Raw genomic sequence first — 72,089 nt, forward strand, 5'->3', positions numbered from 1 at the left:
TCCAAATCAGATTTTTGCTCAGGACCCTCAATTTCAGCCAGAAAATACCTGAAATCATAGAAAAATACACGAACTCATAGTAAAGTCCAGAAAAGTGAATTTTAACTAAAAACTAATAAAAATATACTAAAAACTAACTAGATCATACCAAAAACATACTAAAAACAATGCCAAAAAGCGTATAATTTATCCGCTCATCACCACCACATGTAGTTAATTATAATTTTTATTATTAAGAACTTGAAAAAAATAAATTACTTCTTTATTCTAATTATCTACTATTTTATTCATGCCTGATGATGATGAGAAAAATAAATTATAACTTATTTGGAAATAAAACCAGAATAGATATACTAATTACTACTACTACTACTATATATATCCCCTAAGGTAAATTTCTATAATAACACTATCACAGAGTTAAAGCTAACATTAGAACTCAACAACCTGTGTTTTGGAAAGTAGATGTTCCTCTGATCTGTGGGATTCTTGGTCCTTCAAGGATTAATTTCTGGCGCTTCAGCTCCCTTAAATCACGCCCTTGCTCTTCTTGTTCCTTAAGCAGTTTGCAAAGCATGCTGCTTTGATTGTTCTGTTCTTCCTTTATTTGGTTCATAGCTTCTTGTAATTTGGAAATAGATGCTTCAATATGTTCCCAATATTCGAATTGAGGAAGTTCTGGGAGGACATCCTGTGCTTTCCTCTTGATTGGATCATCCTGCAGCTGTTGTCTGTCCATTGATATTCTAGTGATTGGCCTTTCAACTGAGATATACTCTGTTATTCCCATCTTCACTCCGGCATCTCTGCAGAGCATAGAAATTAAGCTTGGATAGGCCAATCTAGCATCCTTGGAATTCTTGTTTGCTATTTTGTATAGTTCACACGAGATCAGTTAATGGACTTCTACTTCTTTTCCCAACATGATGCAGTGAATCATCACTGCTCTTTTAATGGTAACTTCAGAACGGTTGCTGGTGGGCAATATGGAACGCCCAATAAAATCCAGCCAGCCTCTGGCTACTGGTTTGAGATCTTCTCTTTTGAGTTGATTTGGGATGCCAGTCGTGCTGGTGGTCCACCTGGCTTTGGGGATGCATATATCCTCTAGAATCTTGTCCAGACCTTTATTTACCCTCATCATTCTCCTATTAAAGGAGTCTGGGTCATCTTTCAGTTGAGGAAGCTTAAAGATCTCCTTGATTTTGTCAGGATGGGTATGAACAATCTTTCCTCTGACTAAGGTCCGATGGTCATAGAGGGCAGCTCCAATTATTCTTTGCCTGTCTGTCTGCCATAGATTAGCATAGAACTCCTGAACCATGTTCCTTCCCACTTTCGTTTCAGGATTAGCTAGGATTTCCCAGTTCCTGTTTCGAATTTGTTCTTGGATCTCCGGATATTCATCTTCCTTCATATCAAACTTGACTTTCGGGATCACTGATCTGTGGCTCATTATTTTGTAGTAATGGTCTGAATGTTCTTTAGTTAAGAACTTCCCTTGATTCCAAAGTGGCTTTGGAATATTCTCTTTCTTGCCTCTTGGGTTGGGTTGTTTTCCTTTAGGGGCCATGATCAAAGTGAGAATGTTTTATGATCACGGATAAGCACACCAAACTTAGAGGTTTGCTTGTCCTCAAGCAAAAGAAAAGAGAGAAGAGGAATAGGAGGAAAGCAAGTGTGGAATGGTGGATGATGAGAGGGGCACCGAAAGTAGATATAAAGGGAGGGGGTGGGTATTCGAAAATAAGAAAAAGATATAAGATAAAAGATATGATCTATAAAAGATAAATATGACAAGAAAATGATATAATTTAAAAAGATATGAATGATATTTAAAAATAAATTTGAAATTTATAATTTGAAAAAGATTTTAAAAGATAATTAAGTTGGGAAAGAGCTTGGAAAAAGAGTTGGATTGGATTGAAAATCAACTGTCTTTATGGATTAAGATGCATGTAAAATCTTTGAAATAGGGATTTCAGAAATTAGAGATTTTAGAAATTAGGATTAAAATTTTTGAAATTGAAGGATGATATTTGGAAACATGTTTATGCAAGAAATCATGAATTGAAACATAAAAATTAGAAAATTTTTGAAGAAAAACGAATTTTACCTCCTCCCCACCATCCTGGCGTTAAACGCCCAAACGCTGCATGTTTTGGGCGTTTAACGCCCAATTGATGCTTCTCCTGGGCGTTCAACGCCCAGCTGTTGCTTCTTTCTGGCGTTGAACGCCAGGAAGTCCTTTGTCACTGGGCGTTTTTCTGAACGCCCAGGACGCTATGATTATGGCGTTAAACGCCCAGAAGGAGCTTCTTTCTGGCGTTCAACGCCCAGAAGATGCTCCTTTCTGGCGTTCAACGCCCAGATTGCTACCTTTACTGGCGTTGAACGCCCAGTGGATGCTTCTTTTGGGCGTTCAACGCCCAAAACGTTTCTCACTGGCTTTTCCACGCTAGTGAGCTTCCAAATTCCCCTGTAACTCTGTGAACTCAAACAATTGCTATTTTACCTTTTGAATATACTTGACACATACCTGTAAAGAATAGGAAATTTATTTAATTAGTAAATAAACTTTGTAAATGGCTGGGTTGCCTCCCAGCAAGCGCTTCTTTATTGTCTTTAGCTGGACTATTACTGAGCTCTAATCAAGTCTCAGTTTTGAGCATTCTTGCTCAAAATTACTTTCAAGATAATGTTTAATTCTCTGTCCATTAACAATGAACTTTTTGTTAGAGTCATTATCCTGAAGCTCTATGTATCCATATGGTGATACACTTGTAATCACATATGGACCTCTCCACCGAGACTTTAATTTTCCGGGGAATAATTTGAGCCTAGAATTGAATAGCAGAACTTTCTGCCTCGGCTCAAAGACTCTGGATGACAGTTTCTTATCATGCCATCTTTTTGCTTTCTCTTTGTAAATTTTTGCATTTTCGAAAGCATTGAGTCTAAATTCCTCTAGCTCATTTAACTAGAGCAATCGTTTTTCTCCAGCTAACTTGGCATCAAGGTTTAGGAATCTGGTTGCCCAGTAGGCCTTATGTTCCAGTTCCACTGGCAAGTGACATGCCTTTCCATACACAAGCTGGTATGGAGAGGTCCCTATAGGGGTCTTGAATGCTGTTCTGTATGCCCACAGAGCATCATCCAAGCTCCTTGCCCAATCCCTTCTACGGTTAATTATAGTCCGTTCCAGGATTCTTTTGAGTTCTCTATTTAAGACTTCAGCTTGCACATTAGTCTGTGGATGGTATAGAGTGGCTACCCTGTGGCTAACTCCATAACGAACCAAAGCAGAGTAAAGCTGTTTATTGCAGAAATGAGTGCCCCCATCACTGATTAACACTCTAGGGGTACCAAATCTGCTGAAGATGTGTTTCTGGAGGAATTTTAACACTGTTTTAGTGTCATTAGTGGGTGTTGCAATAGCCTCCACCCATTTGGATACATAATCCGCTGCCACCAGAATATAAGTGTTTGAGTATGATGGTGGGAAAGGTCCCATAAAGTCAATACCCCATACATCAAACAACTCAATCTCCAAGATTCCTTGTTGAGGTATGGCATAACTGTAAGGCAGATTGCCAGATCTTTGGCAACTGTCACAATTAAGTACAAACGCTCGGAAATCTTTATAGAGAGTAGGCCAGTAGAAGCCACATTGGAGGACTCTTGTTGCTGTTCGCTCACTTCCAAAATGTCCTCCATACTGTGATCCATGGCAGTGCCATAGAATCTTCTGCGCTTCTTTCTTAGGCACACATCTACGGATTACTCCGTCTGCACATCTCTTGAAGAGATATGGTTCATCCCAAAGATAGTACTTTGCATCTGTGATCAATTTCTTTGATTGCAACCTACTGTACTCTTTGGGTATAAATCTCACTGCCTTGTAGTTTGCAATATCTGCAAACCATGGCACTTCCTGGATGGCAAAGAGTTGCTCATCCGGAAAGGTTTCAGAGATCTCAGTGAGAGGGAGGGACGCCCATTCTACTGGTTCTATTCGGGACAGGTGATCTGCTACTTGGTTTTCTGTCCCTTTTCTGTCTCTTATTTCTATATCAAACTCTTGCAGAAGCAACACCCATCTTATAAGTCTGGGTTTTGAATCCTGCTTTGTGAGTAGATATTTAAGAGCAGCATGATCAGTATACACAATCACTTTTGATCCTACTAAATAGGATCTGAATTTGTCAATGGCGTAAACCACTGCAAGTAGCTCTTTTTCTATGGTTGTGTAATTCTTCTATGCGTCATTTAGAACACGGCTGGCATAGTAAATGACGTGCAGAAGCTTGTCATGCCTTTGTCCCAACACTGCACCAATGGCATGGTCACTGGCATCACACATCAATTCAAATGGTAATGTCCAATCTGGTGCAGAGATGATTGGTGCTGTGACCAATTTAGCTTTCAGAGTCTCAAATGCCTGCAGACACTCTTTATCAAAGATAAATGGCGTGTCAGCAGCTAGCAGGTTGCTCAGAGGTTTGGCGATTTTTGAAAAATCCTTTATAAACCTCCTATAGAATCCTGCATGCCCCAGAAAGCTTCTGATTGCCTTAACATTGGCAGGTGGTGGTAATTTTTCAATTACCTCTACCTTAGCTTGATCCACCACTATTCCCTTGTTCGAGATTTTGTGCCCAAGGACAATTCCTTCAGTCACCATAAAGTGACATTTTTCCCAGTTTAAAACCAGGTTAGTCTCTTGGCATCTCTTTAGAACAAGTGCTAGATGGTCAAGACAGGAGCTGAATGAGTCTCCAAATACTGAAAAGTCATCCATGAAGACTTCCAGAAATTTTTCCACCATATCAGAGAAAATTAAGAGCATGCACCTCTGAAAGGTTGCAGGTGCATTGCACAGGCCAAATGGCATCCTTCTGTACGCAAATACTCCAGATGAACATGTGAATGCCGTTTTCTCTTAATCTTTTGGATCTACTGCAATTTGATTATAACCTGAATATCCACCTAGGAAGCAGTAGTATTCATGACCTGCCAGTCGTTCTAGCATCTGGTCTATGAATGGTAAAGGAAAATGATCCTTTCTGGTAGCTGTATTGAGCCTTCTATAATCAATACACATACGCCATCCAGTAACTGTTCTTGTAGGAACCAGTTCATTTTTTCATTATGAACCACTGTCATGCCACCTTTCTTAGGGACGACTTGGACAGGGCTTACCCAGTGGCTATCAGAAATAGGATAAATAATCCCGGCCTCTAGTAACTTAGTGACCTCTTTCTGCACCACCTCCTTCATAGCTGGATTCAGCCGCCTTTGTGGTTGAACCACTGGCTTGGCGTCACCCTCCAGTAAGATCTTGTGCATGCATCTGGCTGGGCTAATGCCCTTTAGATCACTGATGGACCACCCAAGAGCTGTCTTGTGTGTCCTTAGCACTTGAATTAGTGCTTCCTCTTCATGTGGCTCTAAGGTAGAGCTTATGATTACAGGAAAGGTATCACCTTCTCCCAGGAATGCATATTTTAGGGATGGTGGTAATGGTTTGAGCTCGGGTTTAGGAGGTTTCTCCTCTTCCTGAGGGACTTTCAGAGGTTCTATTATTCTCTCTGATTCCTCCAGATCAGGCTGAACATCTTTAAAGATGTCCTCTAGCTCTGATTCGAGACTCTCGGCCATATTGACCTCTCTTACCAGAGAGTCAATAATATCAACACTCATGCAGTCATTTGGGGTGTCTGGATGTTGCATAGCTTTGACAACATTCAACTTGAACTCCTCCTCATTGACTCTCAAGGTTACTTCTCCTTTTTGGACGTCAATGAGGGTTCGGCCAGTTGCTAGAAAAGGTCTTCCTAGAATGAGAGTTGCACTCTTGTGCTCCTCCATTTCCAGCACCACAAAGTCAGTAGGAAAGGCAAATGGCCCAACCTTGACAATCATGTCTTCAATCACGCCTGATGGGTATTTAATGGAGCCATCAGCAAGTTGAAGACATATCCGGGTTGGTTTGATTTCTTCAGTCAAACCAAGCTTTCTGATAGTAGATGCAGGTATTAGGTTGATACTTGCCCCAAGATCACATAAAGCTTGCTTGGTGCAATTACCCTCTAATGTGCATGGTATCATAAAGCTCCCGGGATCCTTAAGCTTCTCAGGTAAGCTTTTCAGAATGACTGCACTGCATTCTTCAGTGAGGTAGACTTTTTCAGTTTCCCTCCAATCCTTCTTATGACTTAAGATCTCTTTCATGAACTTAGCATAAGAGGGTATTTTCTCAAATGCTTCTGCAAACGGAATCTTTATTTCAAGAGTCCTGAGATAGTCTGCAAAGCGAGCAAATTGCTTATCCTGTTCTGCTTGGTGGAGTTTTTGAGGATAAGGCATTTTGGCTTTATATTCCTCAACCTTAGTTGCTGCAGGTTTATTACTTGTAGAAGTGGTTTGGGAAGCCTTTTTAGAAGGGTTGTTATCAGCACTTGTATGTGACTGATCTCCCACTGGCGTTTGAATGCCAGGGGTGGAAGCTGGAGAGTCGTTAGACGCCATCTCCTTATCTGTCACTAGCGTTTGAACGCCAGAACTATGCTTCCCTTGGGCGTTCAACGCCGGATTCATGCTTGTTTCTGGCGTTCAAGTGAGCATGGTCTGGGCGTTCAGCGCCAGCCTTATTCCTCTCTGGCCTCTGATTGTCCTCGGAGGGATTTTGAGTAGCCATTTGTTCATTTCTTGGCTTCCTGCTGTTTTGAAGTGAGGTATTTAATATTTTCCCACTTCTTAATTGAACTGCTTGGCATTCTTCTGCTATTTGTTTTAACAGTTGCCTTTCTGTTTGCTTTAACTGTACTTCCATATTCCTGTTAGCCATTCTTGTTTCCTGTAGTATTTCCTTGAATTCGGCTAGCTGCTGAGTTAGAAAGTCTAATTGCTGATTGAATTCATTAGCCAGATCCACAGGGCTGAGTTCAGCAGTTACTGTTTTAGCTTCTTCTTTCATGGAGGATTCACTGCTTAGGTACATATGCTGATTTCTGGCAACTGTATCAATAAGCTCTTGAGCTTCTTCAATTATTTTTCTCATATGTATAGACCCACCAGCTGAGTGGTCTAGAGAAATCTGAGCTTTTTCTGTAAGCCCATAGTAGAAGATGTCTAGTTGCACCCACTCTGAAAATATTTCAGAGGGGTATTTTCTTAGCATCTCTCTGTATCTCTCCCAGGCATCATAAAGGGATTCATTATCTCCTTGTTTGAAACTTTGGATGCTTAGCCTTAGCTGTGTCGTCCGTTTTGGAGGGAAATAGTGATTCAGGAATTTTTCTGACAGCTGTTTCCATGTTTTTATGCTGTTCTTAGGCTGGTTATTTAACCACCTCTTAGCTTGATCTTTTACAGCAAATGGAAACAGTAATGATCTGTAGACATCCTGATCTACTTCCTTATCACGCACTGTGTCAGCAATTTGTAGAAATTATGCCAGAAACTCTGTAGGTTCTTCATGTGGAAGACCAGAATACTGGCAGTTTTGCTGCACCATGATAATGAGCTGAGGATTCAACTCAAAGCTACTAACTCCAATGGAGGGTATGCAGATACTACTCCCATATGAAGCAGTAGTGGGGTTAGCATATGACCCCAGAGTCCTCCTGGACTGTTCATTCCCACTTAGTTCCATGATGGAATAAAGGAGATGATATGTATGTTGATATTATTTATTTTATAAAAATTTATTTTATAAAATAAAATAAAAACGAAATAAATAAAAGAAATTGAAAATATTTTGAAATTAAAATCTGAATTTTTATATAGAATTTTCGAAAATGTAGTTCAAAATTAGTTAGAAAAGATATTTTTTTTGAATTTTGAATTTTATGATGAAAGAGGGAAACATACAAAAGACACAAGTCTTAAAATTTTTAGATCCAATGCTCCTTATTTTCAAAAATTTTGGAGGAAAAACACCAAGGAACACCAAACTTAAAAATTTTAAGATCAAAACACAAGAAAGACTCAAGAACACCTTGAAGATTCACAAGAACACCAAGAATAAAAGAAAGAACACCAAACTTAAAATTTTTAGAAAACCAAGACAAATTTTCAAAAATTAAAGAAAAATTAACAAGGAAACACCAAACTTAGAGTTTGGCACAAGATTCAATCAAAGAAAAATTATTTTTGAAAAAGATTCTAAAGAAGATACCCAATTATCAAGAACAACTACTAATGCTCCAGCCAATTGGGCAGTAACTTCAGTGTTGGTTTTAAAGATGTATTATATTTATGGATAAAAGTATAATTTTTGAAAGTTAATGTTTTGAAAAAGCACAAGAAAAACAAGAAAAGACACAAAACAAGAAAAACTCAAGATCAAACAAGCAAAATAAGCAAAAACAACTTGAAGATCAATGAAGAACAAAGAACACAAGTTCGAAAATTTAAAGAAAAATATAAAATATGCAATTAACACCAAACTTAGAACAAGACACTAAACTCACGAAAATTAACAATTAATTAAGAAAAATAATATTTTTGAAAAGAAATTTTTGAAAAGAAACTATCCTATCAGGATTTAATGACTCTATAACAATAAAAATAATTTATTCCTAATCTAAGAAATGAAATAAACCTTTAGTTGTTCAAACTCGAACAATCCCCGGCAACAGCGCCAAAAACTTGGTGCACGAATTTGTAATCCGTACAACTAACCAGCAAGTGCACTGGGTCGTCCAAGTAATACCTTACGTGAGTAAGGGTCGATCCCACGGAGATTATTGGTTTGAAGCAGACTATGTTTATTTTATTAATCTTAGTCAGGATGCCAATAAGATTATTTGGATTTAATTGTAAGAAGTAAAAGTATTTGGAATAAGGAATTGTTACTTTATTAATGAAGAATCTGTGGGAGTTTTGGAGATGCTTTGTCCTCTGAATTCCTACAATGTAATATTCAACTCAATTGTTTGTAAAGTTCCATCCATGGCAAGCTGTATGTAGGGTGTCACCATTGTCAGTGGCTACTTCCCATCCTCTCAGTGAAAACGGTCCAGATGCTCTGTCACAGCACGGCTAATCAGCTGTCGGTTCTCGATCATGTTGGAATAGGATCCATTGATCCTTTTGCATTTGTCATCACGCCCAGCAATCGCGAGTTTGAAGCTCGTCACAGCCATTCAATCCTTGAATCCTACTCGGAATACCACAGACAAGGCTTAGACTTTCCGGATCCTCAAGAATGGCCGCCATCAGTTCTAGCTTATACCATGAAGATTCTGATTAAGGAAGCTAAGAGATGCTCATTCAATCTGATACAGAACGGAGGTGTTTGTCAGGCACACGTTCATGGATTGAGGAAGGTGATGAGTGTCACGGATCATCACCTCCTTCACAATTAAGCGCAAATGAACATCTTAGATAGGAACACACACACGTTTGAATGAAATAGAAACAATTGCATTAATTCATCGAGACGCTGCAGAGCTCCTCACCTCCAACAATGGAGTTTAGAGACTCATGCCATCAAAGTGTATAAAATTCAGATCTGAAAATGTCATGAGGTACAAGATAAGTCTCTAAAAGTTGTTTAAATAGTAAACTAGTAACCTAGGTTTACAGAATATGAGTGAACTAAGATAATTGGTGCAGAAATCCACTTCTGGGGCCCGCTTGGTGTGTGCTGGGGCTGAGACTAAAGCTATCCACGAGCTGAGGCTTTTCTTGGAGTTGAACTCCAAGTTATAACGTCTTTTGGGCGTTCAACTCCGGATCATGACGTGTTTCTGGCGTTTAACTCCAGACAGCAGAATGTACTTGGCGTTCAATGCCAAGTTACGTCATCTATCTTCACGCAAAGTATGAACTATTATATATTTCTGGAAAACCCTGGATGTCTACTTTCCAACGCCGTTAAGAGTGCGCCAATTGGACTTCTGTAGCTCCAAAAAATCTATTTTGAGTGCAGGGAGGTCAGGATCCAACAGCATCAGCAGTCCTTTTTCAGCCTAACTCAGATTTTTGCTCAGCTCCCTCAATTTCAGCCAGAAATTATCTGAAATCACAGAAAAACACACAAACTCATAGTAAAGTCCAGAAATATGATTTTTGCCTAAAAACTAATAATATTCTACTAAAAACTAATTAAAACATACTAAAATCTACATGAAATTACCCCCAAAAAGCGTATAAAATATCCGCTCATCACATGTTCTTAAAATTGAAACGTAAAATCGAACTAAAGACTCAATATTAAATAGTAACTATGGAAAACAGGTTAGTAACGCCTCACTTTTGGTACGATCATGACGTGCTAAAAGTTAGGGTGTTACATGTATACCATATTTCATCAAAAGGCTCTTGAATTTGGGGTTCAATGAACCCTTCCTCTATGAAACTTTCTGCTTCACTTGAGTGTGGACTCCCTTGATTGACTTCCTACCATTCTTCTTCATGGTGTTCCACTAAGTCCTTTGGGAGGAAGTTTTCTTGTTCCTCTGTCTCCTCAATTAGCCTCTATGGATATGAGATTCTAGGCTCACATACCTCCACAATCTCCTTCTCCATTGAAGTTTCACTTGATACCAGGGTCTCTTCTTCCACTTCCTCACTTACAAATTGGTCTTCATCCTCAACGCTTGGCACTCCTAAGTATCTCCTGCTTTGCTCTAAGTGCCCATCCATCTTCTTGAAGAGGATTTCTTTTCAGGATTGTTTGTGTCTTTCCAAGAGTTGTTCTTATCTTTCAAGGACTTGGTCTTGGCTTTCCAAAGATTCTTTGTACCATTGAAGGTAATCCTCAACTGCTAGCTCAAGAGATAAAGGTTGAGAGTAATTTTAATGACATGGATGTGTTGTGGTGAAGTTGTGTTGAGGGACATGGAATGATTTTTGTGAGTTGTGAAATGAATGTTGTGGTTGATGAATTGAGTCATGTGGATTTTGGAAAGAATTTTGTGTTGAGGTATATTCAAGTGATGAAGAATTTTCAATTGAAAAACTGGAAAGTGAAGTTGGTCAATTTTGCATAAACGAGTTAAAGATTTGCTCAAGTGATGATGGCTTTTGATAAGTGGAGTATGAACTATTGAATGCTCTTTGATTTTGACCTTCCCAAGCACAACTTGAACAATTGTTGAATTCATCACAGTATGGATCATTTTGTGGTCCTTGGGGCAATCTTGCATGAATTTATTGAAAACACAATCAAGAGATAATGTCTCTTGATGAATAGAATATGGAGCATTAAAATCTCTTTGGTTTTGACCTTCCCAGCTACAACTTGAGTAGTTATTAGATTCATCAGAATATGGTTCATTCTGTGTCTCTGGGAGGTGTTTATACTCTATCATTCTTTGTTGATATTCTCAACCACCATTAGGATCATGACATAAATCATATTGTGATGGTGGGAAATATCTCCTGTCTTGATCACTTAGTGGACCTAGAGCATCTCCTGATTGCTCATATTCTATCATTCCTTGGTGATATTTTCAGTCACCATTAGCATAATGATATGAATCATTTTGTGGTGGTGGGCAATATCCCATAAAATTTGTTTGATCAAAAGATGAGGTGAACTCCATTTGAATTTTGTAAAACACAATCACCAATGAAAATTGAAATTCATGTCACAGATAAGAATTTCTTAGTGAGGCGATAACACAAACACCTTAGTATCAGCAGAAAATAGAAAATTAAAAAGAACTTAAATGACAAAAACAAAGAAAATGCTAATCTAGACTTATCACCCACTTAATCATTGTCGATCCATATCAATTTCCAGCAACGGCGCCAAAAACTTGATGGGAAAAAATTAGATTTCTGCTTAAACTAACCGGCAAATGTACCAGATCGCATCAAGTAGTAATAACTCATAAAAGTGAGGTCGATCCCATATGGATTGATGGATCAAGCAGCTTTAGTTAGGTGATAAATTTAGTTAAGCTGACAGTGATGAATTGAGTGGAGATGGATCAACAGAATTAAAAGAAAGCAGAAAATCAAAAGTAGTTAAATGAAACTCAAAGTAATCAAATGAGAAATTACAGAAACAAATATTCATCAGGGATTGGAGGTATCATAATCCATCATGAATCAAACGGATCTCAACTTATCTCTCAATCATATGAATAGATCAATGGCGGATTGAAATTGATTGGATCCCAATTCCTTGGCAATCCAATCTCTCTAATCACAATCAATCTTGCCAATTCCTTGATCTAATTGTCATGAGAAGAGGTTAAGCATTTTCTCTCATCCATAAACCACATAGACTCTCAAGATCTCAATTCCTCCCGAATGGTATTGATCAAGAGAGTTATGAGAAACAGAGCTTCAGTTCTAATTTCCATGATTCTCCTTCCGAGGCTCACATGGAAATTCACAGATTTAAACCCCCTTCCGGAGTGAATGGCTCTCAATCAAAACAGAAGTTATTTCTTAGCTATCCAGATGAATTGAGAAGAAGAAGATGTTCATTTAATCATGTGAATTAAAATAGAGCTCCTCCCCCTAATGAATTGGGGTTCAGGGAGTCATAGCTCAAAGAACAAGTGCAGAGAAACTAAATTACGAGAAAGTAAATCAAACTGATGAGCATGAACGGAAATGTAAATTGGCAAAAGAATAAAGGTGCAGAAAATTGAAATTTGCATAGAAACAGAACTCAATACAAGCTTAAATGTAAAATTGCAAAGAAGAAAGTGTGTATCAACAGAAATAAAACTCTAAACTAAGCTCTCTGGAGTCTCTAATCCTCCAAGAGAGCTCAAGAGTCTCTAATCCTCCAGTCTCAGCCTTTTACTCCTACTCCTCCTGCTATTCTCTACTGCCTTCGAGCCTCCTTTCTTTCTTCAAATATTCTTCTATTTATAGTCTTCTTCTCTTCTTCAATTGGGTCTTCAGTGTACTTGGATTTTGGCCTTGGCCTTGATTGAAGCAGTGAGAAAAAACTCTTGATGACATTGACATTGGTTGTTACTTCATTCAATGTTTATGAGCTTGCATGGTGCCATTAGAAATTGAGTTGGGCCTTAACGTTGGTGGCAATGTTTGTGTGCAAACGTTGAGCTCAAATTTTGCATAAAAAAAGTGAAATCTAGGTTCTGCCAGCAACATTTGACTCAACGTTGGCGTACCAACGTTTGTGCATCCATGTGTGTGCGTGCACCACGCATACGCGTGAAGGCTGTGTTTTTGCGCATCCACACGTGCGCGTACACCACGCTTACGCGTACATTGCCATTTTTCCATTCCGCGCGTACGCGTCATAGATGCGTGCGCGTCGATTCATGTTTCTCAATTCCAAATTCTGGGCTTCTCATCGCGGACGTTGGAGGTAGTGTTTGATCAACAATGTTCCCTCCAACGTTGGCTTGGTCACGCGTACGCGTGGATGGTCAATTTTGCCATTTTATGCGTGCGCGTAGCTCATGCTTACGCGTGGATTGAAAATTTTTCCTCTTTCACGCGCATGCATAATTGACGCGTACGCGTCGCTCAAAAATCCTTCAGCCCAAGAATTGAACATTTTCGAGGACGTTGGAGGTAACGTTGGTTCACCAACGTTCCCTCTAACATTGGCACCCATGTTTTCTTCTTCCAGAACGTTGCCTTCAACGATGATGGCCCAACGTTGGCTTCAACATTGGCCTCTCCTTCTTTTCTTCCTTGCTCTTCCTCTGCTTCTTTTTACCTATCATCAACCAAACAAACTCATCAAAGCCTTGGCATAATTACAAGATTCTACATCATTCATAACATCAACTAAATCTTGCAAAAATCTCATAAAAATGCATGAAATTAACAATGTTTGATTAAATCAAGACAACCATGAATTTCTCATCCAAACACTTACTTATTCCCTAAGAATGCATGAAAACCAAGTAAAAGCTAATGAAAAAGGCTTGTGAAACTAGCCTAAGATGACTTGTCATCAATCACTCACGCGTCGACAACTAAAAGATAAAGTGTGAAGTCGAAAGTGATATAAGGATAAAATCATAAAGGAGAATACGATAAGGACAATATATAGATATATAACATAAGTAAATAGCCACTAATCGCGACCTGCGAAGTTTAGGCCAGCTAGGGTACAGTATGAAAGTAGTTGACAACAGTATTTCTTAATCTCTTCCAAAAGAAACATAAGAGCCCCTATAGGCAAGTTCAAAAGAGTTAAATACATAATATACGCTTTTCAAAATAAAAGTGGAGAGATTCTAAGAAAAATATAAAGTAGATAATATAAAAATCTTTGCCATCTCTTAGATGAACCACAGCTCACTTCTGAGCACCTGGACCTGTATCTGAAAAACAAGAGATATATACAAAATGAGAATCCCCGACCCATGGGTTCCCAGTACGGTAAAAGTGCCAAATAAAAACTCAATAAGCATCCTAAACTTCCTTTCACCAAATATTCATCCTATGTTCTCGCTAATCCATAAATAGGCAACTGTCATAAGGGAATGCTAAATCTAATTCATATTCCTCATGCTTCCCAACTTTCTAACTCTCCAACAAATCAGAATCAGAATCTTAAACAAAACCATCACCAGCTATTATGTCTCAGCAATTCTATATCAATACCTCATATCTTCATCTGGAGCAAGTAAAATCACTTCACTGCGTCTACTCAGGGAACTCAAATTATCTCATTCAATAATCATTATTTTAAATTAATCATATCATTACTCCATCTCAACAAGAACAGCCCTCAGCATCAACCGACACCATCATGAGAGACCTCTCAGTTGTACAAACACAAGCAATACAGGCAAGTAATACACAATTAAAGTATAAGTAAAGCAAGTAAAAATTAATCATGTAGCATAGCATATATGTACAATTTGGCAATTCAAAACAAATAGGAAAACCCAAACAAGTCAAACATATGCAAATGATGAACGCCTGCCCTATGGCCGATGAGTCTCATCTGTCTGTTATAAAGCCAACCGAACAAGTCCTGGTAGCTAACCAGGGACGGAACACCAAACATGGAGCAAGTGGGACAACGCCGCAACCCTTACATCTTACCCGCGTACCCGGAGCAAGGGACAACCTTACCACTGCCTCTTACTCAGGCGGTGTTATAGTTCTCGAGCCGGAGCAAGCGGCAACAGAACACAGCCCTTGCATCTTACCCAAAGCCTCGAACTCTTCCGGAGCAAGTGGATAATGCCACTGCCTCTTACCCAGAGTCACATTCAGAAACATATTTTTATTATCATTACAATTCATTTTCATACATCAATTGATTCACAATTCATACCCGGAGCAAGTGGATAACACCACTGCATCTTACCCGGTGTCATTGCCTCTTACCCAGAGCAAATGGATGACACCACTGCGTCTTACCCAGAGGCATATCACAATCAAATTCAAGTTCATTTTCATTATTATTCCAATTTTTTTATAATCATTCATTCATTAATTCATTTCCCATGCATTCTCAACACCTCTACACTTCTTAATCATATACCCGGAGCGAGTGGTCATTTCCACCGCCTCTTACCCGGCACCTCTATCTCTTTCAATCATATGCATATACATACTCCACCATAAATCAATATTTATCACAGTCATCCGGCTCACATCATAATACACAACCAGCCATAATTCACTAACAAACACAGCCCTTCGACTCATGGCATACACAGCACTCCCACCATCATCCTTAGCAACTCATACAATCATTATTACTTTTCATTCATCATTGATTCTCACTTTACTTCATCCACAAGTTACCACATGTCCTAGCTTCTTTTCAATACTAGGCATACTATAAAGATTTAGGACTTAGATGATGAAAATAGAGGCTTAGAAGTCTGAAATTCGACTTTAAAAACTCAAAAATCAACTTTTATTGAAAAAAGGGTCACGCGTGCGCATCGCCCACGCGCACGCGTGGAAAACGGAAAAAGGAAGAGACGTGTGGGCGTCATCCATGCGCACACATGGAAAGCAAAGAGGTAGCGCGACGCGTGCGCGTCAATCACGCGTACGCATGGGTGCGTTTTGTGCTCCTCGCACAAAACCAACACACACCAGCACAACTCTCTAGAATTTTCTACTGAGCACCTGCATCAATACAGCGATGCATATGCGTCGGCCAGGCGCACGCGTGAGAAAGTAAAAATCGTGAGTGACGCATGCGCGTTGGTCATGCGTGCGCGTCGAAGTACGTTTTACCAAAAATTTTATTATGTTAAAAAGCTGCAGGATTACATTTTCAAACCCCAAACTTCCAACACACATAACTTCTTCTAAAAAATTTCTTTTTCAACCATTTCAGAATCGTTGGAAAGATCATTGAAAGAAATTTCATAAAAATTCAATTTTGAAGAATTCCTAACCCCGAGAACCGAGTTACGGACCGCCGAAATTGGTCAAAAGTCAGTTTTTACCCAAAAATAAAAATCACCAATTTTTCCAATGTTCACAAGTCAAATTCATTTTCACTCATCTAAATGACCACAACCCAACCACATTCACATAATTACACTCAATCAAAACCAAACGTACCTCATCTACACAATTCAATTCAATTTCGTCACCTTTCACTCCTAAATTCCTAATTTCTTATTATTCAATAATCAAACTAATTATTCACACATTCAATATCTAAAATCCATCCAATCTCTTATATCATCACACAATACACACATCAACTTACCTTCCTTACCTCTTTACAGTCTCTGGCCCAAGCTTTACGGCCTTCGGCCCAAATTCATAATTTAAATGTATATTCCACAAACCAATATTCATTATCCAATTCATCAAATCCTTAACATACCAAATATACAAATTCACACAATTCTCAATCCAATCATTAATTTACATTACATATCATCTATGCATATTAGTACCAACTATTTATACAATCTAAACTTAATCCTAGGGGCATCTAGCATAGAAATTCTCATCATACCACATGGTACTTAAATAAAACTTAAACCGTACCTCTTGTAGCCAAAATAATTGAGCTTCTTCTTGGAAGTCTCCACCAACCCTTAGCTCCAAGCCTCACCAAGGCCCCACAAGTAATATCAATCTTCCAGTTGTACACCAAAATCACCCAATACTCTAACATAATCAATTTTCACACTTATAATCAACCTAGGGTTCATGAAATTGATAAATCACAAGGATTGGGGGTTCCTTACCTTAACCCACGAAATTGGTTGATGGAACTTACCAATGGGTCATACTAGAACACTTCTAAACAAACAAAATCATAAAATCACTCAACACCCATAGCCAATCACATTTTCAGAGGAAAAAATCAAAACTGGACAGATAAGAACAAAATACTCACCACAAAACTTAGATAAAATTGTAGAGGATGAGAAGAGCGACGTGTGGCCGTAAACGGCTCATCAATTGGAGTTCCGGAAAAAAAAGTTATGGTGATTTGAAGATCGAAGAGAGTTAGGGTTTTGATTTCCCTTTTCTCTCTTCTCTCTCACCGTGGAACACAAGAATGGAGGGAGAAATAATGCTGAAATGGCCTAACTATGTTGGGTCTTGGGCCCACTTGGACCCAATTCACTTGGTTTAAAATTGGGCCAAAACCTTTAATATTAGAGTTTTAAATCGTATTTTAAATATTTCTATTTTACCAAATTATAAATTCTTATTTCTTAAAATTATTCAATTCTAATTAATTTTCTCAGCCACAGTACCAGACAGATCACAGCCGGTACTGCTGGTCAAATTTTCAATGTCCATTTTTATGCAGAAAACTATGTTTTTCGACTCAGAAAATTTCACTGAGTCTAAATACCATATTTAAATTATCAAATTTTGATTGCTAAATTTTCTAACTATATTCGCTCCTATTTAATTTATTATTTAATTAATTATGGTTTGACCGGGTTTTACATCCCCTCTAACTCTTTAGTTAGTTCATAGCTTTAATGGTGATAGCTGTAAATGTGCATACAATTTATCTTTTGTTTTTCAATTTCCAAAATTTTAAACTTACAAGTTCTTTCATCTCTTTATTTTAGTGGGTGTTGTGAAAACTTTGACTATGAGAATGGTAGGACAAGTAGACACCATTCTTCTTTTCTTTAAAAAATTTACAAAGTCAAACCATGTCTAAATTACCTATTTAATGTAGCTAGAAAAAAGGAAATTAGTATATAAAATGATATATTAATATATGTCAAGAGGAAGAGTCTATTAATATATGTTAAGAAATTAATAATGAAAAGTATAAATAATTGAAAGAAAAAACATGCATTTTTATATTTGAGGTCAAATTAAGATTTCACAGTGAATTAAACAAGACAATGCTCATGCTTTCTTCAATGTACTTTAATTTGTTTATTTGCATAAATCGTTAATGACTTGTTGACTAAGTATAGACATTATTATTTAAAGAGTTAGACACTTAACATACTTTGATCATTTTCAAATGTAAATAGAGTATATGCAAAATTTGGATTAAATCGCTGAAGGTAATTATTATTTGCTTGATATAGGTTTCACAAGATAATTAAAATTCTGGCAGAAAACTCAAAGTTTGGATTTATTAACTTTTACTTTTTTATTTAGTCATATCTTTGGTTTTGATTTGAATTTTGATAATGCTTTTATACTGTTTATGTAATTCACTGTAACTCATGCTTTTACATGTATATTTGAATGTCCATGCATATATAGTTGCTTATCGGCATTTTCTCAAGTTCTATATGTTATATATATTTGAAAATTGAGAAGCTCACAAAAAGGTATTCTATGTTATTTTATTTGAATACAAATTTGTTATTACTTTATATTGAGGTTGTTTGTTCAGAAAAATATAATTGACGAAGCTATTGAAAAGGCATGTTGCTCCCAACTATATTCTTTAAACTTATTGCTATTTCTTTTTCTAAATATAAATTGAGATATTTTTGCTTAATGTGTCAATTTAATCCCTTATATTTAATGTTTTAGAATTTCTGTTGCTGTTTTATATTTTGATAATAGTATAAGTGATACTCTTGGTGGTACCCAGTTTATTAAGGATAGGTTGTTACACAAAGAAATTAAAGTTAGACGCAGCATGTCAACAACTTCAAACAGGATCTGCGACAGCTTCATCAGCGCATCAGATGGATTTTTAGAATCCCCCTCCAATGATACTGGTGCCCCCGCAAATTCATCTTTACTTCCCTTTTGACCACCCCGTACCGAACCACCGCCTGATCCACAAATTTGCACGAATGGTGCTTAACACTTGGAGCCGGACGATGACGACTTAGACCCAGAGGAAGATGAGGTAGATTCTTTTGAGCAACACGTTGACAACCTGTTTGCTGCATCGGAGGCTCTGAAGTGCAAGGACGCAAGACCACCAAGTTTTGGGATGTTAAAACAATTGGTATACAAGAATTTATCCCATATATTTTTGAATGTGTAATTTTTATATGATTTCATTGCATCTTGGCCACAGTGATTACTCACAGAGAATAAGTATAATTTACAGAATCCGATGGGACATTCAAGCAACTTCGTTTGAGTGTGAAGGAGGCTATGAAGCCACCTAACAGTAGGAAGATTGTACTCAGGTTCAACGAGAGACTGTAACCAGTTGAAAATGAAGCTAGTATACTGAGCGGCGTTCTCAAATTGCTGGGATCTGACTACACCAAATTCCCAATCTATGAGAAGGAATGGAGAAAGGTTCGCTCTAGGGATAAGATCTATAATGAATGTGTAAAGGTAAAACGTTATATTTTTTGTAGAGATCCAAAATCTTAATTCGACGCCTACTAACAATTTAATTTTACTCTTGCAGGAATTGTTCCATTTTGAAGAAGATAGTGGACGAATTATCAAGTGTACAATATTAAAAATACTAGGAAGGGCTTGGAAGGACACGAGGAACCATTTGTATCATCACTTTTACAAATCAGATCTGACTCTTCAACAAAATATTAAAGGTCGTCCACCTGGAATTACTACAGATTATTGGTGATGGTACCTTTATTATTGCAACAGAGAAAAAACAAAGGTAAAATAATTTTTTTATCATACTTGAAAAATTCTATTTATGTTACATTGAGTTAGTCAGAAATAGTGTCTAGTGGCTCTTACTTTTGATGACATAACAGGAGAAGTGTAGGAAAAATGCTGTGAATCGATCGAAGCAGTTATACACTCATACTGGAAGATTGAAAAGCTTGGCTAGGTTCAGAGAAGAATAGGTAATTTATGGTTGACTCACTTTTTGAACCTTCTCTATACCTATTCACTATTTAAGCTATACTGTTGCAGTCGGAACGACAAGGGCGTCCAGTTAGTAGAGGGGAGTTGTTTGTCTTAACGCACAAACAGTCTAATGGCTCTTATCTCCATGATGCAGCTCGGGCTATTGGTGTAAGTAATGTATTGAGAATCGCTATGTTATTTCTCATAGATTTTGTTTGTTAAAATTGTGTTGAAAGTTTGTTCGGTTAGCAATTAGCTAATAAATACTTATGTTCGCTTATCTAACTGTGTAGGAAAGAATTGCGGAGATTGAGCAACATGATGAATCATCTAGACTGTTGCCTCAGAATGATTCACTTGCTCAAGCTCTTAGAAAGGAGCACCCAGGTAGAGTGCGTGGCATGGGTATTGGACCGACTACTAGTCAAGTGTTCGGTAGGAATGTACATCAGCCGAGCATTGAAACTCAAAGGGAGGAGACCCAAAGGGTGTTGCTTGAACTACAAGCGGAGCTGGCGGCTGAGAAATTAAAAAGGAAGGCAATGGAGGATGAAGTAGCAGTTGAAAAGACGAAAAGGTAGGCAATTGAGAGTCCTTTGATACGTCTAGTTCAAAGGCAAGGTGGGGAGCTATCACCAAACATAGCTACATGGATGAGTTCATTGGAGGGACAGAGTAGAGAGTAGGACCAAGGATTTGAAATTTATTCTTTAAGTTAAATATACACTTTTTTAATGTTGACTATGTAACTCTTAGTAAGGAATATATTTTATTAATATTTAGATTAATATGAGTATTTTTATCAATTCTGCCAGTTTTCTTTCGCCCATTAATTTATTCATTTGGTAACAAAATAATTCAGTTTTCTAATATCAGGAAAAATAAAAAAATAACAAAAAACAAATAATAATACCTAGTATATTCAAATCAAAAAGAGGGTTAATTGCCAGTGCATAATTTGGCTTTTTTGCGGCCATTTAGACGAGAAAATAACGGCGATTACAAACTGATCGATAATAAATTTAAATTTTTGGAACATCAGATAGCGGCGGTTTCAAAACCACGAGAAAGTACAGTCGACTAATGACTAATTGCTAGTAATTATATTAATAACTATTTTTATTGTCACTAAAAATAAAATAAATAGTCGCTAAAAATAATTTTTCTAGTAGTAACTGTATTATTTTTTTCACCATTTAATTAATTGTTATTTTGATATGTATGAATAAGAATTCATATATATACAGGTTCATCCATCATTCATTCATTTTAATATTTTACATCAGATATTGAGTATATATATCACACAAAAGCCTCATATAAAGCAATCTGTTTGTGAAATGAATACATTACAACCTAGGTAATAATAGGCTGATATATATGTCTCAACCTATTTTTTAACTTGCTCTCAAAGAGCTCTCAAAGAAAATTAATCAATTCCCTCCAGGCCCTTCGGGTAGATCCATTAGCTTATATTGATTCTCACCACTTCAGCTTTGCTGGGAAATACTATAAAAGCATCCAAAAAGAAAAGTAGGAACGTCACATTAAGAAACAAGAAAAGGAATTCAAATAATAATCCATCTGAATTTTGTGCCCCACCTTGTCAATAAGTGATTGATAGTATGGCTTCACTTTTTCAACGTCCACCAAAACTTTGCTTTTGCTATAGAGATCATATTTACTACATAATACATATAATTATGCGTGATGTTATTAAATAGTAATTATTTACTACATAATACATATAATTATGCGTGATGTTATTAAATAGTAATAATACCAAATGCTGTGTGCAAATTAATTGTTATATATATATATATATTAGGAAAAGGACTAACTTGAAAATGTGAAGCCACTTCAAGTTCTCGAAATCTTCTTCACTCATGAGATGAGTATATGCTCCCTCCTTATGCAAAGCTGCAAAAGAGTTTTAAGCTTAATACATTGTTATTGAAAGAAAATTCTAAAAAATAATTATGATTTTTTTTTTTGGTTTACAAAATAAAACGAACTTTTGGGCCGAACAAAAAATGCCTTCTTATGACATAAAAGGAAAAGCACATAGTAAATAAAGATACTTACGATAAAATGAGTGATATCTAATAATGAATAACCCAGGTGAAGGTAAAGTGGTACCATTTTCCTTTGCTACCTATAAATTCAAGTGAAGTATAAATTTATTATATATCTTGAACAAAATAATAAACAAATTATATATAAATTGTAACTATATATTTAATTACTCACCATATACATATAGTCATCATGTCCCCATGACATGAGTACATTGTTTAATCCACACCCTTTACTATAAACTCCTTCTTTAGTGTTATAAGCAGGATTTTGGCTATCCGGGTTTTCCTTAAAATACTGAAGCATAGGAAAAGTTTATATTATTAGTCGGTGATAATTTTAGATTAAAAAATATTATTTGTACATTAAAATTAATTATTATATATTATGTATAAATATATGTGTAATTTAATTTATTTTTAATGTATATTTTATATTTTAATATATATTTTATACTAATGATCGATTTTAGTATAAGTTTAACAGGATTCAGTGGCGGATCCACGGGGGGACCTAAAAAATAGTAAATAGTAATAATTAATAATATTAAATTTTTTTATATATAATATTAAAAAAAATATAACTTACAAAATTTTATAAATTAAAAAAACTAAAAACTGCATTATGTATTAGATATTTGAATTATTGTTGCTCTTGTTAACAAATAGTCCATTCTAATAATTAATAAAAATGGTTCTATTATACTAGCCCAAGCCCATACTATTAATTAAAGTAACCCTAGTACATTTTTCAAATATTTGTTTCAAACTATCATAGGCATAGCGCCACTTTTCTCTCTCTTTTAGTGATTCCCAAACTTTTGGTCTTCTACTCTTCTCATTCTAATTTTCTTTCCATACCAAAACAAGACATACGAAGAAAAACCATTGAAGAGAAGTGAACAACAAAATATTAACCATTGAATGCACAACAAAGATTCAAAGAGGTATATTTCAATTTTTTTTAAGTTAATGACAATGTCAAGTATTATTTACATTATTTATTTAAAATAATTAATTTATTTTTTTTTTATAATGGACAGTGTTCAAAGATTGAAGTGAGGACAAAACTCAATAGAATTATTTTTTTGTGAGACTTGGAACAAAAAATAATCAGGTAAATCAATAACTTTATTTTTGGTTATTATATATTTGTGTTTCTAAAATTATTTGTTATTGCTCAATAGGATTAATATTTTTTTTAAGAAAATAATATATATGCAATTATTTTTGTTTTTTTTGTTAGATAGTTCAAGTTAAGTTAAAAATGTCAAAGATGAAAACAATTCACTCATTTTTCAAGAGAAAAGAGAGAATATATGATGAACAAAATTCAGCTTCAGATTCTTTGAGTAATGTTCAAAATATTATTGAACAACCTGTGACACAACTTGTTGAGCAAGATATTCAACCCCCTACTTCCAAAATAGCAAGGACTGAAATAGATCAAGTTAATATTGATACATTGATGCGTGATCCCGGAAAGCGTCCGCAAATTTGGAATTATCCTATCAATCAACAAGATGAAATCCGTAGAGCATACATAAAGTTTGGACCATATCAATTTATTATGGATGAGTACCCTCTTTCTGGTCTAGAAAGTCATCCTCGTCGTTTCAAAGCTCATTGGTTTAAGAGTTTTTCTTGGCTAGAATATTCGCCAGAAGTGGATGCTGCATTTTGTCTTCCATGCTATTTATTTTCTAGAAAATCAAGTCCATTCACATCAGGAGGATTTCGCAATTGGAAAAAAGTGAATAATGGAAAGGATTGTGCATTTTTATCTCATGTGGGTAAATCTCTTAATTCTCCTCATAATATTGCTGTTAAGTCTTGTAAAGATTTGCTTAATCAATTACGTCACATTGACAAAGTATTGGCTAAGCAAAGCTCACAACAAGTTTTAAGCAATAGATTGCGTCTTAAAGCCTCTATTGATACTGTCAAATGGTTAACGTTTCAAGCTTGTGCTTTTAGGGGACATGACGATAGTCATGAGTCTCAGAATCGAGGAAATTTTCTTGAAATGTTAAAATTATTAGCTTCTTACAATAAAGAAGTGGATGCAGTTGTTTTGGATAATGCTCCTCAAAATGCAATATACACATCACCTTCTATTCAAAAGGAAATTCTACATGTTTTTGCTAGAAAGGTGCAAAATGAAATTCGCAATGAGATTGGTAATGCAAAGTTTTGTTTGATTGTTGATGAAGCTAGAGATGAATCTAGAAGAGAACAAATGGCACTTGTTGTTAGATTTGTTGATAAGCATGGATTTGTCAAAGAAAGGCTAATAGATGTTGTTCATGTCAAAGATACTACTTCTGCTACTCTAAAACAAGAGATTTGTTCTGCATTATCTCATCACAATCTCAACATTCAAAATGTTCGAGGTCAAGGGTATGACGGAGCTAGTAATATGCGTGGAGAGTGGAAAGGGTTACAAGCTTTAATTATTCAAGAATGTCCTTATGCATATTATGTTCATTGCTTTGCTCATCAATTACAGCTAGCTCTTGTTGCTGCGGCTAAAGAAGTTGTTGATGTTCATGCTTTTTTCCAAAGTTTGAGTAATATTATCAATGTTGTGTGCTCTTCTTGCAAACGCAATGATGAATTACGATCTGCTTATGCAACTGAAATTTCCCATTTAGTTGCAACTAATCAAATTGAAACAGGAAGAGGAGCAAATCAAATTGGCACATTAAAAAGATCAGGAGATACCAGGTGGAGCTCTCACTTCAACTCAATTTGTAGCCTTTTACGTATGTTTGGAGCAACAACTTCAGTTCTGGAAGATTTGGCTACTAATGGATCTACATATTCTCAACGTGGTGATGCTACTTATGCTCTTAAATCTTTATTATCATTTGATTTTGTTTTCATTTTGCATATGATGAAAGAAATCATGGGAATCACTGATAAACTTTGTCAAGCATTGCAACAAAAATCTCAAGACATTTTGAATGCTATGCATCTGGTTTCTAGTACAAAGTCATTGATTCAACAGTTAAGAGATAGTAGTTGGGGAGCACTTTTGGAGAAAGTTAGTTCTTTCTGCAATGATCATGCTATTCAGATACCTGATATGGGTGCTTCTTTTAGTGACATAATTCGGTCTCGTCGTAAAAAGGATGTTGTCACTGTTGAACACCACTATCGTGTTGACATTTTTACTAGCGTGATAGATTTTCAATTGAAAGAGCTAAATAGTAGATTTAGTGAGCAAGCAACCGAGCTCCTCATACTGAGTACATCTCTAGATCCTAAAGATGCTTTCAAGTTATTCAGTGTTTGCAACATATGCAATCTTGTAAAGAATTTCTATTCTTTAGATTTTTCTGAGCAAGAAAAGATTCAATTGGATTATGAGTTACAACATTATGAACTTGATGTGGTTAAAGCTCCAGATTTTCAGAATTTGTCTACTCTTGCTGAATTGTGTCAAAAATTGACAGAGACAGGAAAATCAAATATATATCCTTTAATTGATAGATTAATTCGTCTTGTTTTGACTCTTCCTGTGACAACAGCAACAACTGAACGGGCCTTTTCAGCTATGAAGATTATTAAAACAAGGCTTCGAAACAAGATGGAAGATGAATTTTTAGCAGATTGTATGATTGTATATATTGAAAAGGAAATTGCTTCAAAATTCACTTCAGAGATGATAATTGATGATTTTAGTTCCATGAAGCATCGTCGAGCAAGTTTAAAAATATCAAAATCTTAAAGTATGTAGTTGAACATTGACTTTTATATAATATAATTACTTTTTTGATATATATGCTACAAATCATATTTTGTTAATTTTTTGTTATATTTTATATTTAATTGGCCCCCCTCTTATGAAATTTCTGGTTCCGCCACTGACAGGATTGTTTAAGAAACATTAAAAAAGGGGGTCATTTTTATAGTTTTGTTAGAAGAAGGCTACCTTGTGGTGAACATTTTTTTCATCAAAGGCACAACCGACAGGAAATGTATCTCCTGCAAATATATATATTTAATCATTTGGTTAAAAATTTGAATTTAAAGTAACATACCAAAACTAGCTAATTGGGAATTTAAAGATTGATAAAATAATTATACATGAAATATAGGGATGTGTCTTATTTAAAACATTGTAAATTGAATAAAAATAATTACTACACAAATATTTTTGTAATTAATTATTTACACTCTCTCAACCTTATTGTAATGAGCTAATAAAAATTTGGTTTTGTATTAAGCTTTTAAAATGATAATTAATTTTAAATATTGTAATTAAATTTTATTTTTAAAAAGTCATAGTCAAAATATTATTCCATTTCAAAAAAAAATATCATAAAAAATAAAAAATATTCTTACCAACAACAGCCCATTGAGGAAGCTCACCAAATTGAGGAAGATGAAGAATCTTTCCTAAATCTGAAATAAGCAAATATTCATTTGTCAATTCATATTAATTATTTATCAATAATAAAAAAAAAATAAAAACAAAAGGACAAAAAATAACTAAAATTAAACTAATTAACCTTTATAATAGAAAATTAAAAAAAATCTTAAATTTTAAATTTAATTACCATGGATGAGAGCAGTTAAATGTAACCAATCCTCGTTAGGATAATCTTTTCTAATAGCTTCTGCAGTTTGTAACAAATGTTGAATTTGAGGTTCATCCAAATCAGGATCACTATCATCCACTACTTCATTCAGCATCTCACAACATTCCCATATACTCATTGCTGCTTTGTCCAATTTTTTATAGTGCTCCCTCATTTTCTTTACCTATATTATTAGCAAATGGAATTTTCATAAATTAGCATTGAGCTTTCATGTTATTGTGTATTATTAGTATATATAAACATGTTTGAGGAAAATAAGAATTTCGCTTACAAAATCGTATGTCTGATTAATATGTTGCAATCGATAAAATTCTTCCACACCTTTTTGTCTTTCACTTTCAATATCATAATCCCTGCCAAATAATCTTATTAGAAGACTAATTTTATTTTGATTCTGAACCATTTTTATAAATTTGGATGTATATTGTTGCATGATATATGTAAGCTTTTTAAGAAGAGTTATGAATTTGTAAATTATTTTTTATAATTATCTAATAATATCTATTATTTTAAATGACTATTTAAACAGTAATTATATATAAAAAGTTGTTATATTTATTGATATATAATTTGGTATATATATAAAAAGTGTTTCACTTTGTGATCAAAATTAAATTCTTTCAAAAATGAGAAAAAATCTCAGTTTTATTAAGACCATGTGGGTCACAAAGATACAAAAATTTTCTCGCCCTTTATGTAGTAAAATTAGAGCAAACTAAGTTTAAGTTAGGTTTTTTATTTTTAAATTATATTGACATATGTAATTAGTTGCATATTTAACATTTAAAACAAAATTAAATTGTTAAAAATATTAGATAAAGAAATGTAGCAATTTATATGTCATTTCTATTACTAAAAAAAGTTAGAGTTTAATTTTAATTACTAAAAAAATTAACATAAAAAATCTTTAAAAAAATATCTATTATGCACAATCACATACATTTTAAGTTTAAATAAGACTTTTACACCAAAATTTATATTAGATATAATTATTTATATGTCTTATTATATCAAATTAAATCTTGTTAGATGAGTGATTTTATGTCAAGTATATGGCGTTGGCTGCTTAAAATCATAAATTTTAAATCAAAGAAATAAAAATCAAATAAAAGAGAATATTGAAAGGGGAACCGAAACCTGAAGGATTGGCCAAATGCATTGCTTTCTGGGGCCTTAAACGTTCTGTCCTTTGTCGCCGACACAAACTCACTGATTTCTTCGGTGTGCACATTCTTCTTCTCCTCAACTTGGGACCCTAGAAAAAAAAAATTGAGATATGGAATTTTCTACCTAGAAAAAAAAAATAACGCTCCAATACTTTTTTTTTTAAAAGAAGAAGAAAAACATAATCAAACCATGGGCAGATTGCTCAGCCTGGATGGCCATTGTCTCTATTTCAAATAAGCAAGAAGAAACACAGGACAAAGAAGCTTAGAAACTTGGAAGAAGGGATAAGAAACTCTAGTGAAAATGGGTGCGACAATAACCCAAGACAAAACGAGTTTATATAGTACAACACCAAGTCCTTGTCGTAAAATTTGAAATCTTGGAGTCCTTAACTAAAATATGTTCCGGAGGATTTATCATTATCTGTATAAACCAAAACCATACCATTCTTAGTAACTTTCCAATTAATCAAATTTATGCCACCAACTATATGCCATTAGTGTGCTTACCAAATTCACCCATCTATACGTCATAATAATCCAATAACACCTGTTTCAATACTTGCAAGAATTTTCTTTTCTGAAAAAAAAAAACATTCTATTTATATTTCTATAACCGACAATTTGTTTGAATTCTTGTAACATTATCTTTTCCTCCTTACTAGAAACACAGTAATGTCCCTACATATGTAAATAAATTCTCTCATTTCATTTATTTTTATATGATAAGAACATCATATCGAGGGAAATATCTTATTATCGATAAATAATTTCCGACGGGACTTTTACAGAGGGACAAAATCCATCGGTAATTTCGTCAGTAACCAAAAATCCGTCTGTAATAAAGACTAATTCCGTCTGTAAATCTGTCTGTATTAATCCATTTTCTAGTTGTGATCCCTTCTTATTAATTGTGATAATGAAATCATACTCGATCTTAATTATTGTCAAGTAGAAAAATAAATTGAGTTGATTAATAATTTATATTATGTTGTATATTTGTGTGTATTGATATTTAATTAATACATGCTAACTAAGAATATTGAAATTTTTATTCTTTTTAATAATTTAAATAGAGTAGATAATCATTTACATCTTAATGATCTTAACATGTTATTGTGTCCGTTCTCATATAATTATTTAGTAAATAATCTTATATTTTATATAAACTAGAAGGTAAATCCCTCTATATACATGCAGATAAATATATAAAAAAAAGATAATATATTTTTATGATAGGATAATTTTAAATTAGTTGATATATAGTGTAAAATTATGCTAACTAGCACATATAAATTAAATTTTGTTAAACAAATGATCTTGTAAAATTAAATGAAAAATTATATTTAGAGTAAAATATTGTTTTAGTCCACAATTTTTAAGCTAAATTTTAATTATGTTCTTAACGTTTGAAATTTCATATTTTCATCTTAGACGCTTTATTTTGTCTTATTTTAATCATTTAGTCAAAATTAAAATTTTTCTTCCTAGAGATATCTTTTTTCCTCTATTATATCTTCTTTATTTCTCTCATTATTATGTTATTTTTGCTTTCAAATAATAATAATAATAATAATAATAATAATAATAATAATAATAATAATAACAACAACAACAACAACGACTACTACAATTATGATTTTTGTAGTTATCTAAAAAAATAAATAATGGAAGAAATGATATTTTGAAAAAAAATTAAATTTTTATTATAAGATTAAAATAAGATGAAATAAAATGTTTAAGATAAAAATATAATATTTTAAACGTTAAAAATAAATTTAAGACTTAATCCAAACATTATCAACTAAAATAGTATTTTAATCTTATATTAATTAACTTAAGTTATATTTAAGAGAAAATCTATCTCCAATTTAGAATAATTGTCCCTTTATTTTTAATTATCTACATAATTTTTTTAGAATAATATAAAAATATAAAAGTTGATTTATGCAATTAACTTTTGAATAATTCTATGGTCCAATTTTATGGGAGAATTCCCACGTGACTGCTTCAACGTAGTTTGTAATTTTTCAGAGGCCCTTGTTTTTTTTTAATTGGAAAGCCCCTTTGTATTGCTTTTGCTTCTAATTTGGCTTCACACGATCCGAATAAAACCATACGGAGGAAATCAAGTTGGGTTGGTTTAGTGGTTAGTTCACTAGTCCGCTTAAACAAATATCGGGGGTTCGAATTCCGCTTTGTGCATGTAGAGCGACAAACCCTTAAATGGCTCAGTACCACGACAGATTAGTCCTTGACCTACCGGGTTGGTGGATACCATGGGAAACCAAAAAAAAAAAAAACCATACGGGGGATAGCATTAGATGTTGCAAAACTATATTGGGATCTGTGGGAGTTGTCCCATAAAGTTGTTCAAATAGAATTTTCAATTTTTATTTGTGTAATATAATTATATAAGTATTTCGTCAAATGGCTCCCAAGGATACTACAATTTTTTTTTTCAATGGAAAATGCATATTGCTAATGAATACCACAGAAAAACTTGATGTTTTTCATGTATTATCTATATTGAAAACAGGGCGGATCCAGAATTTTTTTTAAGAGAGATCGAAAATTAAATATTTATATAATTAAATATTGTATTATATAATTGATGATATTATTTTTTATTTTATTTTTAATAAAAAATTATTAATAAGTGCTATATTAAAATAGAAGTTCTACTAAAAAATAATAATTTTATATTTGATATCATTCATAATAACTAAAATTTTAATTTTTATCTTTTATTATTATAAAGAATGTAACATGAATAATATAGATCAATTATTCTGATTTTTTTATATATGCATTTAAAATAAATTAGTGAACAAAATATGTAAGATATTCATACCAATATATAATTTATTTAATATGTTATTATTTTAATATCATGAGAAAATAAATAAATGTTGAAATCATTTAATTTTTATGTATATATTTTTTTATTATTCAATTAGAATTTGTTATCAAAATTAAAGTATCTTTTTATATGATAATAGATTTTTTGGTGACTATATAATAATAGATTTAAAAGTCAAGGAAAAATTTAAAAAGATAGAAGGAACAATAAAAAAAAAAGAATTCATCAAAACAAATGGTTAATGAAAAAATAAAGAATAGAAAGAACAATTAAAAAAGATTTATTGATCAAAATAGTTGACCTAAAAAAATATAATACATTATTGATGTTTAAAATGCAACAATTGAAATTTAAACCCAGGTCATGGGACAAAAAATATTCTAATTAGCCACTAGACTAACAATTCAAATAATATACAGAAGTTAAATGCATCATCATATAACTTTCAAAATTTTAAAGTTAAATGCATCATCATATAATCATATAATATATAGAAGCTTCAAAATGTTTAGGACTGCCGCCTTCTAAAACCGCCCCTGATTGAAAATAACTTTCGTATGTTTATATTTTTGTGGATTTTCCTTTTCGTAACTTTTCTTTTTTGGTGAAGCATTTATACGAATTTTTAAGTAATGGATTTTTGGGCTAAACTGTTTGTTGATGCACTTGTAGTATTATTTGCATGGTTTGCCAAGACAGGGAAATATCTTGCATCATTCATGCATAAAATCGAAATGAATTTCCTACACTGTTATCTAATTCGAGCTTTCAACTGATAAGAATGAAATCGAAATACAAAGGAAACTCGTACCAACAAAGCCTCTCATCATATAAGCAGGAAGAAATAAAATAAAATGCATTTTGAGAGTCATTATCCTCATCCTCCTCACTAGATTTTCTTTACAGTTTTTATAAAAAGAAGTGTAAAAATAAAACTGGAATGCTTCTGAAATTTGCAGAATAGGCACAGAAATACAGAATATTGTGCGTATTATATAGCAGTCACACAACATTGTGTTTTTGTGACAACTATTCATAAAGAGATCTTGTTTGTTATAGCATCAAAATTAATTCAACTTGGATACTAGAAAACAGATCTTTCAAGAATATGACACTAACAACTATGGTAAGGAAGTGACGAGTTCATGATAACATTGCAACAATCCACCACAATAAATCATCTTTATGGCAAAATACGGTCACAGCAATGCATGCAAGAGTACATAAGCTACTCCCATCATCTATACTTATACTAGTTTTAGTTTACCTGCTTGGTCATCATTTTAACACTTCTAAGGGTAGCGTCTTGAGGGGAAGAGAGGAAGAGGAGGGCTTCAAGAATCTTACTTCTCCTCCAAGACCATAACTCTCAAACACTGGTGAAGGAACCCGAAAATATCTACTATTTGTATCAATCAATCCTCCTCCTAGGTCAAAACGCTAAACAATAGAAATTCAAAAGCACAACACTTAATAGAAATGGCTAGGTCAAATGTTATCAACTAAAACATGCAAAAGCTGAAGCAATTGTTCGTACACAGGCAAAGTAGCAGCCGTTAGCTTAATTTCATCAAATTCCTCAAATAAATGGACAGAGCAACCGATGAAACATACAAAGGTGATAGAATCTTCATGAATCAGGAGCCATGCTATATTCCCATAATCCCATTCCACCATATGAGCAAGGTGTGAGAGATAATATATACTGGTACTGCAACATTAACCTTGACATACAAATAGAGACCTCTCTGTTTTCGAAAATCATTTCTCCTAAATCTAAATACCTTATCAGAAACCAGCTAAACTAGAAATGCAAAAGGTCATCTCTGCAGAATAATGTAAACCTTTCACAAACCTTTCAACTATGGAAACATCTCAATTTGCAATACCAAGTTACCAACACACTGAATAGCACAGAGTTAACAGAGACAAAACCATTTAACCAACCGAGATCAAATATAACATCAAAGTGTAAACAAATTCACAAGCCGAGCCAAACACAAAGACTCGTGCAATGCAGGGTTTAGGGTCCAACAAACAATCATACATACATTCACCATTAATCCATCCTATTAAAGAATATTATGAACAACAAAACCCAAACTTCCTATCAAAAACATGTCCAATTGTTAACTCATTCATGAAAATTGCAAAGCACAATCAAGAAGACAGGAAAATTGGAAAATGAAGGTACAATTATAAGACACAACTATCTATATTTATGAATGAATTGCAACATGAAGGGTCACAGTTTTCAACTACACAGTCAAAAGAATCTTTACCCCCCCCCCCCCTAATTCCAGAATCACACAAAATCCCTGACCGAAAATTCCTCAAACAGGTGCATAGGAACCAGCATTAGCACCGCCACTAAGCATAGGACCGTACGGAGATTCAGTATCATCAGCAACAAGATCTTCAGTCCCTCTCAGCACAGCATGGATGAAAATCACAGCAGCACCAACAAGAAGCGACACGACGAGATTAAACCAGACGTTGGCGATGAGGAGAACAACAAGGGTTAATACAGCGAGTGCCAAAACGACGGCGCGGTCGTCCAAAACGACGAGGTTGAAGAGGTTTAAGGGCTCGTCGCGGGAGAAGTAGAGGAAGTACCAGAGAGCGAGGAGGAAGAGAACGAGGATTAGAGGGAAGGGACGTGAGAGGAGGGAGAGGATGAGTGACAGGAAGAGGAGGATGGTGTAGTTAAAGAGGAAGTAGGCGAGGTTGTGTGACACGCGCGCCGACGCGTCTTGGAGGGAGTGGGGGAGGGAGAGGGCGTAGAAGGAGAGGAATTGGGACCAGGGGCGGCGCGTGGAGATCACGCTCTGCCCGGCTTCTTTGAAGTGAGTGAGGAATTCGGATGACATTGTTGAGGGATCTGAGCGGGAAGGCCAAGGGGGTTTCTTGTGCTGGTTTTGGTGGAATTGTGGAAATGGAAAGTGTGTGTGTCAATGGTGTCGATGAAGGCAATGAATGAAGACCAAGTTTCGAAGCTGACCAGTTGGTTAACACCGTGTGAGGGACTGCGTGCAAGTTCGCTTATTGGGATATTTTTGTAAAAATGGGTCTCTGACTTTCTCTTATAAATTGGGCTTTCATACAATTTCAATAATACAACATAGCTTTCGTCCAATAAAAGGAAAATAGACAATCACCAAAAATAAAAGTAGATACAGGAAGAACCGAAGGGAATCTACTATCTAGGCTGAAATACTTGTGGTCAAGTGGAGAAGATAAATCTCGAAAAACCTGCAACAACGAGAGGGGAGACAAAGGCACAACTCGTTGGTAAGGGACATTCATCATCTCATAGCTAAACATTGGGAGATCAAAGTCAAAGACACAGCCAAACTTGGAAATGCCTGTGTAGATTGCCTTGCAAAAATTAGCACCAGTATGCTAGTCGGTTTTTTTTTTCTTTCTTTGGACTGGCAATTCGGCTTTTTTTTTTTTAAGTTATTAAAACGGAGCCGGAATCCAGAAAAGAAGAATTATAAAGAAACTAAACGAGGCAGAGCTGTCATATGTTCATCATTTACAAATATCCTAACTATCGTCCTAAGAGGAGTAACTTAAAAATAGAATTCTGGGTCTAGATAATTTTACGTGCAAGACAATCGGTGCATTAATTGTTCTTTTTATAAATATTAACAAAAAGAATATTTCAATTTCTGGCTTTTCATCTATTATCTCTAATGAGAATATTTGGATAATTTTTGAGGTCTTTGTGATTATTGATGAGGTCTATAGCATTTTAGAGTCACATTCTACTCTCAATTTTCTTATCCCCATAGTCCAAAGTAAGCTTGATCCTTGATTCAACCCTTAGAGTTCCACGTTGAAAGCTGAGTACCTTCCTATGTTGTAAGAGAATCCAGCAATCCACTCACTATTTTCATTCCTCAAAACTCTTCTACATTCGGCTTTCCTTAGATTTTCTTGCATAGTACATTAGTATTGAGAGTGATCCAATTATTGGGTGGGAAATTCCATTTCACTAACATTTCCTTCATGTTTTTGGAAAGGCTTATCCTCTATCTTCTCTCAAAGGCGAGTCTAGTTTCCTCCACTTTCTTCAAAACTTCTCAACGGCCTTGAGGTGGTCGTTGGTATTTCACTTCGTGAATTTGACCGTTTCGCTAGCTCCAAACCTTCCAGCAACCTTCTCAACGGCCTTGGCTATTGTTAACTTTGCCAAGATTAGTGGCCCAAGTGACGTTCCGGCGTAAGTTCGTGGGTACAGTCTTTAGTGCGGTTCTCTTGCTGTTGGTACGAGTCGTTGTTAGTACGGATTATCTGTTGCAGAATTTCGGGTAATATTGTTCTTTTCTCTTCTTTTGGTGCCTTTTTTGTAGGTGATTATCATTCATTCCCATCATCATTGGTGCATTCCCATCATCATTGTGCATCATTATAACATCGACACCAAGCATCAACCTCATTGCAAAGTAGTAAAAGATGGCTCCAAAGCGTAGAACTACTCAAGAGATTGAAATGGAGGAGTTACGTTGTCAAGTTAAGGAGTTGCAAGAGCAACTTGCAAAACATGAAGCTGCTCAAAATAATCATGGCAGGCAGAGTGATAACAGTTCTTCTAGTGAAGAAGATAATGCAAATCCATTTCATTATTCTTCTTCATCTGAAGATTTATCCACACGAAGAGCACGGCGTAACATGACTCACAAAGTTAAAGAATTAGGAATCAAAATTGATGTTCCTGTGTTTGAAGAGAGACTCTAACCAGATGATTTCATCGACTGGCTTTGCACAGTGGAAAGAGTGTTCGAGTTAAAAGACATTCCAGACGACAAGTGCGTAAAGCTTGTAGCAATCAAGTTGAAGAAGCATGCGTCAGTTTGGTGGGAGAATCTCAAGCGTCAGCAAGAAAGAGAAGGAAGAAGAAAGATCAAGACATGGGATAAAATGCGTCGTGAGCTCAAGTACAAGTTCCTTCCTGAACATTACAGGCAAGACACCTTTATCAAATTTCATAATTTGAGGCAAAAGTCATTATCTGTGGAAGAATATACAATGGACTTCGAAGAGCTGCTTATGAAGTGTGACATTCAAGAGCTTGAAGAACAAACAATTGTTCATTATCTTGGAGGACTGAACATAGAAATTTCTGATGTCGTTCAGCTGCAACCATATTGGACCCTAGATGATGTCATTAGGCTGTCATTAAAGATTGAAAAGCAAAGAACACAAAGGAATAACACTCAGTCACCAAAGGACAAAGAAGTCATCCTTGATGTTTAACAAGAAGTAAAGACAGGATTTTTTAAAGGCAATAAGGAGCGTCGATCATCAGGTAGGAAATGCTTCAAATGTCAAAGTTTTGGGCATATTGCTGTTGATTGTCCAAACTGAAGGGTTATCACTCTTGTCAAGGAAGAGGTTAATGAAGAACCAATTCAGGAGAAAGAGGAGTAAGGTGAGGTTGACTATGCTATTGAAGAAGTTCCACCCGATTGTGGAGAAGCTTTAGTAGTTTGTCGAAACTTTAATACTGCAAGGGTAATAGAAGACGAGAATTGGCAACGCCACAACATTTTTCACACAAGATGCACTGTTGAAGAGAAGGTTTGAAAGGTCATCATAGACAGTGGAAGTTGTGAAAATGTAGTTTCAAATTATATGTTAGACAAACTGAAGCTTCCAACCGAGTTACATCCTCATCCTTACAAGTTGCATTGGTTAAAAAAGGAGAATGAAGTTAAAGTAACAAGGCAATGTTGTGTCCAATTTTTTATGGGAAGCAAATACAAGGATAAAGTATGGTGTGATGTCATCCCGATGTATGCGTGTCATTTACTGTTAGGACGTCCTTAGCAATATTAAGATGTCTTCTCTAGTTGAAGGAAGAGCGTGTACTTTTATTAAGATGTCTTTTGGTAGATGTTGATTTTTTTTCTGTTCCAATCACCTTATGTTGTTCCCAAGTCATTGATTTTTCTTTCTAAATCAATCTAATTTGGGGTTGTGTGGTTTATCAGAGTTTCGTTTTCTTCAAGCCAATATTCCCTCCAAAAGAGCATATATTTATTGTTCCCTATAAATTTGGTGGTATGCTTTTGAAATATTGATCAGATTTTTACCAGGTCTTTTCATAGGTTAGAGTTTGTGTCTCTTGCTATTGGTTGAAAATTGACATTATCCGTATTGCAATATTTTTTATAAAATACACTTACCCATAGTGTATTAAGATTCTCTCTCAATTGCCATATAACTTTCAAAAGAGAGGCATCATTCATCCATGTTGATTTTTACATCCCAAACCATCTTCATGTGTAGGTGTGCAAATGATTTTTTAACTAATGACATGTATTTTTTCTCTTATTTTTATCATCTCCCCAAATAAACCCCCTTTGGAGTTTTTCTAAATCATTGCAAATAGATTTAGAAATATTTTCGTGTTGTATATCAAAATTGATGCTAGGACTAATCATTGACTAAACTAGGGTTATTGACATTTACTCTATTATCCCTTCAATTTTCTTTGAACCCTTTCTAGAGCCACTTTCAAGTTCTCTTTTCCTCTTTTATTATTGTTGATTATTGCTCTTAAATATCTTTCCAGATCTCTATTTTCTTTGAAATCAGACTTCTCTAAGATGTTCTGTTTAGTTCCATTGGATGTGTTTCTTGAAAAGATAATAGATAATTTGCCTGTATTGACCTTTAGACCAGCTACCTTTCAAAAAATATCCATAACCTTATTCACTTTTTCATTTGTTGTTCAGTTGCTTCTATGAAAAGAAGAAGAACGTCTACAAACACGAGCTGTGAAATTTTTAGACCATTATTTTCAATGTTCATAGGATTCCAATTTTCTTTTGTCACTTATTGCTCTATGTATTGGGAGAGCTTATCCATGCATATGACAAAAAAGTGGGGAGATATGGAGTCTCCTTGTCTAATTTTCCTTGTAGGTTAAAAATTGTCAGTTTTACTTCATTCCAAAGGATGCTATAATTAATTGATGTAACCCCTTCTGTAATGATGCTGATGACTTCGGTTGGTAATTTTATATCCTAAAGCTGTTTTTCCATGAACCTCAAATGATTTTATCATAGGCCTTTTTAAAATCGATCTTGATCGCCATGTAATTCTTTTTCCCTCTCATTTTCGTCACATAGTGCATTTCTCCTTGGCAATATGAATGTTATGTTAAATCTTTCGTCCTGGTATGAAGCTTGACTGATAGGGGCTTATTCTTTCATTCAAATGGGACTTTAATCTCTGAACCAAGATTTTTGTTAACATTTAGTCTGATGTTACAAAGGGCTATAGGTTTTAATTTGTTGGCAAATTCTGGATGTTGGATCTTGAAAATGAGAGCTATAAGAGTATTATTTGACTCTTTTATATGCCTTCCGAGTTCCTCAAGCACTCCTTCGTATGATCACAAATCCTGTTTAATTTTTCTTGAAGAACACTATTGGATATTCATCCTCTCCATGTGCTTTAAGTGAGCCAATACTGCTAAAAAATTTTTTTTTTTTAATTTCTACATCTGTAAGGACTCCTTTAAGCAAGTTGCAATTTGAAAAGCCTAAATTAGATGAAGACATATTTTCAATGATGAAGGGATATGTATTTTGTAAGACCCAAAATCTTTGAAAAAGGGGCTATCATTAGCTAATTTCAAATTCAGAGTTTTTGTAGCTTTAATTTCAAAAATTTCTCTATTAAAGAAAATTAAAGCAAATTTTGATTTATTGAATTTGAAATAAATTGAGATTATTATCCAATTTTACAATTATTGGATTATTTTCTATATTCAAATTATAAAGTTGGTAATTGTGAAATATTGAGAATTTCTATATGATTTGGATTAAATAGTTAATATTTTAAATATTAATACTGCTGCTTTTGGAAAATAGAGGAATTAATTATATTATTCCTAATTTTTGGATTCAAGCATTTTATTGAAAATAATTTGTGAAAATGATGAACAAATGGTATTTTCTATATATAATTAGTGTTGGATTTACATTGGGTTTCAATTACTATATTATTTTCAATTTTATGTGAAATTACCATAAGTACAACCTAATTTTCTTGAATATCCTTCTGAGATGGCGATTTCAAGTATACTTTTGGAGTCTTATTTCGAACCTTGTTTAAAGGAGTTTTGAATCCTCTTTGAAAAAATTCGAAACAGAATTTATTTTCTGTTGCTTGATTGAGATTGGAACCATTGTTCAATTTTGATGAAGTTAATTTAAAGTTGGCATGCGCTATTTTAAATGAAGTTTTAAAGAGCTTCGTTGTTTAATGGAAACCTCTCCGTTTGTAATGCACCACTTGTTTCCTTTACCAATTTATAAGCAAACTTTTAACTCGGATCTTCTTTTCTAAATAGAAGTTTAACTTTCTCTTTCATTCCTACTATAATTTCATACACGCTTGTTTGAATATGAACTTTGAGAATTTTTGAACAAGCATTTGATTTTATTCCGAGCTGTATGATTGCCTTTGGTTAGGTTGTGCACCTAACTATCTTTCTAAAATATTTGAGGAAATATTTTAGCTCTTAACCAAGCCGGTGCACATCTTGTTTTTTAGAACTCTACATAATCTACTTCAACATAAAATTGAATTAGAGCAAAGCCACGTTTATACTTTGTTACTCTCTTGAAGGATGTTTGTTGTTTAACTTCCCTTTCAGACTGCAAAGTGATTTTTGCAAGATTTTGATTCTTTTATGAACAATGTTTCCGGGAGTATTTTTAATTGTGCTTTTGAGTTCTATGAGCCTTGTCTTGGGTTTGAGATATTCTTTTCTATAAACCTCATACTTCTTCGACTCAACTTGAAATTGTTTCAAACTAATGCGCTGATTTTCTGCTTATTGGTCCTATTGAATTTCTTTGATCCAAGGTTGTCTTTGAAGTTGTCAATTGATTTACTTCTAGAAAACTTCACTGCTTGAGCATCTTGGCTTACCTGGTATTGCATACACTCTTTCAAACCTATGGGTAATATCTTTGACATTTGTCTCTTCTTTCTGAGTCTTGTATCCTTCTGAGTAGACTCGAGAATTGTTTTGATATCACGTGTGACTTGTAGACATGGTACTGCGATGCGTTAGTTCGTTAAGATGTGATATGTGTATACGAAAGTTGAAGCGGTAGGTGTGCAGCGTTATGAGTTGTGGATGTTTTGTTCCTTGCGAACGGATTTGCGATTGTTAGGCTTATGATCGATTATGGGGATTGTAAAGTGCTTGATGGAGTTGGAAGGTTGAAGCTTTGAGGTGAAGATGATATTAGTATGCGGATGTTGAACACGTCGTTGTAACCTCATCCTGTTTTATAACCTTCAATGTCTTGCCTTACTATCACATCTTTGACCCATGTCACCTTTTGCATTGAGCCTACCTTGTAATGTTTTCTTTGCACTCACACTTCTACCTTTGAATCCTTATACATATGACAATCAAAGTATTTGAAAACGGTATATATGTTTATATTTTGAGATATTTTTGCTTCTTCCTTAAATGTGTTCAAGGGTGAACTGTTATGAAATTTCTTTCGTTTTGTATCAATTTTCGAGGGCAAAAATTTTTATAAGGTGGGTAGAATGTAAGACCCAAAACCTTTGAAAAAGGGGCTATCATTAGCTAATTTCAAATTCAGTGTTTTTGTAGCTTTAATTTCAGAAATTTCTCTATTAAAGAAAATTAAAGCAAATTTTGATTTATTGAATTTGAAATAAATTGAGATTATTATTCAATTTTACAATTATTGGATTATTTTCTATATTCAAATTATAAAGTTGGTAATTGTGAAATAATGAGGATTTCTATATGATTTGGATTAAATAGTTAATATTTTAAATATTAATACTGCTACTTTGAAAAAATAGAGGAATTAATTATATTATTCCTAATTTTTGGATTCAAGCATTTTATTGAAAATAATTTGTGAAAATGATGAACAAATGGTATTTTCTATATATAATTAGTGTTGGATTTATATTGGATTTCAATTACTATATTATTCCCAATTTTATGTGAAATTACCATAATGCCCTTAACCCTAATTTTCAAAATGAAATCCTAAAACCCTAACCCGACCTGTTTCCCCCCAAGACCCAGCCATAGCACCCACAATGTACCCTCACCAGCAGCAGTAGCACACTGCTTTCCTTTCTTCTTGAACGAAAGAGAAGAAACGGCAGAGGGAAGGGGAAGAAGGGAGATGTCCGCCGGCGCCACTGAGTCTCGCCACCACCGTCGATGCCTCCGAGTGAGACGCCGAGCTGCTGCACGCGGAGAAGCATCTTGCCACCGCGTCCTGCCCAGTTGAGGTCGCTGCCGTTGTTCGCGGGCCGACTCCGTCACAAAATCGGGGTTGAGGCGAGAGGGGAATAGATTGATAGGAAGGCCTTGCAAGGAGGGTTCACGCCATGCCGCCGTCAGTGCTAGGGTCTGACGCCGCCTGTCACCGTCGCGAGCTTCCTTGCCGTTGCCACAGAAGCTGCCTTTGCCGGTACCGTTGGAGGCGCGAACGGAAGAACACCGTTGAGAGGGGAAACGTGAGCTGCGAGCGACGGGCTGAGGAGAAGCTCCACCCTCGTTGCTGCTGGAGGAGTTCCGTGCATCGCCGCCGAGGGTTGCCGTGGGTGGGGAGAAGACGCAACCGCCTCACGCCGTTGCCACCATCTGAGCTCGCTGCTGCTGATGATGGTAAGCCCAAACCGCCGCCGACAACGGGATTCAGGCCGCTGCAGGTGTTGTTGCCAGAGAAGGGAGCTGCATCTCCGTGATTCCGGCCGCTGGGAGAGGTTCTGTGACCTCTGGGAGCACTGCCGGAGCTCCGGACTCAGCTTTTGCCACTTGAGACTCTACTGCCATCGCTGGAAAAGTTTGTCGGTAAAGGTTTTATTTGAGGTTTCTGTCCTTTTTGAATTCCACGAATACCGTAGTCACTGCGGGTTGGTTTCAGTTGGCGCGATTGGAAATTGTCGTCGCTGCCACTTGAGGTGGCTGCCGGGCTGCTGTTGAACCAGTTCAGAGACTGCCGCTGTTCTAGTTCAGCCGTTCCTTCTTCGTTTGGAAAACATTTTCAATTTGAAAGCTCTCTAGTTACTATTCTGGCTTCATACACTAAGGTTTTGCGGCATCAATTGCTATAAGATTGAGTTTCTATTGTTATATATCATGATTAGTGTTGCTGTGGTTACCGCAGGAGTGGCTTGGAGCCGAGGTTGCGGTTGTTGGTGATTTCGGTTTAAGAGAGAAGGTTCCTGTGACGCGTTTGGGTTATGATTTTGGCGTTTTGAGGTAGAGGTGCTTTCCGAAAATTATATTTTATATTGGAATTATTATATATGGATACTGATGTGAGAAAATGTGTATTTGGTGATTGTATTGGCCTTATGTATTATTCAATTGTGTCGAAAGATTATGAATGTTTGTTTGGCTGAATTTGTTGTGCGGCTTTGTGAAATGGAATGTTTGAAGTTGATTCTTTAAAGAGTTGTAATTTGAGTTTAATCCATTGGGAATTGATTTGAGTTGAGTTGACTCTCTTGATAATGTGAAAGATAGAATACTCTTTGAAATTCAGCCTGGTTTGCTTTAATTGGTTTGGTTTTGATAAATGATTGTTGCTGAACTATTTCTTTAAAGCTTTGGAAATGTGTTAAATCGGTTGATATTGATTTGATTTTTAAACGGTTTCCTTGAGATATGAAAATGAGATGATTGTTGGATTTGGCTTGCTTTTGAATTGATTTCTAGTTTTGAGATGTTGAAAAGGAATGAGGAACAGTTTAGTTGGGACCTGAACCGGGTGGCAAAAGTCCAAGTTTTAGAGGAGGTGCTGCCGAAATTTCTACAAAATCCTAGTCTTGTTTGAAAAGTTATTTAAAAAGGGTTGGATTCGAGAAATTGTATTATTTGATTTATTAAGAGAATATTTATGTTTTCAAGCTTAACTTATTTAATGAGCCTTATGCCTTGAGTTCGGCTTATTTAGAGTTTGAACTATTTTTACCATTTGAATCACTGAAGGAAAGAATGATGCTATAATATTGATTTCAATATAAAAAGGAGCTTTTAGTGATTTTAAAGGAAACTAGACTTTTGATTGAGTAATTAAGTTTGAGGCATTTTGGAAGAGGTTAGAAAAATGGGTTCCAAAAAGAAATCTGAAAGTGGTTTGATTCAAATGAACCAGTTCTGTTTCAAATGAGTTGATTTTTGGGCTGGATGGGAACTTGTGATTTTATATGGTTCGGTTTCATAATAAATTCAGCTTTATTTACTTGAGCTGAGAATCTATGATTTTAAGAGTTTCAATGGGTTTTAAGGAATTGATATAGATTGACCTTCCCTAAAGACTTGAGACTTTGTCGAGAAACTTTTGTTATAAAATTCCATTGTTGGATGGATGATTTCGAATACTTTAAAATAAATCTTTAACTTGCCATGGTTATGGAAGTTTTAGAAAGAGAAAGCCGAGAGTGGCTTTGTTTTAAAAAGGGAACTTACTTTGAGTAAAAGTGGCTTATGAGCCTGAGATGATTTGAGAAATGAGATCCTTAAAGCCAAGGCTGAAAAGAGTTGAAACTTGATTTCAAAGTGAATGGATTAAGAAAAGTGATTTATGGCTTAAATGACGATGTATGAATTTGATGATGTTGAATGGTGGAAGTGCTATTTTGTTATGAGCCATAATGGATGTGTATGCTATTGAACTCTGGCTGATTGCCGAATGAGTTGTAGGCCGTATAGCTGATTATGAATTATAAGTTTAAGCCGAAGGGTTGTATTTATTGATAAATTGGTTGGTTCTGGATTGAACCGTGAGCCAGATGGTTGAGATGAATGTTGTATGTGAATATGCTTGTGTTTTCTCTCTGGTTATAAGGGCGACAGGGCACCGATACCCTCTAATGGCGACAGGGCGCAGATACCCTCTAATGGTGACAGGGCGCAGATACCCTCTAATGGTGATAGGGCATAGATTCCCTCTAATGATGTTAATGTACAATAGAGAGACTCTGCCCGGGTTAGCTATCGGACACGTCGGGTTGGCTTGATAACCGACAGATGATATCATCAGCCACTAGGAACAAGCATGCATCATATGCATCTATGTGACATTGTTTGGGTGTGCATGTTGTACTTGTTTTGTCTTTGTGATTAACTACTAATTGTTCTACTTGCTGTAACTGTTTGTTTGTGCTTGAACCTTCCTACTTGTGTTTGCGACTGAAATTCTGTTGGATTGTGGTGGATTGGTTGCCGTTGGATTGTTTGGGCCTAGGGCCGTGGTTGAAATGATATGGACCGATGGTTGGTTTCGGTTTTGTGTTTCTGGTTTGGAAAAAAAATAATGAAAGGCTATTTTGGTTCAGCATAGATAGATCTTTTTGAAAGGCTTTTGATGTTTTTGAGAATTGAACAATGCCTCTTTCAGAAAAGATTTCCGACTTTACTTTTGTTGAAAACCGTTGTTTTTGAAAAGAGACATAAGACGGTTATTAATCACTGGAGTGGTTATCTTCACGTATCCTATTACAGTAATTCCCAAAAACCCTCTACTGAGAACCCTTTCGAGGATGATGTTCTCACCCCCTCTACATTTTTCCCCTTTCAGGATATGGGCGCAGAAGTCACGAAGAGTTTATTTAGTTGTTGTGAAATGCTCTGTATTGTTTTAGATTATTATTTATTGTACCCTCGCCTTTATCTTGATATATTCCATAAGAGGGATAGGAATTGTATTGGTTAATGCTTGTAATATTATATATATATGGATGTACTCTTTATGAGTTTTGTAAGTTGTATGGTATCTATGGATGTACGCTATCGAATGAAAGTATCTTGGGAGCGGTTTTGTGGTTTAAAGTTTTAAACAGGCTCATATTTTAGTATTAAATAGTATAAGTGTCGTCGTAATGTCCGAGCTATCAGAGTCGCGCAGCCGGAAGCGTGAGCTTTGGTAGTTAGGGTGTTACATATTTATGATATAGATCATCATAGAAGTTGATGACATGATCTTTAAGAGCTTGTTCATCTTCTATTCAATCTCTGTCCGATCCTATAAGTTTGAGAATGTTGTTTTTTCTTCTAATGATGGTCATAGTGTGATAGAATCTCATGTTTCTCTCACCTTACACAATCCATTATTCTCTGGATGTATGAAGATAGAATGCTTCATCTTTGTCTAGAATGTCATTAAGTTCATTGTTGAGAGATTTCTCTAGATCATCAAGAAAATATTTTTTTCTATAACTTCTACTCTTTTAAATTCTCCCAAGTCTATTAAAGATCCAACTCTTTAATATGAAAATGTTCCTAAAGTACTCTTTTCTATTTTACCAGCTCATTTCTTAAGCTGTTAAGGTTGTTTGGTAGTCTCTGGTCATTACTCCATTTGTATTAGAGCAAGGATTTGAAGTTAGGGTGGTAGGTTTACATGATTTAAAATCTAAAAAAGTTTTTCCTCTTTAATTTGATTGTAACTAACCATTATCCGTAATATGCAGTGGGTGGTGATTTGAGTTGGTTCTTGGAAGAATATTGACCACAACCTCTTAGAATTTGGTTTTTCATAAAGGGATGGAGAGTTCTATAGGAAGACTTTTGAAGACTCTTTTGTATCCCTCCCACAAAGACCACATCTATTAATCCAAGCATCAAAGATTTTACATGCTTTGTTATTTGTTGGGCTTCCCCCTTTCTTCTTTCAACTATTCTTGATCTCATTGAAATCGCCTGCGATGAGCAAAAGGTCAAACATGTCATGTTCTTTAAAATAGGCCATAAAGTTCTTCTGACCTGATCTCACAAGATTGCATACACTGCATCCAAGTACCAATTATCCTTATTACTGTAATTTATTTTTGTATATATGTATTGCTGATTAGCTTTAGCGACTGTGATAGAGAAGTTGTTCCCTTTCCAACATACCATATTCTCCCACTAAAGCCTTCAGCATATTCAATAATGAAAATTTCAAAACCCCAGCTTCTTATTTTTCTTTTGGCATTTTCTCCCTTAATTTTGGTTTCACTAAGAATGATGATATCTGGTTGGTATTGTTTCAAGTATTCTTTTAAGGTGCGTCTTAAGTGCAACTAGCTACTCCTCTAATGATCCAAGACATGATAATCTTTGGATGAGAGATTGGTTTTAATTTAGCTGCATATTTTCAGCATCAGCTTCTTCCAGAACAAGATTCATAGGTAAGTCGATGTCTTGTAAGAACCGGAATAACAATTTTAATAAAATAATAATTTAATCATCTGCAATAGGTTTGAAAATATAGAAATTTTTTCTTGAAAATAAAAAGGTGAAATTTGATTTCAATGAATTTTTCTGAGTTAGAAAATATATCTTTCGCGAAAGATTTTTGTTAAAATGTGTACCAGTACTTAAGCCGGCAGTATTAGCTCTAGACTATCTGGTACCGTGTTTTAAGAAAATAAGATTTCAAAAATTTAATTTATTGTTTTGAAAAGAAATAAATAATTTAGAATTGAAAACTGGACGCTAATTCTAAAGGTTTTGGCTCAAAATGGGACAAACGGATCAAAAACGCTAACGGGTTGGATCGAACCCAAGTTGGGCCCAAACCCAACATATATAAGTGTGTAAATGAACCCAAATGAGCTCATAACACACTTGAAACCAAACCCTAGCAGCTGAAAAAGCAGAGTGAAGCGAAGAGAGAAAGCACTATTCATCCTCCGCTTCCGGTGGCCATAACTCGAGTTACGGAACTCCGATTCACGTGCCATCAGTGACTACACGAAGCTCTTGCCGAGCCCTTTATTTTTATTTAAATTGTGTAGGTAAGATCTCAAAATTTTCTCTCCTTTTCTCTACCCTAAGAAATTCGAAATTCAAGGCTTGAGTTTTGAGTGGATCTTTGTGTTTTGGTTGTTTAGGTACCAACCTTTAGTGAGGAATTTTTGGGTTTCATCTCCAATTTCTATGGATAAGGTTAGGTTTCTCATATACCCTTGTAGTTTGGTATATTGTAAATATTAGGTTTTGATTTTTGATATATATATATATATATATATATATATATATATATATATATGTTGTTAGTTTGAGCCTTGGTTCTTGTTGGAATTGCTTTGGCTTTTTGGAAGCTTGTGGGATCTAAGTTTTGGTGTTTTGCACATATTGGGAATTGACCAAGGTATGGTTTCGGTTTTCTCTATGTAATATGTAATATCTCTAGACACTTAGGCTAGTTGACCTTAAGATAGGATTGAATTGAATATATATATATATATATATATATATATTAAATGTAAATTGTTATTTAGTGATTGATTTAATGTTGTATGGAGTGGATATGGTTGAGGAGTGATATTATATGTTGATGGTTGTTAATGTTGAGAAATTTGATGACGAATGCTGAGATTTATTATGGTTGATGAGAGTTGTTGGTATTGTTGATGATTGATGATGATTAATGGAAATGTTATTAATGAATGAGGAGAACTAAGATTGTTTATGATGATTTTTGGATGTTGATGTATAATGAACTTGATGGTGTGAAATGGTGAAATTGGGATATTGTGGATGGTTGAGTTGAGAGATGAGTGGTATGGACCTTTCTGTTGTTTTGGTACTATTGGGTGGTGTATAATTGGTTTTGAAATGAGAGTTTTGGTAAAAGTAAGTTTTTAAGATTTTTGGTAAAAATAGGTTTTAAGCCAACTTTGGCGGTTCATATCTTGAGCTACATTTTTTGAAATAGAATGATTTTTATATCAAATTAAAGATAATTCAAAGAGCTTTAAAATGGTATAGATTTTATAGAAATCTTAATTTTGTAGAGAAAGATATGATCATTGAAAGTTTGGGCCAGAAATCTAAATTCTGTGAAGTTGCAGAATTTGTGATTTCAGGTTTATGTGCGCACACACACTGTTGTGCGTGTGATCTAATCAGTGGCAATATTTAACTTGTGCGTCCACACAAGGTTGTGCGCACGCACACCCTGTGTATTTTTGAACACGTGTGTACGCACACTCTTGTGCGCACGCACTGATGATGGAAAATCGTCGGTAAAGATTTTCACAAAAAATATTGCGTTGCAAGTATAGTTCTAAACTGACAATTAAACTTCAATCAATATTTAATTTGTTTGTCACTTAACCAAACCCAATAAAATTAACAAAAGTATTTAAAACTCGGGTCATCTCTCAAGGAATTGCAGGGAAGTGTAGTTTATTATTGGTTATGAGATTGTATCTTTTAGGGTTTTGAATTTAGTAAGCAAGGAATGTAAATAACAAGAAAATAACTGATAATTAAGAAAATTCCTAGTAAGGGTTGAGATTCTGAATTCCTATCCTCATTGGCATTGTCAATTATGATGGTAATTGCAAATTGCTCTTACTTAGTTAACCTCTAACAATTGAAGGTAAGTCAAGTGAGCAATTCAACTTGAGTTCACAAGTCTTAATCAAAGACTAGAGTTAGTGAAGCTCAAGCCAACTAGCAACTTTCAATCGCCAACCAGCAAGAGACTTTGACAATTCAAGAGTCTCCAAATTACTCATTCTAAGCTAAGAATACCAAAATTCTAATTTAAAATCCTCCCAAGCATTTCATTAAACACTTGGAAGGCACAAAATAAAAGTATAGAAAAGTAATGAAAGAATGTAAAATCTAAGACTAACAATTCCAAAGGAATAAAAATAGCAAAGCAATTGAACAATAAGAAACATGAAATATGAAGGAAACAAAAGGAATTCACAAACTAAATTGGCAATATAAAGGAATCAACAAGAGAAATTGATAAACTAAAGCAACGGAACTAATGAAAGTAAAAGAAACCTAAATTAAAGCAAGGTAGAAATTTGAATTGAAGAAGACATAAAACTAAAAACCCTAAAAACCTAGAGAGAGGAGAGAGCCTCTCTCCCTAGAAAACTACATCTAAAACCTAATAATTGTGTAAATAAATGTTGAATGATTGATTCCCCCTTCCAACTCCACTCTGTAGCCTCCAATCAGTATTTTTGGGCCTGAAATTGGGTCCAAAGCAGTCCAGAAATCGCCTCTGGCATTTTCTGTAAGTTGCAGCACGTGACGCTCTGTCATCCGTACGCATCAGCCACGCGTACGCGTCATACCACACGTCCGCATCACCTAACTAAGAGGCAACTATGGCTAATTGCATATCATTTTAAAGCCCCAGATGTTAGATTTCCAACTCAACTGGAACCGCCTCATTCGGACCTTTATAGCTCAAGTTATGATCAATTTAGTACGAAGAGGTCAGGATTGACAACTTAGCAATTCATTCAATTTCTTGTATTCCTTCCACTTTTGCATGCTTCCTTTCCATCCTCTAAGCTATTCCTGCCCAATAAACCCTAAAAACACTTAATAAACATATCATAGCATCGAATGGTAATAAGAGAGAATTAAAATTAGCAAATTTAAGGCCAAAGAAGCATGTTTTCAATCATAGCACAAAATTAGGAAGTAAAATTTAAAACATGCAAATTCTATGAATAAGTGTAAGAATAAGGGATAAAATCCACTCAACTCAACACAAAATAAACCGTAAAATAGCGATTTATCACGTACACACAGGGAGGTGCTTCTGTTGGGAGCGCTAGCACACTCTGGTGCGTACACTCTCATCCCTGCAAAATTTGCTAGTTGTGCTACACACAAACTCGTGCGCTCGCGCGCACACACTGGGATTGGCAATCTATTCAGGGAAATCTCACGTATCTGTGCGTGTGTTAAAATGAAAACTTTTACCTTCTGTGTGTACACACACTTCTATGTTTACGCACACTTCTTAAAAATTCTTCTATGCGTGCGTACGCATAATCCTATGCGTACGCACACTACCTTATTTTTCAAAGAAAACCTTAATTTTAACTGTTTTACCTTCCTGGCAAGCTTGTAAACTTCCGTAACACTTGTTTAAAAACCGTTTTGTCAGTTTTAGGGTCTTGAATCAAGGGAGAAAATAATAAATGAATAAAAGGTGGTATTTTAACTATGAGTTTAGAGCCGGTGACATAGGCTTTGGAAGGTTTGCGTAAATTCTACTTTGAATTAGTAAATGTTGAGTTTTGAAGCATATGGTTGAAGAGGTTTTTGAGAATTGGGAACTGGTGATGGTTATGATGAGTTGAGAACTTGGAAAGGAATGATGAACTTGTCGAATGTTGAGAGTGTGCCAGGCACTATATCCTTGGGTTAAGTGTGGTGATAATTCAAAAAGAAATGATGATCTTGTTGAATGTTGAGAGTGTTCCAGGCACTATATCCTTATGTTAAGTACGGTAGCGTGCAGGGTATTATGTCCCTGGGATTGAATTATGATTAATAACCTTTTCTGCTGCAAGAGTGTACCAGGCACTATGTCCTTGGGATACACATGTGAGTGTGACCAGCACTATATTCGTGGGAGTGGCAGAAAAGCTACATTCGAAATGATGTGTCAGATTGGCATTTATAGACCGACAAGTGATATCACAAGCCAATAGGAAAGGCATTCATCATATACATCTTCTACCTGTTTGTTTGCTTTGTTTAATTTCTGTTATGCCTAAATGAATCACATGTTACTTGCTAATTGCTCTATTTGCTGTACATGTGCTTTACTGGCGTTTTACTTATCTGCATTACTTGTGCTTTCTGCTGGGATTGAGGAGGTTCCGTAGGCGGTAGCGATGGGATCGCACGAAGGCTAGGTTGGCAAAGGCTGTAGGATACAGCGGGTGACTAGTACTAGTTAGAAATCCCCTAAGTTTAGATACCCTTGTTTATTGTTTATGGTTTAAGTTATATCTTTTGTTAAGCTTGTATTTCAGTATCGATGTGAAGCTCTAGGATTGTCTCTGACGTCCCGGGGTCTTATATCTTACATTACTGGGCACTGTTACCATACTGAAAACCTCTGGTTCTCATTCCATACTCTGTTGTTATTTTTCAGATGCAGGTCACAACCCACCTCGTTGAGTTGCTTTGATGGTGACTGACGTTAGGATTTTTGCTAGTAAAGAATTTTATAAAATATAGTCGCGTTGTGAGTATAGATTCTAAACCAAAAGAAAATCCCTTTGTACAAACGTTTTGGTTGCCACAAGTAACAAACCCCTAAATAAATTGATAACCGAGTATTTAAACCTCGGGTCGTCTTCTCAAGGAATTGCAGGGAAGTATGATTTATTATTGGTTATGGAAAAGTATATTTTGGGGTTTTGAAAAAGGTTGAACAAGTAATGTAGAATAACAAGTCGTTAAAATAATAACTAATAAAGCTTTTGGCAATGTATGAGAACTGGAGGTCCTATCCCGGTTATCCTTATCAATTGTGATGAGAATTGGATTTTTTCCCACTAAGTCAACTTCTAACTATGAAGGTAAGTCAAGTGGATGAATTAATTTTGATTCCTCAGGTCCTAGTCTTTCCTTGGGAAAGGCTAGAGTTATTGGAACTCGAATTAATTCTTGAAGAATTCTAATTTTCAGTCAACAATGAGTTTGATAACTCAAGAGTTACCAATTAATCAACCAGAGCCAAAAGGTAGAAAATCTAAATTATCTATATAAATAAAGGAAAGCAATCATAAATCTGAAATACCTCGAATTATATTAAATAGAAAGTTATATTGAACATAGAAATCCATAAGCCAAATTGGCAACATCAAATAATCAACCAAAGTAATAAATAAACGTAGAAAATAAATTAAAGGAACATTGAACCTATGATGAAGAAGTTGAAATCCTAATCCTAATCCTAATCCTAAATCCTAAGAGAGAGGAGAGAACCTCTCTCTCTAAAAACTACATCTAAAACCTAAAATTGAATTATGATTTGATATGTATTGATTTCTTGACTCTCTGCATGTTCCCAGACTTTAATCTGTGTTTCTGGGCCGAAAACTGGGTTGAAATGCGGCCCGGAATCTGTGCCAACGACTTCTATAATTCTGCAGATTGCGCTCGTCACGCGTCCACGTCGTCCACGCGTTTGCATCACTCAGCATTTCTCGTACCACGCGGGCGCGTCGTCCATGCTTTCGCGTCATTCGTGCAGCTTCCAATCCGCGCGGTCGCGTCAGGCACGCGAGCTCGTCACGGTAATTCCTTCTATTTCGCGTGGTCGCGTGAGCTATGCGACTGCGTGACTTCTCGCTGGTCATCTCCTCAATTCCTTGTATGCCTTCCATTTTTGCATGCTTCCTCTTCATTCCATGCACTATTCTTGCCCTATGAAGCCCGAAACACTTAACATACAGATCACGGCATCGAATGGTACGAAGGACGATAAAAATATACAACAAAAAGGTCCTTAGGAAGCAATTTATTAATCATAGGATCACAACTAGAAAATGGATTAATACAGACAGATTTACAGACAGATTTATTCTTTATTACAGACTAATTTTTGTTACCGACGAAATTACCGATGGATTTTGTCCCTCTGTAAAAGCCCCATCGGAAATTATTTACCGACAGATTTTTTTCGTCGGAAAATTACAGACGGTTTTTTACCAGTTACAGACGGATTTTTCCTCTGTAAATTCTGCATCCATTTTTTGAAGGCGATGAACTTTCCGACAGATTTTTTGTTTGTAATTACAGACAGATTTTTCGACGGATTTTCCGTCTGTAATTACAGACGGATTTTTCAGACGGATTTTCCGTCTGTAATTACAGATGGATTTTCAGACGGATTTTCCGTGTGTAATTACAGACGGATTTTCAGACAAATTTTCCGTCTATAATTACAGACAGATTTTTTGACGAATTTCCGTCTGTAATTTGAACTTCAGAACACTCTGATTACAGCCAGAAAATTCGTTTGTAAATCCGTCTGTAAGGTAAAATAGAATTTTTTTTATTTTTCTAATTACAAAATAAACTTATTTTCATACGAAATAAATATAAATTTAATACAAATTTTTATCTAATTTGTATTCGAATATTTATAATATTTAAAAAAATAAACAAACTCATTGTATTATCAAACTAAAAGAAAAGTACTATAAACAAACAAGCAAGTCAATATAAACTCATTATATTATTCCATGCATTTAGATAGAGATGCTGTTTGGAACTCCTCTAAAAGTCAACCCTTCATTGCTAGTAGGATGAAGCAGAGTGTATGGCAATTCAACTAGTCCAATTCTATTACCCATCTTTGTTCTTCTGTGTTAGCTTCTCCTCAATCTCACTCAGTTTGTTCCCAAATCTCTAAAATGGTTGTAATGCTCTTGAACCAAATGTCCAATGTGGATTATCCCTCTCTCTAAGATATACTTCATCAGAAGCATGCTTTGATAAGATTTCTATGGTTGTAAAGTCAATGAGAGTCTCTAATTTCGGTGTAATTGTTATCAGATAAGCCTTTTGGTGACTCTTCACCATCTCTTCATACTCTGCAGTGCCTTGTTCAGGAAGCAATCTTATGCTAAGTGTTGGACGGTTCAGTATAAGCCCTCCACATGGATACTGTCCAAAATTAACGGCTGCATGGAGCGCCGACGCCGTCCATATTATGGTTGTGCATGATTCAACTAACTCTTCAACTGTCTGCATCTTTGGCCACCATGGCTTATCTTTCAAATCACCATGACCGACCTCAACAGCTTCTTTCCACCAATTTTGGAGTTCAGGGTCTCTTTTGAGATCATTGTCTGTTGGATAGTACAATGAGACACAATCTTGAACCCATTCCTTAATGGCAAACCATATCTCTAGTCCATCAACAGCATAAGGGTAGTCTTCTATTACAAGATGAATTCCATAAGGAGAAGATGAATCCTCCACTGCCATTCCTCTAAATCATCCAGAATATAAAACATGTTACTAAGATCAGTTCATGTTTATAATAGAATGAAGAGTTACACCACACTAGTAATTATTAATAAGGGGAATGAACAATGGTTGAACACAAACTCAAACAAAGACTAAATCAAGCACCTTTTTTTTCTCTGAAATAAACCTTCTGACCCTATGATAGTTTTTATTGCATCTATTGTTTGAACACGTTCCATGCAAATATGAACCTAAACAAATACCTAAGCAAATTTGTACTAGGATAAAAAATATAATTTAAAAAAATAATAAAAGACATCCTTTTTCTTCAAAACTCTCTCTCCCTATCTCACACGCATTTCTTATTCTCTTTTGTTTTTCTCTCTTAGTATATAACTCCCTATGTAGCTGAATATTAGAGTAGGCAAACTATAGAGAGCAAATTGAAAAGGAAATGGGGAAATAAAGGGTTTAAAAAAGAAAGAAAATAAAGAAGAGACGAAAAAAAAAGGTGAATGAATCTCTATGCAGATTCTCACTTCCTAAGCTTTACCATGTTTGGTTCTTGGATTCTCTTGCAGGCTTTTTTCTTTCTTCACTGCACTTTCAACAATTCCCACACTACTTCAGAAAGAAAAACTAAAACAACAACCTTCTACTCTCAATTCATAAACCCTTTAATTTCCATCTTCTTCTTCTTCTTCACTCTCTGATATATATGATTATTCCTGCTCACAAACACTCACACAGACCCTTTCAACTTCACACACCCTCTTTTCCCTTATCTGCTTTTTTTATGCCTTTAATTGGATTCAGTTGACGGCCAAGGGCAGGTGCTAGTGTAGTATGTATTACATAATTCACTGCAAAGTCATACAACAAATGATGGATAATAACCACATTCCTGGATTTTCTTCTAGTAATTAATCGCTAACTAGCAACTGAAACACACAGAGACTAAAACATAAATACCTCTTCTATGGCCTATCCTTTTGAGCCTCAGTTAACTTGAAGGCTTTGTTTTGACCCTGGAAAATGGCCAATTCCTTGCTCTTTTCTGCAACAAACATTCTCTTCTTATTCTTTTTGGTGTGTACAAATAAAAAAGATTGAAGCTTCTTGCTGTTGTTCAAAAGTTACTGCTGCTGCTGCATCATCTTTTAGATTCTAACAAAGAAAAGAAGATAGCTATAACTTCACATCGAATATCAGAGTAATATATATATATAGTAATCTAACTTTGGAAAGAAATGCATGCTTTCTTAAAAAATTACCTGAATTTTCACACGAAGGACTGTGATTTCCTCATCTCTCCCATCCTGTGTTTGTTTGCCAGCCTTGTGAGCAGCCTGTGACAATAAACAAATAAAAAAATTGAGTATTCCTCAAAATTCTGTCTCTCAATATAATTGAGTATTTCACGAAGGGCTGTGATTTCCTCAGTTCATATTTCTGCCACATATAATATGATTAATATCCATTCTTCTGGCATACCTCTATTAATTAATTAATAGTACTTTCTATGCACTGACATTAAGTACTTATAACTCTGAGCAATAAAACTGAAGTGAAGACAGCAACCAATACCTGCTACCATTATGTGGCACCATTGATTTGCATGCTTGATCATTTCCACACATGAAAAAGACAAACCTACCAGGGAGGAGAGACTATTTCTTCTTGATTTGTATATAGAACAAAGCCCACAATATGCCACAAATTTATTACTTTGACATTTCTTGTATTCTCAATCCACTGAAGAATTTTCTTGTAAGAAGATTTCAAGATGATGAGTCAAATTAGGAATATAGCTACCATACTCACAAGAGCTATTTATCAGGTAATGAAGCATTACTAATGAGTTAATTTAGAATGATGCCAATCCATTACTGAGTTAATTTTGGCTAGTCACATACAGAAATGAGGGAAATGAACCCAAAATCGTGTTTTACTAATGGACAATGTAACGGTTCAATTCTGAAATCTACAAGTTCCCAAGTAATGAGTACTCTATAAAGAATGGAACAATAGCAGTTCATCAGGTCACAAGAAGCAGATGAGATGGTTCTACTAACCAGTGGTCAGCCATTCCAGTAAAAGCAGGAAGCAAGATATACTAGGATTACATGGCTGCCAAAAAAAAACAAGATTAATTCCACCACTTACATAAGCATTGTAAAGAAACACAAATTCACGTATTTATAAAGTGAATTACACAAATTAGACTAACAAAACCAACACATGAACAGAATGGAGGATACTTAAATAAAATACATGTCATGTTTCAGATTTAAATTAGGATATCCCAACATGTTTCCTTCATTTTGATAGCCATGATGTACATAAATAACCTTGATAACCCAGTGATAACCAACAAGTGCAATGGAGCACCGCCATAAGCATTAAAATAAGAAAGGAGGGTTAAAAAGCATGGTTCCTTATCAATAATTACCTCTCGAAGAGCTTCAAGTTTCCATGAACAATAGCTAGAACTTTCTGCAGAGGGTTTACTTTTGCAAAGACATCAAACAGCGGATGTAAGTAGCAGAGCAGACAGCACCAACTATTGCAACCAAATTGTACAAGAAATATAAGACGTGTTAGATAGAAATTTGTTGAATCAGCAGAGCAGAGATAATAGACACCAAAAAATAGAGATAGATAGATAGATAAATAGATAACTATTGCAAGAACTCATCGGATTGCTTCCCAGCCTCAACAACCTCTCTCTCACACCCCTGCACAAAAACTCGAGTTATAAAAAGCAGCAAAGGAACAATAAAAAGATAATGAGGTTTTAATTGAGTAAACGGTTCTTATAAGCAGCAAAGGAACAATAAAAAGACAAGGAGGTTTTAATTGAATAAACAGTTCTTATAGCATACCTCATAAACTAAGATTCTTGCAACATGTAGTTCATTCTGTTCCAAAAGAAGTTTCTTTTTTCTGGGAAAGAGAATATCAGTCTCAGAGAAGAAACACTACCCTATAGTAAAAGGAATTGAGCAAACTAATATCACAGCAAACAAAACTCAAGTTCCTATAGTAAAAGGAATGATGAATGAAAACACAAAAATCAGTACTGAATATTAGTAGCAACAAAGCATATAATTCAGGGTTAGTTAAAGAACCTGGCATGTTTGAGACAAAGCCACCTCTGTTCTCAATGCTGCCCCACTCGGTATTAGGTTTCAGTAGTCATCTGTACAGCCTCCCCTCCCCTTGATAGAACTTGCAACATAAAAATAATTAATTAAGAGTGAAATAGCAAGAATAAAGATACATATTACTACTTATGTACACAAAAAAGAAAAGCACAGCAGTGAAGAAAATAGAGATTGAATCTGAATTCAAAAATGGAGACTCAATTGAAGATACTAGTATAATTACTATGAGCAGAAGCTAGTCATTAATGCCTAAACACCACAAAAGAAGCAAAATCAAAGCCAGATTGAGGCCTAATAAATTTTCAAAAAAAGAAAACAATAAGCCATTATGGCTCCAAAGAAAGAAAACAACACCTATGTCAAAAGCAGTTCAGTCATTAGATCAAACACCTCGTTTGCACAAACACAACATTGAGCACATATATCTACCTAATTATCCACTGAGACTAATTAACAAACATTTGATGTGCATGTTAGGTCAAACCAACAAATAAGCAAACCATGACAAAACGTCGTCGTTCACCACATTCCCTAGGTCGCCGCAGAACAAGCGATGGTTGTTCTTCGGCCACTCGGCCAGCGAGGGATCCTCCCACGTCTGCCCAGCGGCATGGCGGGGAACTGCCTTTCGCTTTGTGTCGGTCTTGTGGTTGACGTCTCTGCTGGCTATGGCAACCTTCATGCTCTCGAGAGCCTCCAGGGTGATGGTCTAGGCGTCGTGCTGGAAGAGTTGCTGAGCGTCGCTCTGGAATTGGTGGTGGTGTGACGGTGGAGGAGGATAGTTGTATGCGGCGTAAGGCGGTTGTTGAAAGTGGAAGGGGGTAGGGAAGCAAGAGGGATCGGAGGATTAGGCGGCGAATTATGACGAGGAGGAGGAAGATGAGGAAGGGTTTGCCATGGAATTCGATCGATCTGGATATTTGGGATCAAAATTAGGGCTTGTTAGAAGTTCAGTGTTTATTTTCTTTGATTTGTGTGCTGCGAATGGGGCTCGGGGTAGTGGTAGGTTTAGTTTATTATTTTCCATGGAAAATTTTAAATTACAGACGGAAAATCTGTCTGTAAAAGTTTTATAAAATGTAGTATTTTTGTCTATTTAATTATAGACGGATTTTCTGTCTGTAACTATTTTCTACAAAAAATTAATTTTGTTGATAGAATTATCGACGGATTCTCTTTTCCATCTGTAATTTATACTAATTTATTTTTTTATTTTCCGACAAAAAATCCCTCTGAAATTCCGTCTGTATTTTCGTGGGATAAAATCTGTCGAAAATATCCGTCTGTAATAACTAGTTTTCTAGTAGTGGATATTTTTAGGAAGGAATTGTAAATACATGCAAATCATATGAATAAGTGGGTGAAAAGCTTGATAAAACCACTCAATAAAACACAATATAAACCATAAAATAGTGGTTTATCAACCTCCCCACACTTAAACATTAGCATGTCCTCATGCTAAACTCAAAGAGACTAAATAAATGAGTAGCGAAAGGCAAGACTCATGCAATGCAACCTATGAATGTGAATGCAACTACATGCTAAAATGATTCTACCTACTTGGTGAAAAAATAAATAAATCTTTCAAGAATAAATATGAGCTGGATTTCGCTAATTCAAATTACAAAATACAATACAAATAACTTGCAAGAAGAAGATAGCTCATGAAAGCAGGGAACATAGAATTGAGCGCTGAACCCTTACTAGTAGTGTATATCACTCTAACTCTCAAGTGTCTAGGTTCAATTCTCTCAATTCTCTACTAATCTTGATTTTTATAGCTTGCTCTTCATCTAACAATCAACAAAAATTTAATGCACCAATACACAAATCAAGAGGGCTTTTAAGGGTTGTAATGGGGTTAGGGTCAAGGTAGGATTGTATTTGGCCAAGTGGACTAAAATCTGAATCCTTAGTTAACATAAAATTTCCACCTAACTTAAGACAATCCATTTAATTAAAATACAAAATCTAACTTCCCATTAACTGTGTTTTCCACATATTCATGCATCCTAAATTTGAGTTCAGTACATATGCATTGATATTGCCATTTACTTTGGGGCATTTTTGTCCCCTTTGTATTTTTCTACTCTTTTTTTTTATTTTTCTTTTCTTAATAATTTTTTTTTTCAATGCATATGATTAAGGTTTTGAATGTATAAACATGTTCTTAACATTTTTCACATTTTCACACAAAGTCCAACATACTCAATTCTCAAACCAAACATTTTCAAACCCACTTTTCCCACACTTAATTTATGAGTGCTTTCATTAGTCTAAGCTAATCAAGGATTCAAATTAAGGACATTATTGTTTTTCGCTTAGAGTTCATGATGTGCCAAAGTAGAGAACAAAGGGGGTAAAATAGGCTCAACATTGGTTTGCAAAGGTAATGGAAGGGTAAGAACATATGGGTATGTAAGCTTAGTGAAACAAGGCCTCAATCATATAAGTGCATGCATACATTAAACAGTGGAAATATAGAATTAAGCAAGACAAAGATCACAATTTTAGAGAGAAAAACACACAAAAATAAAATATATTGGTTGATAAAATGCAACCAATCAAATAGGCTTAAAATCTCACTGGTTTTGTGTGTTCGAGCTCTAAACTATGTTCCAAAATAATATTTCTTCATACAAGTTTTTCAAAAAGTTTTATTCAAATTAGTGAAATACTATAAAAATTTTCTTGAAAAAGAAAATATTACTTCAACCAAGTGGGTAAAATATGCACAAAATAAAACAGACATGCAATCAAACATGCAAATGCAACAATGAAAAACAAAAATTGGTGTTGAGAAGGGACTAACTAACCCGTGGAGATGGGTATCAACCTCCCCACACTTAAAGATTGCACCATCCTCGGTGCATGCAAAGATGTGCAGGTGGCGGGGGATGTGGTTCCTCAACTGTTGCTCGTTGTAGAGGCGTTCTCTTTACCTGTTCTGGTGGCCAGCCTGAAAAAAGGAGAAGAGAAAAGGGCGTGAAGTCAAAGGGATAGAGCAAAGAGGACGGTGGTACAAGTGATAATCATGCCAAGTAAGAAAAATAGTGAATGAAAGACATGGTCGCGATTCCATGTGATCAGTTCATCAATGGAAATATAGCAAGGCATGGGGAGTATTGGATGCAAGATGTTTATTAGCATGCCAGCAAGGGCATGAGTAGCATAGATCAAGCATCAAAGATTAAAAATGTATTATTACTCATAACAAACCGACAATCACGTTTGTATTGACAGTTATAATTAAAAATAAAATGTGGAAAGGGTTTTGTGAAAAACAGGCATTAGAGTAGTAGGATAACATAAAAGTAGTGCATGATGCCATACGGGCTTTTTCACAAACACATAGCATGCATGGTAAATAAGTTATTGAAAGTATTTAGTTGAACATGCAAGCAACCTTTTAAAAAAAATTATATAATTGTCAAACAATTCTTTGAACAATCCACAAGTAAAATAAATAAATTTCTAACACTAATGAAAATAATGCAATGAAAGAAACTATGCAAATAAATTAAATGGAAGTGAAGAGGGATGAGAAGAAGAAAGTAAGAAAAAGAAGAAGAAAGAAGAAAAGAAATAAGAAGGGAAGAAAAGAATTAGATATAGGGAAGAAAAGATAAGATATTTGGCTGCTTTGGATAAGTTGTGCGGCACAAGCGACGCAGACGCATGGGGGACGCGGTCGCGCGACTTGCGCTTAAATTAATCGACACGGTCGCGTCGGTTACGCGGACGCATGACGCATTTTGTGCTACTGGCGCGAGGGCAGCCTCGCGTTCGCACAACTCTCTATTCAAAATTCATTGTTGCCAAATTCAAAGGTGACGCGGTCACGTGGTGGACGCGATCGCGTGAGTGGCCATTATAGGGATCTGACGCGGATGCATCAGCCACGCGTCTGCGTGGTAAGGCTTGTGCTTCTAGCACGAGTCTAGCCACAATCCAGCTCAACTTTCGACCATACACCCTTTTTACGTCGATTTACAGGGCACGCGTTCGCGTGGGTGACGCAGACGCGTAGGAGGAATTTTTCCACATGATGCGGACGCATCAACGACGCGGTCGCGTGGGTCAAATTTGTGCCAAAGGCACGCCTCCAGCCACGCCCTCGCGTGATTTTCCGTTCACTTTTCGTTTCTCACTAAAGCACCTGTGACGCGGACGCGTCAGCGACGCTGTCGCATCGCGTGCGATTTTTTTATAATGAAGTATGCAGAATGCAATGCTTAATATGAATGCTATGCAAGTATGCATGATTCCAGGTTCAATCAAAGCTCAAAAACAAACAAAACAGACTAGAATTAAAACTTAAAATATTGCTTGCCCTCGAGCAAGAGAAGAAAGAATAGATGAAGAAGAAGAAGATATGGAGGAGAGGTAGAGAAGGTTGTGTTTCGGCCAAGGTGGAGAAGAATGGGTTGTGTTGTGTGAAATTTAAAGAGAATAGAAGGGTTTATATAGTGAGGGGAGAGGAAGTAGGTTCGGCCATTTAGGGTGGGTTTGGGTGGGAAAGAAATTTTGAATTTTGAAGGTAGGTGGGGTTTATGGGGAAGAGTGGATGGATGTGAATGGTGAAGGGGGTAATTGGGAAGAGAGATTGAGGTGATTGGTGAAGGGTTTGAGGAAGAGTGTTTATTGGAAAGAGAGGATGAATATTGAGAAGAGGGGAGAATATGGTAGGTGGGGATCCTGTGGAGTCCACAGATCCTGAGATGATCCTGTGGGGTCCACACATCCCTGCACCAATTAGGCATGTACAATGCCTTTCCATGCAATTTTGGCGTTTAAACGCCGAGGTGATGCATGTTCTGGGCGTTCAACGCCCAACTGCAGCATGTTTCTGGCGTTGAACGCCAGTTTCGTGCTTGTTTCTGGCGTTCAGCGCCAGCTCTCCTCAGGGTATATTCTTGGCGTTTAAACGCCAGGATGCTGCTTGATTCTGGTGTTCAACGCCAGATCCATGCTCTGTTCTGGCATTGAACGCCAGCCAGATGCTCCTTACTGGCGTTTAAACGCCAGTAAGTCCTTCCTCCAGGGTGTGATTTTTCTTTTGCTGTTTTTGATTCTGTTTTTAATTTTAATATTTTTTCGTGACTCTACATGATCATGAACCTAATAAAACATAAAAGAACAATGAAAATAAAATAAAATTAGATAAATAAAAATTGGGTTGCCTCCCAATAAGTGCTTCTTTAATGTCAATAGCTTGATAGTGGGCTCTCATGGAGCCTCACAGGTGATCAGGTCAATGTTGTAAACTCCCAACACCAAGCTTAGAGTTTGGATGTGGGGATTCAACACCAAACTTAGAGTTTGGCTTGGCCTCTCAACACCAAACTTAGAGTTTGATTGTGGGGGCTTTGTTTGACTCTGTACTGAGAGAAGCTTTTCATGCTTCCTCTCCATTGTTAAAGAAGAAGATCCTTGAGCCTTAAACACAAGGTAGTCCTCATTCAATTGAAGGACTAATTTTCCTCTGTTAACATCTATCACAGCTCCTGCTGTGGCTAGGAAAGGTCTTCCAAGGATGATGCATTCATCCTCCTCCTTCCTAGTGTCTAAGATTATGAAATCAGCAGGGATGTAAAGGCCTTCAACCTTTACCAACACGTCCTCTACCAATCCATAAGCTTGTCTTACTGACTTGTCTGCCATTTGTAATGAGAATATGACAGGCTGTACCTCAATGATCCCCAGTTTCTCCATTACAGAGAGTGGCATAAGATTTATGCCTGACCCTAGGTCACACAGAGCCTTGTCAAAGGTCATGGTGCCTATGGTACAGGGTATTAAGAATTTGCCAGGATCTTGTCTCTTTTGAGGTAAAGTTTGTTGAACCCATGTATCTAGTTTACTAATGAGCAAGGGAGGTTCACCTTCCCAAGTCTCATTACCAAACAACTTGGCTTTCAACTTCATGATGGCTCCTAGATATTGAGCAACTTGCTCTCCAATTACATCTTCATCCTCTTCAGAGGAAGAATAGTCTTCAGAGCTCATGAATGGCAGAATGAGGTTTAATGGGATCTCTATGGTCTCTATATGAGCCTCAGATTCCTTTAGGTCCTCAATAGGGAACTCCTTCTTGCTTGAGAGACGTCCTATGAGGTCTTCCTCATTTCTCTCCTTCCTCTCTAGGTTTGGCCATATTGATTATATTAATGGCCTTGCACTCTCTTTTTGGATTTTCTTCAGTATTGCTTGGGAGAGTACTAGGAGGAGTTTCAGTGATTTTCTTACTCATCTGGCCCACTTGTGCCTCCAGATTTCTGATGGAGGACCTTGTTTCACTCATGAAACTTAAAGTGGCCTTAGACAGATCAGAGACTAAATTTGCTAAGTTAGAGGTACTCTGTTCATAATTCTCTGTCTGTTGCTGAGAAGATGATGGATAAGGCTTGATATTGCTGAGCCTATTTCTTCCACCATTATTAAAGCCTTGTTGAGGCTTTTGTTGATCCTTCCATGAGAAATTTGGATGATTTCTCCATGATGAATTATAGGTGTTTCCATAAGGTTCACCCATATAATTTACTTCTGCTATTACAGGGTTCTCAAGATCATAAGCTTCTTCTTCAGAAGATGCCTCTTTAGTACTGTTGGATGCACTTTGCCATCCATTCAAACTTTGAGAAATCATGTTGACTTGCTGAGTCAACATTTTGTTCTGAGCTAAAATGGCATTCAGAGCATCAATTTCAAGAACTCCCTTCCTTTGAGGCATCCCATTATTCACGGAATTCCTCTCAGAAGTGTACATGAACTGGTTATTTGCAACCATGTCAATAAGTTCTTGAGCTTCTGCAGACGTTTTCTTTAGGTGAATGGATCCACCTGCAGAATGGTCCAATGACATCTTAGAGAACTCGGATAGACCATAATAGAATATATCTATCATGGTCCATTCTGAAAACATATCAGAAGGACATCTTTTGGTCATCTGTTTGTATGTTTTCCAAGCTTCATAGAGGGATTCACCATCTTTTTGTTTGAAGGTCTGAACATCCACTCTAAGCTTGCTCAGTTTTCGAGGAGGAAAGAACTTAGCCAAGAAGGCCGTGACCAGCTTATCCCAAGAGTCCAGGCTATATTTAAGTTGAGAGTCTAACCATGCTCTAGCTCTGTCTCTTACAGCAAAAGGGAAAAGCATGAGCATGTAGACTTCAGGATCTACTCCATTAGTCTTAACAGTCTCACAGATATGCAAGAAGTCAGTTAAAAACTGGTAGGGATCTTCTGATGGAAGTCCATGAAACTTGCAGTTCTGTTGTATTAGAGCAACTAGTTGAGGTTTCAGCTCAAAATTATTTGCTCCAATGGCAGGAATTGAGATGCTTCTTCCATCAAACTTGGAAGTAGGTGTAGTATAATCACCAAGCATCCTTCTTGCATTATTGTTGTTGGATTCGGCTGCCATCTCCTTTTCTTGTTCGAAAATTTCAGCAAGGTTGTCTCTGGATTGTTGTAATTTAGCTTCTCTTAGTTTCCTCTTCAGAGTCCTTTCAGGTTCTGGATCAGCTTCAACAAGAATGCCTTTTTCCTTGTTCCTGCTTATATGAAAGAGAAGAGAACAGAAAAAGAAGAGGGATCCTCTATGTCATAGTAAAGAGGTTCCTTATTATTAGTATAAGAAGAAAGGGGATAAAGAAAGGAGAATCCAAACACAAGGGTGAGGATAAGGGCAGTGATTTGAGATGAAGAGAAGTGTTAGTAAATGAATGAATAAATAGAATAATATGAGAGAGGGAGAAATTTTCGAAAACAAATTTTAAAAAGGAGTTAAATGATTTTCGAAAAATAAAGATAAGAAATAAAATTAAAATTAAAATTTAAAACAATTAATTAATTAAAGAAAGAATTTTTGAAAAAGAGGGAGGTATTTTCGAAAATTAGAGAGAGAAAAGTTGTTAGGTGGTTTTGAAAAAGATAAAAAACAAACAAAAAGTTAATTAGTTAGTTAAAAAAGATTTGAAAATCAAATTTAAAAAGATAAGAAGATAAGAAGATAAGAAGTTAGAAAAGATATTTTAAAATCAAATTTTTGAAAAAAGATAAAATTTTGAAAAAAAATGATATAAAAGATAAAATGAAAAGATATGATTAAAAAGATATGGTTAGAAAAGATTTAATTTTTTAAATTAAAATTAATTACTTAACTAAGAAGAAACTAAAAGATATGATTCTAGAATTTAAAGATTGAACATTTCTTAACAAGAAAGTAACAAACTTCAAATTTTTGAATCAATCATATTAATTGTTAGCATAATTTTCGAAAATAAAGATAAAATTAAGAAAAAGATTTTTGAAAAATAATTTAAAAAAATAAATTTCGAAAATTAATAAAAAATAAAAAAGATTTGATTTTTGAAAAAGTTTTGAAAAGATAAGATTTTTAAAATTTGAAAATTTGACTTGACTTACAAGAAACAACTAATTTTAAAATTTTTTGACTAAGTCAACCCAAATTTTCAAATATTTTGAGAGAAAAAAAAGGAAAAGATATTTTTTTATTTTTGAATTTTTAATGAGGAGAGAGAAAAACACAAATATGACCCAAAACATAAAAATTTTGGATCAAAACACTTAATGCATGCAAGAACACTATGAATGTCAAGATGAACACCAAGAACACTTTGAAGATCATGATGAACATCAAGAACATATTTTTGAAAATTTTTTTATGCAAAGAAAACATGTAAGACACTAAACTTAGAAATCTTTAATGCTTAGACAATATAAATGCATAAATGCATATGAAAAACAATAAAAGACACAAAACAAGAAAACTTACCAAGAACAACTTGAAGATCATGAAGAACACTATGAATGCATGAATTTTCGAAAAATGCAAGAAATATTTTTAAAGCATGCAATTGACACCAAACTTAAAACATGACCCAAGACTCAAACAAGAATCACAAAATATTTTTGGTTTTTTTGATTTTTTTGTATTTTATTTTATTTTTTTCGAAAAACATATAGGAAAAAGAAAACAAGAAATTTAAAATTTTTAATAAGGATTCCAGAAATCTTTCAATGTTAGCCTAAAGCTCCATTGCAAGGGTTAGACATGGCTTCATAGCTAGCCAGTTTTAGGATGGAATTACATGCATCGTGGTGATTAGTTGAAGTCTCATTCCAAAAGGATTTGGATATGGCTTTACAGCCAGCTAGGATTCAACATGCTTCATGAAACTCGAGAATCCATTCTTAAAAATTCTGAAGCCATATAATGATTTATTTTTAATTAAAATTTTTTTTCGAAAATAGGGATATTTTTTTTTAATTTTTGAAAAATTTTTGTTGAAAATAAAACTAAAAAGAAAATTACTTAATCTGAGCAACAAGATGAACCGTCAGTTGTCCAAACTCAACAATCCCCGGCAACGGCGCCAAAAACTTGGTGCACGAAATTGTGATCATCAACAATGGCGCCAAAAACTTGGTAGCGCTCTCAAATGTGAATCACACTTAGTCATAACTCCGCACAACTAACCAGCAAGTGCACTGGGTCGTCCAAGTAATACCTTACGTGAGTAAGGGTCGATCCCACGAAGATTGTTGGTATGAAGCAAGCTATGGTCATCTTGTAAATCTCAGTTAGGCGGATAGTAAATGTTATGGAGTTTTCGAATAATAAATAAAACAGAAAATAAAGATAGAGTTACTCATGTAATTCAATGGTGGGAATTTCAGATAAGTGTGTGGAGGTGCTTGTCCCTGTTGGATCTCTGCTTTCCTACTGTCTTCCTTCAATCCTTCTTATTCGTTTCCATGGCAAGCTGTATGTAGGGCATCACCATTGTCAATGGCTACATCCCATCCTCTCAGTGAAAAAGATCCAAATGCTTTGTCACGGCACGACTAATCATTTGTCGGTTCTCGATCATGTTGGAATAGAATCCCTTGAATCTTTTGTGTTTGTCATCACGCCCAACAATCGCGAATTTGAAGCTCGTCACAGTCATTCAATCCTTGAATCCTACTCGGAATACCACAGACAAGGTTTAGACTTTCCAGATTCTCATGAATGCCAACATCAATCTAGCTTATACCACGAAGATTCTGATTAAGGAATCCAAGAGATATGCACCCGGTCTAAGGTAGAACGGAAGTGGTTGTCAGTCATGCGTTCATAGGTGAGAATGACGATGAGTGTCACGGATCATCACATTCATCATGTTGAAGTTCAACGAATATCTTAGAATAAGAACAAGCGGAATTGAATAGAAAATAGTAGTAATTGCATTAAAACTTGAGGTATAGCAGAGCTCCACACCCTTAATCTATGGTGTGTACAAACTCCACCGTTAAAAATACATAAGTGATGAAGGTCCAGGCATGGCCGAATGGCCAGCCCCCAAATGTGATCAAAAGATCAAAAAAATACAATCAAAGACACTGAATACAATAGTAAAAAGTCCTATTTATACTAGACTCGCTACTAAGGTTTACAGAAGTAAGTAATTGATGCAGAAATCCACTTCCGGGGCCCACCTGGTGTGTGCTTGGGCTGAACTTGAACTTTACACGAGATGAGGCTTCTTTTGGAGTTGAACGCCAAGTTGTAACGTGTTTTTGGCGTTCAATTCTGGTTCGTGACGTGTTTCTGGCGTTTGACTCCAGAATGCAGCATGGAACTGGCGTTGAGCGCCAGTTTACGTCGTCTAATCATCAATAAAGTATGAACTATTATATATTGCAGAAAAGCTCTGGATGTCCACTTTCCAACGCCGTTGAGAGCGTGCCATTTAAAGTTCTGTAGCTCTAGAAAATCCATTTCGAGTGCAGGGAGGTCAGAATCCAATAGCATCAGCAGTCCTTTGTCAGCCTTTTATCAGAGTTTTGCTCAGGTCCCTCAATTTCAGCCAGAAATTACCTAAAATCACAGAGAAACACACAAACTCATAGTAAAGTCCAGAAATGTGAATTTAGCATAAAAACTAATGAAAACATCCCTAAAAGTAGCTAGATTATACTAAAAACTACCTAAAAACAATGTCAAAAAGTGTATAAATTATCCGCTCATCAGTGGGTTGTCTCCCACCTAGCACTTTTAGTTAAAGTCCTTAAGTTGGACATTTGGCAAGCTCTTTGTCATGGTGACTTATGCTTGAACTCATATTGAAACTTCCACCAATGCTTGGTCTTCCAATAAGCTCTATCCATACTAAGTAAATTCCTCAAGCTTTGATGGAGTTCTTCACAAGCTTTGAGCTCCCAAAATTGATCCTCATATATTCCTGGATCCCAACTCTTGTTTCTACACCCATCTTCAAGTTGATTCTCATGATTCCATCCGGGTGGCAAGTAGTCTGAATTCTCACTAAAGCGGCAAAACAACTTCTTAGACCCATTCAGTTGAGCTATACACCAACCTTTGCGTTTAAACTTAAAGCTTCCAACCATAATGAACCTTGCAGGATAATTCTTACCACTGACCATCTTCCGCTTACTCTTAATGCCAAAAAGAGCTCTAAGCTAACCATCCGTCTCTAGTAGCCCATATTCAAGTGGGAAAGTAAAGGATAAGGATAGGAATTTTACCCACTTGAATGTTGTGTTGGACGGTAATGGTCTTGGGAGAGATATTTCTAATGAATTTGCAAGCTCCACTCCCTTGTACTCTTCTCTGACAACTTCCACCTCTTTGTAAGCTTCTTCAATTTTAACCTCTTCCTCTTGGTGGTTTTCTTCCAATTCAACCTCTTCTTCATTGTTTACCAAGGGCATGGGAGGTTATGCTTCTTCTTTTTTAAACTCCATCTCTTGATCAACCTCTTCCAAGTCTTCAACCATGATATGCCTTGGAGGTTGTACATCCTCCTCAACATTAATTTCAAGCATCTTGGAAGGAGGCTTTATGAATGGACTTTCCAATGGAGGTTCAGCATCTCCTAAGTCTTCAACCACTTCTTCTTCTTCTTCAATAATTCTGGCTTCCTCCACTTGTTCCAGTACAAATTCATGCTCCTTACTGTCCACCGGAGTTTCTAATGTTTCCTTCATGCTACGTTATTCATTAGATTGTCCACATGAAGCCATGGGGGTTCCTTGAGTGTCCGAACGTCGGGAAGCTAATTGATTTATCGCTTGATTCAATTGATGAAGGGTTGCGTGAAATTGATCCACTGTTTCCTAGAAATGATCCCTTGACTCTTTTTCCTCCTTGATGATTACCTTTTCATGACAACTCCCTTCAATTGCTCCTTCATCTTCAAGGGTCTCTTCTACCTTCATCTTTAGTGCCTCCTCTAGCTCCTTATGAAGTATGGATTCGTGAAGATGATCCTCTCTCTCTTGTTCCATATCAATAGCATAATTGGGATCATCTTGCTCTTGGATTGATGGATGTGGGTGCTCTTTCATGGATGGTGGCGATGGGATGGAGAGATCATTCTGTGGTTGAAAAGGAAGTGCACTAGAGCTTGAGGGTTGATTGTTGAAGGTATTTGGTGGTCCGATTTAGGTGGCGAGAGCTTGTATAGTAGAGTTTAGATCGGCAAATGCTTTTTCCATGGAGGTTTGGGGTGGATAGGAGGGTTCATTTATTGGGAGAAAGGGTTCATGGTAGAAAGGTGGTTCATCTTGATAATGATAAGGAGATGGTGTATATTGAGGTGGTGGTTCTGTGTATGGTTCATTTGGTGATGGTTGGTGTGGTGTATAAGGATTGGGGTCATATGGAGGTAAATGGTGGAAAGGGGCTTGTGAGTGTGGTGGTTCAAAGCTATGTTGAGGAGGTGGTTCATTGGCATATAATGGGGGTTGTTGGTAACTACAAGGGGGTCCACCATATTTATCAGCTTGGTATGCATTATAGAATGGTCTTTGTCCATGATATCTTGGAAGATGTTGTCGCCTAAGGGTTGATCAGATCCTCTTGGCTCCGTCCATCTTTGATTGCTTTGACCTTGATCCATATTCTTGTTATAGCTTCCTCTTCCTGCAACATAGTTGTAACCAGACTCATAGCCAAAGGGGTGAGAGTTCATGGTAGTAAGAGAAAATAAAAACAAAAATTAATAAAAAGAAAATATTTTGAAAAAAAGATTTAATTTTTGAAAAAAAAATAAGATAAGATATTGTTTTTTGAAAAATATTTACAATAACCAATAATAAGGCACATGTTTGCAATTCCCCGGCAACGGCGCCATTTTGACGTTAGGATTTTTGCTAGTAAAGAATTTTATAAAATATAGTCACGTTGTGAGTATAGATTCTAAACCAACAGAAAATCCCTTCGTACAAAGGTTTTGGTTGTCACAAGTAACAAACCCCTAAATAAATTGATAACCGAATATTTAAACCTCGGGTCATCTTCTCAAGGAATTGCAGGGAAGTATGATTTATTATTGATTATGGAAAAGTATATTTTGGGGTATTGAAAAAGGTTGAACAAGTAATGTAGAATAACAAGTCGTTAAAATAATAACTAATAAAGCTTTTGGCAAGGTATGAGAACTGGAGGTCCTATCCCGGTTATCCTTATCAATTGTGATGAGAATTGGATTTTTCTCCCACTAAGTCAACTTCTAACTATGAAGATAAGTCAAGTAGATGAATTAATTTTGATTCCTCATATCCTAGTCTTTCCTTGGGAAAGGCTAGAGTTATTGGAACTCGAATTAATTCTTGAAGAATTCCAATTTTCAGTCAACAATGAATTTGATAACTCAAGAGTCACCAATTAATCAACCATAGCCAAAAGGTAGAAAATCTAAATTATCTATATAAATAAAGGAAAGCAATCATAAATCTGAAATACCTCGAATTATATTAAATAGAAAGTTAGATTGAACATAGAAATCCATAAGCCAAATTGGCAACATCAAATAATCAACCAAAGTAATAAATAAACGTAGAAAATAAATTAAAGGAACATTGAACCTGTGATGAAGAAGTTGAAATCCTAATCCTAATCCTAATACTAAATCCTAAGAGAGAGGAGAGAACCTCTCTCTCTAAAAACTACATCTAAAACCTAAAATTGAATTATGATATGATATGAATTGATTTCTTGAGTCTTTGCATGTTCCTGGACTTTAATCTGTGTTTCTGGGCCAAAACTGGGTTGAAATGCGGCCCAGAATCTGTGCCAGCGACTTTTGTAGTTCAGCAGATCGCGCTCGTCATGCGTCCGCGTCGTCCACGCGTTCGCGTCACTCAGCATTTCTCGTACCACGCGTGCGCGTCGTCCATGCTTTCGTGTCGTTCGTGCAGCTTCCAATCTGCGCGGTCGCGTCAGGCACGCGAGCGCGTCACCGTAATTCCTTCTATTTCGTGCGGTCGCGTGAGCCATGTGACCGCGTGACTTCTCGCTGGTCATCTCCTTAGTTCCTTGTATTCCTTTCATTTTTGCATGCTTCCTCTTCATTCCTTGCGCCATTCCTGCCTTATGAAGCCTGAAACACTTAACATACAGATCACGGCATCGAATGGTACGAAGGACGATAAAAATATACAACAAAAAGGTCCTTAGGAAGCAAGTTATTAATCATAGGATATTTTTAGGAAGCAATTGTAAATACATGCAAATCATATGAATAAGTGGGTGAAAAGCTTAATAAAAGCACTCAATAAAACACAATATAAACCATAAAATAGTAGTTAATCAGTGATAGAGTGGAAGATCTTCACTATGTTTTGAAGTCTTTTGATTATTTTGTTTAGCTTCTCTCACTTTTGTATTTACTTTTGCCTTAGAGGCTTACTTTGAGAGAGATTATTTTGTATAAGCTGTTTTAACTTTTTGAATTCTGTATTGTCTGTATATGGCTAGCCAGCATAAACTCCGCGAGCTGTGGCTAGATCTTTATACTAATATACTCTTATATTTTATTATATTATATCTATACCTTGTGCTTTAAGTTTGTATCTTCGTGTGAACGATTTGCATTTTTCAAGCTCTATTTCTGAGCTTACTCCTTCATCGGGCTTCTAGAATTATTATTCCTTTCTATATATATAAATATGTATAAGCTTTAGAATTGTCATAACCTTTGATTAACCTTTGCTTTACGACGTGAGATAAGGCTTATGGTAATTAGGGTGTTACATGCCCCTTATAAGTTCTTCTATTGTCAAGATCCAATCCAGCCATGATTGATGCTTAGGAGAAATTCTTCTCAACAAGCCTAAAAAATCAATATTACAAATAATAGAAACAAATAGAATTTCTAATAATACTAAAAGGTAACACATGTTCAGGCATTATATTTAATATAAATTTAGCATATTT

General features: G+C 35.6%; 2 protein-coding genes and 1 pseudogene across 2 annotated transcripts; all 3 read right to left on the reverse strand.

Annotated features, from left to right (window-relative positions):
• Positions 1 to 21,660: 21,660 nt before the first annotated feature.
• LOC112711194 (inositol oxygenase 4-like) lies at positions 21,661 to 28,246 on the reverse strand. Its single transcript, XM_025763798.2, has 11 exons — positions 28,216 to 28,246; positions 27,998 to 28,115; positions 27,132 to 27,213; positions 26,819 to 27,023; positions 26,604 to 26,663; positions 26,191 to 26,243; positions 22,429 to 22,551; positions 22,264 to 22,333; positions 22,020 to 22,098; positions 21,781 to 21,862; positions 21,661 to 21,687 (listed from the first exon to the last, which is right to left on the reverse strand). Exons 1-11 carry the CDS (start codon positions 28,244 to 28,246, stop codon positions 21,661 to 21,663), a joined length of 930 nt encoding a protein of 309 aa, XP_025619583.2.
• A 4,580-nt stretch (positions 28,247 to 32,826) lies between these two features.
• LOC112711195 (PRA1 family protein D) lies at positions 32,827 to 34,320 on the reverse strand. The gene has a single exon (XM_025763799.3). It carries the CDS (start codon positions 33,757 to 33,759, stop codon positions 33,223 to 33,225), a length of 537 nt encoding a protein of 178 aa, XP_025619584.1. The 5' UTR covers positions 33,760 to 34,320; the 3' UTR covers positions 32,827 to 33,222.
• An 18,479-nt stretch (positions 34,321 to 52,799) lies between these two features.
• On the reverse strand, positions 52,800 to 54,498 carry LOC112711196 (seed linoleate 9S-lipoxygenase-2-like; annotated as a pseudogene).
• Positions 54,499 to 72,089: the final 17,591 nt, after the last annotated feature.

This window comes from Arachis hypogaea, chromosome 9 (genome assembly GCF_003086295.3).
Source record: "Arachis hypogaea cultivar Tifrunner chromosome 9, arahy.Tifrunner.gnm2.J5K5, whole genome shotgun sequence".
Classification (NCBI taxonomy): domain Eukaryota; kingdom Viridiplantae; phylum Streptophyta; class Magnoliopsida; order Fabales; family Fabaceae; genus Arachis; species Arachis hypogaea.

Coding starts and splice junctions, on each gene's coding strand:
- LOC112711194 (XM_025763798.2), bottom strand. CDS start 28,246: ATGGCCATCCAGGCTGAGCAATCTGCCCATG. Junction 27,214..27,997: donor GCATTTGGCCAATCCTTCAG/GTTTCGGTTCCC, acceptor ATTATTTGGCAG/GGATTATGATATTGAAAGTG. Junction 21,863..22,019: donor AAGTGGCTTCACATTTTCAA/GTTAGTCCTTTT, acceptor TGTATTATGTAG/TAAATATGATCTCTATAGCA.
- LOC112711195 (XM_025763799.3), bottom strand. CDS start 33,759: ATGTCATCCGAATTCCTCACTCACTTCAAAGAAGCCGGGCAGAGCGTG.